Source organism: Temnothorax nylanderi, unplaced genomic scaffold (assembly GCF_030848795.1).
Source record: "Temnothorax nylanderi isolate EJ_2023f unplaced genomic scaffold, tnyl_v1.0 TNYL_tig0153_pilon, whole genome shotgun sequence".
NCBI lineage: Eukaryota > Metazoa > Arthropoda > Insecta > Hymenoptera > Formicidae > Temnothorax > Temnothorax nylanderi.
The window spans coordinates 330,261-402,349 of NW_027249215.1; the positions used below are offsets into that span (position 1 = coordinate 330,261).

Below are 72,089 nucleotides of genomic sequence, written 5' to 3' on the forward strand. Positions count from 1 at the left end.
GCGTATTTATCCCGAAGACTTTTACGTAAAAAGTTGTAATTATGACGTTGTTTTGGCGTTGTAAGTTGTAAAAATTTTTCCGCCAGGGCTCTATTCTCGAATCCCTCGATTAGCCGCATTCCGATGGAGACATCCCTGTATGTTTGTCTTTGCGAGGCGCTAATAATTGTACAGAATAAAAGAAAGGGATCAGTAATAGAAAACGCAAATATCATTAGGCCCCTGGAGATTTCGATCTTGCTCTACTGGACCGTCCTCGGGCGTGAACCCGCGCCTTGTGACGGCGGCGGGGACGCTGCCACATTGCAGCGGAACTGCAACGTCACAGCATATATGCCTCTATTTTTCTGCCCAAGATATGTCATTCAGATACGTCGTCGTCGTCGTCATCGTCGTCTTCTTCTTCTTCGCAAAATTTTAAAAAGTGTTGTCGATTTGGCCTACCGTATCGTGGCGGTAGCCCTTCCCCCGCAAGCAGGGGAGATGGGGGTGAACCTCGGTTCGTGTGGAAAGTTGAAAACACGAACCGTACAATGATAGACCTTGTTTCGCCCTATAATCAAGCTAGGGTGGAATAGACCTTGCAATATCTTACGTTGTTTACGTTTTTCGAACGTAAACACAGACATTTTATTGCTCTCAGTAGGTACTTGTGTTTAGTTTTCAAAAGTAGTTCGATTTTTGTTTACGGACTGGAATTTTTCCTAATACTGAAATACTGAAGTACTGAATATTTACCCAAATATTGGTTATAGAATTTTTTTACTATTTTTCCCGTGGTTCTCGCCAAAAATGCCTCCAAAAACCACACATTTGAAGAAACCAAAGTTATCGCAATCGTCCCTTTACTTTTATCTTTAACACTGTATATCTCGAAAACTAGAGCAGTTAGCCCTATAAGACCTATATAATTTTTTGTTCAGCGTAAAAAATACTATCAAAAACCATAGTCAGATCAAGGGACCACAGTTATCGTAATTGCCCTTACCCCTTTTTTTAAAGAAAGAGTTAAAAATTTCAAATTTTAATTAAGACTTAATTCATACTTAGTTTATCATAATTCGGATTTTTACACAGGTCCGGGGTTGATCAGCAACCCCCTGTGGCCTGGTATAGGGATGAAAAGGGGTAAAAACAGTTTTCCAAGGAAAAAAGGAAAAGGAGCGATGGACGGTGGTTGGTGTCTGAGGACGGATTGTAGGCTTCGCAATGGTAGTTCCATAGGGGTTGGTGCCAAACCCTCACCCCTTACTCCCTTTTTTTTAAGTTTAAAAATTTTGAATTTTAAATAAGGCTTAATTTATACTTAGTTTGTCATAAATCGGATTTTAGTTTACGTCTAGGGTTGTTACTTTACTCCAGTGTGCAATATTCAACGCTTGAGCTTGTTACAAGCTAGGGAGCGGTCGGGGAGAATTGGCACCTGAGAACGAATGGTAGCCCTCATAAAGCCAGACCCAATGCTGTTGGGCTCATCCCTATAGCCCTCTTTGTTTGGAAGTTATTTATTTTTAAAGTTAGGGGTTAAAGGGGGTTGAAAATAAAAAATGGTACGATTGAAATGAGACAAAATTCTATGGATAGGGCTCTATGTGACCGACAAAAAAGGTCCTATAGACTCATCTTCTAAAATTAATAGTTAAAAAGTTATAGAATTTTAAAGAAAAGTAAAAAATTTACAAAAATTTTTTTTTTATTTTGATAGTAACTCTTTACGATTTGGATTTTTATTTAAATTCCGAATGGCTAACATACTCGAAAACAAAATTCTAAAATGTTTGCGCTTGTTACGAGCGAGAGAGTGATCAAAGAAAGTTGATGACACCTGAGGCCGCATGGTCCATAAGCAAAAACATAATAAGAAGTTAGTGAAAGAGAATAAAAAAATATTTATTAGAAACATCGTATTATATTTGTTTAATAATGCAACTAATGATGAACTATGACATTAAGTTCGGTATTGAGTAAGGGAGTGATAAATAGAAAAATAAATAATTAATTACAAAGTATATATTATCACTGTGTATTACTGTGATAAAAATACTTAACAAAAATTTGTGAAATCCACCTAAAAAAAACATTAAAAATGGAAAAAAAACACCAAGTATATTTTAGACAAAATAATTTTATAAATAATATTAGATAAATAAAGAAAATATTTATTTAAAAAACACAAAAAAATAAATATGATGGCATGAAAAAGAAGTGAAATTAAAGTATTATTCCAAGTATATTTATTAGAGTAAGTAATATTTCGCAAGATATTGTATTTTGTGCGTAAAATTGAATTTAAAGGAATATAAGTACAATATTTTATAAACTATCTCTTAAAATTGCAGTAGACTTAATACAGGATGCAGAAGACATTTAAAATGTATGAAATACAACGACATAATAAAATGAGAAGATATAAAATAGAATAGATAGCGTACTGAAAGATGCAGAAATTGAAAAGGGTTTAGTTGCATCGATAATAAGCACCAAATTATGTGAGAAACAACAATCAAAGATGGACATAATCTCCAGCAGCATCCTTGGCGTGCCCGGCGTATTGCCATTTGCCATAGGTATCATTGAATAGTGATTAAAGTTAATTTAAATTAATTAAAATGTTTGCAGTTATACATTATTATTCTGATAAATTTCATGTTGATAACATTAATGTTATAAAAATGTAAACAAACAAGAATATTAAAAGAAATGCGTTATGCAAGATGATAGTCAAATTCAATCTATAAACTATTTTATCATGGTTCTAGTAATAATAATGTTACTGCGAAGATAAGAAACATACACAAACTTCGCTCAAATTTATTAATGTATCATTATTAAGTTTATTTGTTTAATTTATGAATATAAGTCAATATATGTATACAATATAATCCCAAGATATATTACAAGAAAGACTTATAGAAGTATTATTCTCACACAATTAACATACTTTGAAATCTATCCTGTAAAAGAGGAATTTTTCTGATATGCCAACCATACATTGTATGTTTCTTTAAATTTTTATTTAACTAGACATCACAGACGTGCACTTTGCTCGCGCTATTTAGCTTTAACATTATACTATTACTATTTTATTATTAACCTCTTAATATACATAAAACTGTCAAAATATGCGATGACAGATGCTCACGAAGTCAGCGCAATGAGAGAACCAATCAGCATCGCGGAAAAATGTCAACAATAAAATCTCTTACACGGCTTTTTTATGAATGGAATGGATGGATAAAGCTTATAATGTTTAAACCTTGTATTTCTCATGTGTGAATCAAGTATAATCCAGTTAAAAAATAATAATATTATGTTAAGTAATAATTTACGTTATTATATTGTAGGTATATGTAATACATTCAAATTATCTGTGTATAGTAATAAAATTATTGAAAGATACATTGTAGAAAACTATTTGTTTGTATGCTTGTTACACATAAAATACTTTATACTTATGGCATACTGACAAACTTAAATTATAGGCAATACGCCGGACACACCAAGGATGCTGCTGGAGATTATGTCCATCTCCGATTGTTGTTTCTCACATAATTTGGTGGTTATTATCGACGCAACTAAACCCTTTTCAATTTCTGCATCTTTCAGTACGCTATCTATTCTATTTTATATCTTCTCATTTTATTATGTCGTTGTATTTTATACATTTTAAATGTCTTCTGCATCCTGTATTAAGTCTACTGCAATTTTGAGAGATAGTTTATAAAATATTGTACTTATATTCCTTTAAATTCAATTTTACGCACAAAATATAATATCTTGCGAAATATTACTTACTCTAATAAATATATTTGGAATAATAGGGGAGACGGGGGGGGGGGGGGGGCAAAGTCACTATTTTTTCGGTGCCAATTTTTAACAACAAAACAAATAATTTTAGTAAAATGTGGTTTACCGTTGTAAAGAGTGAAACCTTGGCTACAAAATTTATAAGGACATTTTTGGTCTACGTCGTTTTGTTCAACTATAAAGTGAAAACGACAAAGGTGCAATAATTGAAATGTCAAAATTGCCGGGACGGAGTCATCGCTCCATTCTCGGATTGAATTTTAAATAAAAATTTATAATTCCGATCATGAAAAATGATAGGATACATTTGATTAATTATTTTTTAATACACAGTAAAAAAGATTTTAACACATTGTGTATTTATGTTCCAATCAATCCACTCAAAATAGTTGTTAAAAATTTGTGTTGAATTTTTAACATATCCAAGTGTTAATTTAACATTACGTGGTTATGTTATTTGAATATTTTGTGTTAAATTGATATTAAACATTTCTTAGTGTTAATATTTGTGTTTCTTTTTGACATATTCATCTTGTGTAAAAATTTGTGTTGAATTTTTAACATATCCAAGTGTTAATTTAACATTATGTGGTTATGTTATTTGAATATTTTGTGTTAAATTGATATTAAAACATTTCTTAGTGTTAATATTTTGTGTTACTTTTTGACATATTCATCTTGTGTTAAAATAACACAAAAATTTGGGTGGACCGTTTGGGACATGTGAAATGTATTAAATTCACACAAAATGTTTTACTGTGTAGAAAAATGGAAACATTAATTAAAAACACGATGGCGGAAAATAATTACAAGAAAAGCGCACACACTTATGTGCCCTACGCTCGCACGAAATGCACTGTTTCTCATCAGCTCTATTCTGTCATCTCTGAGCACACGCAGCACATTATCCAAGTACTCGCCGGAATCCGACCACTGCTGCTTCTTTGACTTTGATTTTCGCCCGAAGCCTCCATGATATGGCTTGGTGACGACTTCGCCCCGGACACAGATTTTAAGTTTGATCGCTCATGAAATATTAGAAATCAACGAAAATAAAAAAATTTTACTGGATTCGTGTTCAGCATGCATTACTCTTCAGAATCACTTATCTCGAGATTCGGAGAAAAAATAATATTTAAAATATTTAAAATTTTCGACGTGCAAAAAATTTTACTTTTGACCTCCAAAAACACGTTTGCCTTAATAAAAATCACAATATGGCGTATAATCTCATTAAACTCCGTTGGTCACATGGGCACCATAAGTAGTGTTTACAATATTAATGGCGAGTTCACACAACATACAGATTTCGAGATATTTGTAGTAACGACTCCGCCCCGGTGACGACTCCGCCCCGGTCTCTCCTACTTTGATTTCACTCCTTTTTCATGCTATTATATTTATTTTTTTGTGTTTTTTAAATAATATTACTTGCTCTAATAAACATACTTGGAATGATACTTTGATTTCACTTCTTTTTCATGCCATCATATTTATTTTTTTGTGTTTTTTAAATAAATATTTTCTTTATTTGTCTAATATTATTTATAAAATTATTTTGTCTAAAATATACTTGGCGTTTTTTTAACATTTTTAATGTTTTCTTTTAGGTGGTTAACTTTTACATTTGCAATTTTGTAAAATTGAATGCTTCTACAAGATGCCATTAAATTTTTTAAAATAATTTTTTCTGTTTTTTTTTCTTAAAACAATCGGTTTCTTTCATTAAACTACGTATAAAAGTATTAAGGTAAGGTCATTGAAATGAGAATAATTAATTAAAAAATTAAAAATTAATACAAAATTAAAAAAAAGATTAAAATACTTGGCGCTGCTAAACTGACCAATAGCCTTGATTTCATTTTATCACATTTAAATAAAAATGTTCAGAACCACTTTTCCGTTACGTCATTATTTTAAAATTATACTTTAAAGTAAAGCTGGATTTAGCCCTAAAATGGCTCAAAGTGGCCAACCTTCAAAGGAGAGAGTGCAAAAAAGACCGATTTCTGCCCTTAAAGGTATAAGCGAAAAGGATAGTTTTTTTTTTATAGATTTTGACTTTCTGAATACGAAAATATTATCAAGAAGTTCGTGGTGTATCGGAAATACACCTTGAAAATCGAGCAAGAACATGATGCATAGAAGTTCGGTTGATGTACGAATGTATCACAAAACGTATCTCTGTGAGTTTTGGGAGGCGAGGAAAGAAGGAGTTTTAAGTGTGTGTAAAGGAAGATGTAATCATAGCTACCAATACAATTGAGGAGAATTTGGAAATTCTCAGACAAGTGCTTCTTCTGCTTAAGCAATATCATTTTGAGATCAATTTTAGTAAATGTCAATTTTTAAGAACAAGAATTGAATTTTTAGAATATATAATATCTGCAGATGGCATAACTGTTAGCACCAGGCATAATTCGAAATTTTCCTATTTCTAAAAAGGTGTTGGAAGTCAGCGATTTTTGGGTTTGACTAATTACTTCAGAAAATTTATTTCTAATTACGCAGCAAAAGCGAAACCTTTAACCGATCTCTTACGCAAATCCGTCAAATTTGATTTCAATGAAAATTGTATACAAGCTTTCGAAATTTTGAAACGCGATTTAATTTCTTCTGTGTTACGACTTTTCAGTCCTAAAGCTGAAACAGAGGTGCATATCGATGCAAGCTCAATAGCTATAGCTGCAATTCTATTACAAAAACAGGATAATGGTATTTTCTCACGCGCAAGCACCAGAAACTAAAGAACGTACGATAGCTGAAATTAAACTTTTAAAAGAGAAAATAAAGAATCTAATACCAACAAACATTAAAGTACCTGACAGTCAATGTATAATAACTGTAAGCCACGAGTTTGCATTAACTATGGTGGACGGAAAGGTCTGCCAAGCTCTTTCTGAAACTCCTTCTGCTGCAACTTGCTACATCTGTGGTGCGAAACCATCACAGATGAACAAGTTACAAGAACTAGTAAATAGATCCGAAAAGGAAGAAAACTTTCAATATGGCATGTCCACATTGCATGCATGGATACGTCTTATGGAATGCATACTCCATATAAGCTACCGCTTGGAATTCCGTAAATGGCTGGCAAAGGATGATAACGATAAAGAAAAGATGAAAGTGGCAAAAACTAGAATTCAGGAATACTTCTTTGACAAAATAGGACTTATTGTAGATGTTCCGAAACAAGGATCAGGAACATCAAACACAGGAAATACAGCCAGAAAATTTTTTCGGGATCCAGATTTGACTTCAGAGAAGCCACCAATACCGATATAGGGCGAAAGTTATTGATTTCAACAGATCCACTGATCGCACATTATAGACGTAAGTGGCAAAAGAAAAAAAATATCCTTAACTTGGAAGCACAGGACCTAATAAAAGTATGTAAAGAAAGAGAAAGGGATCGAGAATTGCAACATTGAAGAAGTAAGAACGTGAGCTTTTTAGCGTCAACATGACCACTGAAAGAGTACTGAGTTAAATCTTCGTTTGATTGAAAAAAAAGTTTACGTGTTCTGCATGAAAGTAGCAGACTCGTAAATTCAAGTTTTAGAAACACATACACACACGCACACGCACACGCGCGCGCGCGCGCGCGTACACACACAGACACACGCACGCACATGCGCGCGCTCGCGGATTTTTGCAACTTTAACTGCAAATTTCTTAAAATTTTGACGTAATGGAGCAATTTAACAAACGGTTTCGTGTTCAGCGTCTAAAAAACTACAGGAAATGATTATTCTCGTTTTGGTGTTTTTTGTTTGTTAAACAGTGTAATAAATACAATTATACTATATACAATTATATGTAAATAATTTTTGCCTTGAAAATTACACGAAAACCATGTATGATCCATCTGGGCAGTTGTTCCAAGCGTCTGACGCACAATAATTGAACAAATTTGGTATTTTTATCAATATAAACAAATTAGTATATAGTGTTCGCTTAGAATAACAATAATCAAACAAAGGGCTTGCGAACCAGCAGGATGTTTATGCTATCGTGTATATATATTTCGAAAACTGACACAAACGTTTCGGCCATAACTGTGGCCTTCTTCAGTGTAATAAATAAATAGTCGTTAAAATTTAAAACATACCCCCCTACAGTAATAAAAACGCCATTCGCTTACAAAATTAGATTATAAACAAAGGCAGATATTTAAATTTCAATTCGAACCATCCCCTTTGTCACAAAAGAGGCGTAATATACGGTCTCACAGATAAGATCATCTCTCTGTCCCACCCGCAGTTTCATAAGAAAAATTTAGAAGATACGATTAACATATTACTTAATAACGGATATCCGCTTGGCTTTATTTTTTCTACGATCAGAAGAAGGATTAAATTCCTTACTCACAATACACAACCTAACAGTCAATCTGTTAAGACTTCGAATTTTACTATTCCGTATATAAAATCTATTTCGGATGGCTTTACAACGTTAGCCAAAAAAATTAATTTCCGCCCGGCTTTCACGATTCCGTTCAAGTTGAACAAGTTTATCACGACGGGTAAGGATATATTAGAAAAATCGGCACACTGTGGAATAGTGTATAAGATAAGTTGTGTTGATTGTGAGGCCACTTATGTAGGGCAATCGAAAAGACAGCTTAAAACCAGGATTAAAGAGCATAAATCCGACATTATGAAGAGAAGCGGATCTCCTTCAGTCATTACCGAACATCGCCTCAAAACGGATCACAGATTAGATTGGGAAGGAGTAAAAATCTTAGATAATGAACCCATATATAATAAACGTCTTATCTCTGAAATGCTGCATATTAAAAGACAGAGTGAGGGTCTTAATAAACATAGTGACACGGAATTATTGCCAGAAGCGTATCTCCCGATTCTTAACGCTCTCCCGCCTTGCTGATTCCCACCAAGGTTTCGTTCCCCTACCATACGCAGTCCCCTCCACATGTTCCTCTCGATAATGCTCTGACTCTCGCATTTGACATCTGACCGAACACAGCCAAACATGGGTCTCTCGAGGAGCGTTTCTACGGTTGAAGGTACTTAAGAATTGAGTGTATACGTTGAATTCAACTTCAAATTAGATATTTCATTTCACTTCTAAGGATAAGGATTTTCAACCTCAGTCCCTCCTTACCAACGCAATGTGTGGACAAATTAGAGACGTATTCTTTCTCGATCGACTCAGGGAAGGCTCGTATTAATAACCAGACACGATGTTACGTCGACGAGCCGTTATCGGACGTGAGACGACAATTGTAAGGACGATGTAAGCGAATGGCGTTTGAATTGTTGTAAGGGGATTTATAATCTGATTTTGTAAGCGAATGGCGTTTTTATTACTGTAGGGAGGTATGTTTTAAATTTTAACGACTATTTATTTATTACACTGAAGAAGGCCACAGTTATGGCCGAAACGTTTGTGTCAGTTTTCGAAATATATATACACGATAGCATAAACATCCTGCTGGTTCGCAAGCCCTTTGTTTGATTATTGTTTATCAATATAACAAAATACCGAAAATGTTTTTCAAAAATCGGGCCTGACAGAATTTAGCGCAATTTTTAGACCTTTCATTAAAAAAAAAAAAAAAAAAAAAAAAAACACCAGGATCGGTCAAGATTTGGAGGCTGCATCGTATTTTGAACCAAAAGAATGTATTTTTACCCACTGTGTGCCGCCCGGCCGAATATCCGCCGGGCGAGACAAGGCACGGTGTGCCCTTTATTAATTGTAATCTCTCGCGTATAAGTCCGCGAAAGGACTTACCGCGGCAACCGACTCGGAGCGCCGAGCGGTGCCGAAGCCGACCAAAGACCGCCGAACGCAATCGCGGCGTCGCGGCGTCGGGACGCCAAGGATTTTGGCCACCCGGTATCGCGTCCCACCTGACGCATCGATGCACCAGGGTATAAAGAGTTCCTCTTTATATCCGCTAAGGATCTTAGCCGCACGATACCGTTTCCACACGCGATCCTCACCGCGTACGATCACCGCCGCGTCCAGATCTGCGCTCCCGCGCCGGTCGTCCCCGAATCCGCACGCCGTATTCTGCGAGCCCGCGCGCCCGCCAATCCGCGTTCTCGAGTACACGTACTTCATTCCGCGTAGCCCATCGTTGGCATAACCCGCTTCGCTGTACATACCGCTTCTACGATATTCGCGGTTTCGCTCTCCACGATCTCACTGTACGGTATCCGCGTATTCCATTATGCATATATCTCCGCTTCAATATTAGCGCTTACGATCCCCGCGATCTCTCTGTACGACATTCGCGTATTCTCTTGTACATATATCTCCGCTTCGATATTCGCGCTTTCGATCTCCGCGATCTCGCTGTACGACACCCGCGCATTACATTGTACATATATCTCCGCTACGATATTCGCGCCTTCGATCTCCGCGATCTCACTGTACATATTCCGCTGCGATATTCGCCCCTGCGATCTCCGCGATCAAACTCATGTATTCTCAATCATTAGAATAAACCTTGTTAACTTTTGTTTTAACCGAGTCTCGTGTTTTCCTCCGCGCCTACTCCGAACCCTGACCAGCCGCGAGCTAGATCCGCGCTTCGGAAGCTAGGTTGTATTAAAGAAATATTCATCATCCACATCATAACGTCTTGACAGACGTTTTGTGACCTATGAGTCTAGTCAGTCTCCCTCCTATCCAGAGCACGTTTCACCGCATTGCGCTATCGATCGCGATTTGTTGCAAGATGCACAGTCTCTCCCAGGCCTGCACCCAAAAGCTCCTTGGTCACATCTATCCATCGTTTGGGGGAGCGTTCTCTTCGTCGTTGTCCGTCGGGTTTCCCCTGCACGATGAGTCTCTCCACATTCTCCTTTCGGCGGTTGACATGTCCGAAGAATGAAAAGATACGACCATAGACGACGCTAGAGAGTCGTCTCGGCCGGTGCATCTCCTCGAGGACTGAGGCATTAGTACGGTGAGCCGTCCAAGGAATTCGCAGCATGCGCCTCCATACCCACATCTCAAAGGCGTCAATCCGCCGCCTATCCGCCTCCCGCATGGTCCACGTTTCTGATGCGTAAAGAAAAACGGGGAAAACCAACGCGTTGACAAGCCTAGTTTTCGTTCTCTTTGTGATATTCTTGTCACACCAGATCTTATCCAGCTGCGCCATTGCCGCTCTAGCTAGTAGGATTCTTCTTCGTATTTCTGGTTCACAGCTGCCGTTGTTGTTAATTAGTGCTCCAAGATACACCATATCCTCGACAACTGCGCACTCGCCTATCCGACTGATGTTCCGCCGATTCTCGTTAGCTCGATCCACTATCATGATTTTAGTTTTATTAAAGTTTATGGCCAATTCGCACTCCAGGCTAATTCGCTGGAGTCGTTCAAGTAAACACAGTAGCTCCTGCTCATTGGCGGCAATCAAGGTAGTGTCGTCCGCAAATCGTAAGTTGGATATTTTTCTGCCGCCCATGGTCACTCCGCCCTGCCAGTTCTCCAAGACCTATCTCATTATATATTCACTGTAAATGTTGAACAGTAAAGGTAAAAGGACACAGCCCTGTCTGACTCCCTTTCTTACTGTACATGAGAAAAGACCAAAGAAATAGTAATCAGGATGTATGACACAAATTTTAGATTAGAGGTTTACCGGCTGAAGTAAATGAGGGTTGCCGTCGCATGTTTACATTTTCGTGATTCACCAGCAAGACATTTGCACTTCGCATTTATTAATCTGTCACCTGCTTCCTTGCTGGTATCGATTTCAATTTGTACTTCATACGGCACAGCATGAATACCTAAAGTGCGAACAGCCAGAGCTCGGCAATCTGCTACATTCTCGGATTTCTCTTTTAAACGAACGCAGAGCAATAACTCCGACCTCACCTTCCCTCAAAGGCCTCACATAGCCCTCACAAGCTTTATTTATATCCAAAATTGAAAGCATAATAGCAAAGTCTGACTTACGGTAGTTCCGGCACTCGCCACTCAGGGGCGGCAGCGAATCTTCTCGTCCCCAATAAGAAATGTAAATTCCAAAATTTATTCATTAATTTTATTATCAATTTACCTACTAACTCTTATTTAAAAATTAATTGTATATATAATTACTTTTTATTATTACAAAACAAATAACAAGTTATAAAATTAAATACCATTTATAAAATTTTTCTTAATTACTTTTATTCCCTGAAAGTACAAGTCAGTCTCGGACTTCCGTTTCCGGAACGTCCGACGATCGAGGTGACAGGTGTGAGAGTGTGTGAGAATAAAGTGAATAGAAGGGAGAGTTGGAGGAGGCTGAGGAAGGCGAGAGTGTGCGAGAAGGGAGGAGTAAAGGTGAGTGAGCGTGGAGGAGAGAGGGGAGAGTGGTGGAGGAGTGGAAAAAGGGAGTATAGGAGGAAAGGTGACAGGGCTCAGACAAAGCGTACGGCACGAACGATAGTCGGTGTAGAGGGGCGAGCGATAGGTGAGCCGAGACGCGTGCGGAGCGCTGGGTAGGGCGAAAACAAGAGGCGATATAGAGGGGAGACTCGGCAGACGAACGGTGGTACGTGCGGTTGTGCGTGGCAGAACATAAAGTATAGCACGGGTAGAGGGAGAAGTGAGACATTGAGGAGGTAGAGATGAGCGAAGAGAGAGAAAGCGGAACGGAGATAAAGAAAGCGATAGATAAAGTAAAAGAAAAGGATAGAGTCAGAAGGGGGAGTACGGGGAGCACGGGGAGCACGGGAACCTTAGAAGAGTTTTGGAAAAGGAAGAGAGAGGATTTAGATAAGAGTGAGGGGGAAGATAAGGATACGGCTTTCAAGAGAAGCAATATGACGGCAAGGTCGCCTAAAGCGGAAACGGAGGTAGGTGAGAAAGAGTTGAGGGGGATAATTAATGAATTGAGAGAGGGTTTTAGGAGCATGAGAGAAGAGTTAAGGGAGGGTTTTAAGGAGCAAGGAAGGGAAGTAGAGAAGATAAGGAACGAGTTAAGAGTGCGAGAGGAGAAGTGGAGCGCGGAGAGGGAGGAACTTAAGAAGAGAATTGATGATGTGGAAAGAAAACTGGAAGGGATGAGAATGGAGTATAAGGAGGGTGGGCAAGATGGAGGAAAAGGTGCAGAAGGAAGCGCAGGACTGAGAAGGGCGGAGGGGAGGGAGGAGTCCGATTGGAAGGAAAGGGTAGAAAGGCTGGAAAGGAGGTGTGAAATGAAGGAGAGGGGAGAAAGGAAGAGAAACATTGTGATTAAAGGAGTAAAAGAGGAGGAGGGAGGAATAAAGGGGGGGATAGAGGAGGTGATGAAAAAGATAGGAGTGGAGGCTAAGATAGAGGAAATTAGAAAAATAGATGCTGGAAGGAGAGAGAAGGGAGGTATGGCAGTGGTAAGAGTAGGAAGTGAGGAGGAGAAGGCAAGAATAATAAGAAATAAGTGGAAATTGAGAGATGGAGGTATTTGGATAGAGGAAGATTTAACATGGGAAGAAAGGAGGATAAAATGGAGGGTAAATCAAATTGCTTGGAAGGCGAGAGGAGAGGGAAAAAGAGTGCGGATAGGGCAGGGAAAGGTATGGATAGAGGGGGAATGGTGGATGTGGGATGAGGTAAGAGACGTACTCAGAGATAGCAGAGGGAGGTGTTGGGAGGCAGGACAAGGGAAAGAGGAAGAAGGCAAGAGAGAGGAAGGACAAAAGCAGGGGGAATAGAAGAGGGAGAGGGAGCGGATAGGGCAGAGGGGAGAGAAGTGGAAAAAGGGAAGGAGAAGAAAGAGGATGTGGAGAAAGGAGTGGGAGAGGAGGAGAGGGAGGAGGAAGAGAGGGGAGAGAAGAGGATGGAAGGAGAGTATACAATGTGGCGGAAGATAAAGAGACAGAGGTCAGATGGGACGAGGAAGGGGGGAGAAGGACGGACTGGAGGGTAGTGTTCTGGAATATAGCGGGTTTGGAAAATAAAGATAAGGAATTCTGGGAGGGGCTGAAGAAGGAAGATGTGATAGTTTTGATGGAGACGTGGATAGGAGAAAAGGGTTGGGAAAGAGTAAGGGGTAGGCTGCCAAAAGGGTACGATTGGGGAGTGCAATGGGCGAAGAGGAAGAATAAAAAAGGGAGAGCGATGGGAGGGATGTTAATGGGGATGAGAAAAGGTTTAAAGGAGAAGGGAACTGAAATCGAAATAAGTAGGGAGGGACTGATAGTTGGAAAGGTAAGGATAGGTGGGGAGAGTTGGAAAATTGTAGGGGTGTATGCGAAAAAAGAGGAAATGGAAGGGATTATGCAGGAGTTAGGACAAATAATGGATAGGAAAGAGGAAGGAAGGTATACGATAATTGGGGGAGATTTTAATGCGAGGACTGGAGGAGAAGGAGGAGGTGTGGAAGAAGAAGAGCGGGGAAGGGGAGGGGAGATGGTGGGGGGAAGAAAATCGAAGGATAAGAAGACGGACAGAGAGGGGAGACTTTTGGTGAGGACCATAGAGGAGAAAGGATGGGAAATATTCAATGGGAGCATGAGAGGAGACGAGGAGGGAGAATTCACATTCACAGGAGGAAGAGGAGCAACGGTAATTGACTACGTAATAGGAGAAGGAGAAGTGAGAGAGAGGGTCGTGAGCATGACGGTGGGGGATAGAGTAGACTCGGATCACCATCCCTTGGAAGTGGTGTTAAGAAGAGAGAGTGTTGAGAGAGACAGAGGAAAAGGGTGGAAGAAAAGAAGCAGGGGGGTCTGGAACGAGGAAGGAGCAAAGGTTTTCATGGAAAAAATAGGGAAAGTGGAGGAAAGGGGGGAAGAATTAAATAGAGAATGGGAGGTAATGGAATCAAGAATAGTAGAGGCGTTAAAAGGGGTAGAGGAGGAGTTGAAGGGGAGCAAGAAGGAGAAGGTGGGATGGTGGGATAAGGAGTGTAGAGAAGCGAAGAAAGAGGCGAGAAAGAAATTGAGGGAATGGAGAAAGGAAAGAGGAGAAGACAGGGCATTCAAGGAAAAAAGGAAGGAGTTTAAGGAGTTATGTAAGAGGAAGAAGGAAGAAGAGAATTTGAGATGGGAGAGGAAAGCGGAGGAGGCAAGGAGGGAGTCGGAGGTTTGGGAGATAGTAAATAAAGAGAGAAGAAAAAGGAGGGGAATTGAGGAAGGGATAGAGGAGGGAGAATGGAAAGAGCACTTTGTGAAATTGCTAGGAGGAGTGGAGGGGAGGGTGAGGATGGGGAAGGAAGGTGTGAGGGAGGAAAAGGAGGGAGAGGAGGAGGGGGAGATAAGTTTAGGAGAAATGAAGAGGGTAATGAGGAAGTTAAAGGATGGAAAGGCAATGGGACGGGATGGGATACCAAGTGAGGTATGGAAGCGCGGGGGGAAGGAGTTGGAGATTTGGGCGTGGAGATTCATTAACAGGATCTGGAAGGGAGGAGGATGGCCGGAAAACTGGAAGGAGGGAATAATCGCACCAATTGTAAAGAAAGGGGAAGGAAAAAGGGTGGAGGAGTATAGAGGGGTGACAATAATGTCGTCGCTGTATAAGGTGTATACAGCAATCTTGGCAGAGAGGTTAAGAGAGGAGCTAGAGGGGAAGGGAATAGTACCGCAAAACCAAACTGGTTTCAGAAGGGGAATGGGAACAATAGATAACATTTATGTGTTGAATTACCTGGTGAACAGAAAGTTGGAGAAGAAAGGGGGAAAACTGATAGCATGTTTTGTGGATCTTAGGGCGGCGTTTGACTCGGTAGATAGAGGGGTATTAATAAAAGCAATGAGAGAAAGAGGAATAAGGGAGGGGCTGGTGAGGAGGACGGAGGAGATCCTGAGGGAGACGAAAAGTAGGGTAAGGGTGGGAAACGAAATAGGGGAAGAGTTCTGGACGGGGAGGGGGGTAAGACAGGGGTGTCCGCTGAGTCCGTTACTTTTCAACATAATGTTAGCAGATATGGAAGAGGAAATGGGCAGAGTTAAATGGGGAGGGATAAGGCTAGGAGGTAAGAGGATATATACGTTGGCGTATGCCGATGACGTAGTGTTAATTGCAGAGGATGAGGATCAATTGAGGAGTATGCTTGAAAGGTTAGAGGGATATCTAGGTAGGAAGAGGTTGGAGTTAAATGTGGAAAAAACTAAAATAATGAGATTTAAGAAAGGAGGAGGAAGGGACTGTAAGAGAAGATGGAGATGGGAAGGAAAAGAAATAGGAGAAGTAAAGGAATTTCGGTATTTAGGGTTGTGTTCCAAAGGAACGGAGGGCAGGAGGCACAGGTAAGAGAAAGGATCAAGAAGGCGGCAGCGGTGATGGGGAAGGTTTGGGGGATAGGGAAGAGAAGATTTGGGAAAGACTGGGGAAAAAGAATGTGGCTGTTTGATAGACTGGTGTGGACGGTTATGGGGTATGGAGCAGAAATATGGGGATGGAGAGAGAGGGAAGGAATGGAAAGGTTGGAGGAAAGGTATATTAGATGGGTCTTGGGAGTAGATGGAAAAACGCCGTGGTACTTAGTGAGAGAGGAGCTACAAAGGGAGAAATTAAGAGGGAGGGCGGGAATAAGCGCATGGAGATTCGAGAAGAAGTTAGAGGAGGGAAAAGGAAGTGAGCTGGCGAGGTTATGTTGGGAGGAGCTGAAGGGAAGGGAGAAGGAAGGGAGAGCAGGATCGAGCTGGGAACGGGAGAGAGAAGGGTTCTTTGAGGAAAGAGGAGTGGGGTTAAAGGAGCTTGAAAGGTTGAGAGAAGAGGGAGACGGTTGGCACCGCAAGCTAGTTGGAGGAGACAAGGAGACGCAAAGGAAAGAGAGATGGGAGAAGATCGAGAAATCGGATTACAATAGGTGGTACAAGGTAATAAAGGGAGAGGGTATCCCAGGATATCTAAAGAAGAGATGGGGAGAGAGCAGATGGAGAAGGGTGGCGAGGTTTAGGTTAGGGAGTGAAATGAGAGAGAGCAGGTACTGGGAGGGGGAAGAGAGGAAGAAATGTAGGATGTGTGAATATAGGAAAGAAACGTGGGAGCATGTGTGGGAGGAATGTAGAAGATGGAATTCAGGAGGAGGAAAGTTGGCAGGAAGCGGTGGGTTGGGTTTTGGGTGAGGAAAGGGGAGGAGAGGAATGGATGATGGAAATAGAGAGGGAAAGAAGGGAAGGGAAAGGGGAGTCGGAGGAGTAAGGAGAAGGATTACGGGAGGAGAGAAAGGGAGAAGGAAGAGACAGACAAGGGAAGGAGGAGGGAGAGGAAAGTAGAATAAAGGAGAGGAGAGCAATATGCGGAAGGGCTGAAGGTGAAGGCGGAGGAGCTTCTGAGGGATCCGGACGAGAACAAGGAGGAGCCGAGGCAGGAAGGACGGAAGCAGACGGACGTAGAACCGGAGGAAGCAGAGGAAGACAAACAGAGGGGGAAAGGAAGAGGGGGAGGGAGAGGGAAATTAGGCAAATTGTAAGGTCGCATAAGGCCAGGGCGCGAAGGGGAGTTTGTGTAAGAGGTTTGGGTACGTTCCTTACAAAAACGCCTTGTAAGCCCTACGGGGATATACAATAAACTTATCTATCTATCTATCTATCTATCTACAAGTCAGTCTCTTTTGATTCCATCATATTCTTATATTCAGATTTTTCTTTCTTTAGTCCAAAAATTTTTAACTGGTATATATTATCTGTGCAATACGTATGATTGTGTGATACCTTAATAACGTCTTAATGACATCAATAAGACGTCATTGAAATGTTTTTTGACATTACTTTGCTACTTAGGGTATTATATTTCAACAATATATTGCAGCAATATTACTGTAATATTTCAATAATATTTCTGTAATATTTTATTGTAATACGTAATATTTCGACTATATTGCAATATTACTGCAATATTTATGTAATATTACGTGCTATGTGAACCGTATGTGCAGCCTGTTTCATTTGCTGTTCGTAAACTGAATGTAACTTAAGCCACATTCCTGTCGCCGACTCACACGTCATCAGGAGCGCCATTATCTTAATTAGATTCCAGGGCTTTCACAATTATTTGACTCGCGGCGCGATTCGCCTTGTCCCATGATCTCAAGTTTATCTGGTATGCAGCTTGTGTACCAGCGGCCGCAACCGCTACCAACAGCACCGGTTTCTGTATTTCGCCGTTGTACACCTCGTATGCTCCCTCGGTTCCACGCAGCAAATTTTTCACCGCGAATTTCCAGATATTCCAGTTCTCGGCACCTCGAAGTTTTTCGATTCCATGAAATTCCATGTTTGAGTCTCGTTGCAAGATTTCCAGTAAACGTACCAGACAGCCACGCCCTACCGCGCTTTTCGTCAATTCACTGCAGTAGCACCACACTTCCACTTACGAGCAATCACGCTCTGCTACCATGTTGATGATTCGAGGTACATCAATATGAACTTTTATTGTGATATCAAGAGTACACCGAGTAACGTTGCTTGTCGAGCATAGAGGCACAACTAACTAAAATTGAATATCGTGCCGAGTATAGCCAACCTTTAAGAACATAATAACTGGTAGTATAGCATACCAATCATTATAGGAACCATGTCGTAAAATATTAAGAAATACTAACATACTAATAAACGCGGGAAAAAACGTTTTACTCTAACAGTATTCGCGTGCATGTGTGCGTGGGTGTGTATATGTGTGTATGCGTGTGTATGCGTTATGTTCATGTCGTTCTGGGTTATCTGGGTTGTCCTAGATTATACCAGGAGTAGGAATATAATATTCCCAGAGTCCGAATTTTTCGTCTTTGACTGGTTGTAGCTCAAAAACTGTCCATTATTTTCCTGTCTTGTCCTGTCCTGTCCATTAGCTCTGAGCCAATTACATTTTTTGTTCAATAGGTCATAAGCTACAACATATTAAGAAATTAGCCGATTTTACCGAGATCTCATTTCCTATATACCCTAAGAGCACAGTTGACAAAAAGTCGACGGCAAATCGACTTCTAAAAATGACGGAAAGTCGACTTCTAAAAATGACGGAAAGTCGACTAAAAGTCGACTTCTAAATAGTTGACTTATAGTAGTAGTAGTCTTTATTGCTTGTCCCCACAGGGTTTGCAAGGCGTTTTTACGGAACGTACCCAAACCTTTACAATCCTCCTTAACTCACAACAGACATATACATAGCTTTTACATAGCCGGCGTTTTCCAGGGACGTACCCAACCCTTTACAATCCTGTCCCTTCCTAACCCGACCTGACCATAGCGGCCTTTCACATACTCTTTCCCTCCCTCCCTCCCTCCCTCCCTACTTCTCCTACCATTTCCCCTCATCCTCGTTCCACACAATTTCCCTTCCATCCACCCAGATTCTCCTATTTTCCACCCGCGTTCTTCTTCCTTTGACCCTCTCCTCTCTCGCCTTCTCTAACAGTCTCCACCTCGTCTTCCTCTCCTCCAAGGATAGGTCCTCATCCACCCCAATCCCCCACCTCTGCCTGAATACCCCATACCTTCCTAGCAGCTCCTCTCTCTCCTTCTCATCTTCCAGCTCCGCTATCACTACCTCTCTCCCTCCCTCCCCACTTCTTTCCCAGACCCTTCTAATTCTCGGGACCCTACCTAGCACCTTCTCCGCCACCCTTTCCATCACCCCCCTCCTTTCTTCAGCGTCCCGCCCGTCTAGCCCCCTCCAGACCACATTCTTCTTTCTTCTTTCCTTTTGCTCTCTTTCTTCCTCCAGCCTCCTTACTCTCTCCTTCAGGCCTCTTGACTTCTCGCTCTCTTCCTTCTCTCCTCTTTCCTCCCCCTTCTGTGGCCCTTCCCTCTTCTCCATATACCCCACCCTCTCCGTCCCTTCCGTCCCTCTCATCTCCGACGACCCAACTCTTCTCCTCGCCTCCTCATCCACCCACCTTCTAATACTCTCACCTCTGTCCCAGACAAGCTTCCTCTCTTCCTCTCCCCCTTCCTTGGATTCTCTTTGCGCCTCTCTTACATCTGCCATCACTTTCTCCCCCCTTTCCCTACTCTCTCCTACGACCTCTCCTCACACTCCTCCCTCTCCCTCTCCTCTCCCTCTTCCTTCCCTCTCCCTCCTCTCTCCCTCTCCCTCCACTCTCACCTTCCCTCCCCTATCCCTTCCCTCCCCTCTCCCTCTCCCTCTCCCTCCCTCTCCTCTCCCTCCCCTCTCCCTCTCCCGCTCCTCCCCTCTCCCCTCTCTCTCTCTCTCCGTCCCCTCTCCTCCACTCCCCTCTCTCTCTCTCCTCGCTCTCTCTCTCCTTCTCTCTCTCTCCTTCTCTCCTTCTCCTCTTCTTCCTCCTCTAACGCTCAAGTGTCGTGTGTGTGTTGTTCCCGCGGCCCTCCTATTCCCTCTTCTTCTCCCCTACTTACTTTATTCTCTCCTTGACTCCACTCACTCCTACTCTCCCTCTCCTCTGCTCTCTTCCTCGCCCTCCTTGACTTCTCTTTTCCGCTTTTCTACCTTTCCGCTTTTCCGCTTCTCCTTTACCGATCAGCTCTTCATTGCCTTGCGACCACTAGCTTCCACATGCTATTGCCTAGCGCGCACTTCCTCGATCGAACCATCGTCTCGATCCATCGATTTCTCGATTTCTTCCGCTCCTCTCCCATTGGCTGCCGTGCAGTTCTCTTGCGCGCTCGCCTTAATCCAAACGCCTCTCACGCCAACTCCTCCGTCGCCGGTATCTACTCTCTCCTCCTTACCGACCTGCTCTGCCCGCAGCACACTCTTGCGCGCCACGTCCTACCGCCCCGCAGTGGTGCCAACATGCTCTTTCGGAGCAGTCGCCTCCCCGCGCCGGCTCGGACCGATACCTCCATAGCGCCTTCTTCTCGTCGACAGCCAACCAGCGGACTCCACGTCTCCACTTCTGCCCGCCAGGCCCTGCTCCAGCTCCAGCTAACACTCCCCTTCCACCGCCTCTCACCTCTTCCATCCCCGGCGACCTCCTTCCAGTTCCTCACCGTCATCCTAACCTCACTTTCAACTCTTCTCTTCTACCTCGGTTTCTGGCCACATCACCTCGAATCTTTCCTCACCTCCAATGCCTCTTCTTCCTCTCAACCTCCTTCGTAACCTTCTTCATTCCTGCGCCTCCACCCTTTCACACAATTCTGTCTTCGACCCAATTTCTACCTCCTCGAGCTTTCCACCTGTTCCCCCGCCGAGGGCTAACGGGGGACCTAATTGACTTATAGAAGTCGACGGAAAGTCGACTTCTAAATAGTCGACTTATAGAAGTCGACGGAAAGTCGACTTCTAAATAGTCGACTTATAGAAGTCAACGGAAAGTCGACTTCTAAATAGTCGACTTATAAAAAGACGGAAAACAGTCTAGCAGTCATTTTTATTTTATATTAAGCGGCGCGTCATGCATCATCAATATGGCGGCGAATCTCGAAGAGGAGCAGAGCTTACGCGAGTGCGAGGAATACGTGCCGCGAGACAGGACACGATGAGACGTCGTAAAGCGCCGCGCTATCGACCACCGCCACGAAATATCGTCGTCGTCGTCGTCATTTACAGTCTCGTCATCATTGTCTTCCCGTTGACTTCCTCCGATACTTCCAATAGTTTCTCCAGCAGAGGGTTGATTGTGTATCTTGAAATGTGAGGTAAAAATTACAAAAGTGAGGAAATTCACTTAGCGTATCTACGATTTTATTTATCAAAATCTAGTAAAAATCTGTTCACTTTTGTAATTTTCACCTCGTTTCAAGATACACAATCTACCTCCAGACGTACGCGGCGGTTTATTTTTTGAGTGTGTTCGGAAATAGGTTTGGTTACTGCCAGTAAATCCAGTGCAGTTGGCAGCAGTGTACTGGTGCCGCGTTTCGTTTATTCCATCAGTAAAACCAGTAAAACCAAGTAAAACCAAGTGATCTTAAGTGATCCTAAAGATAATTTTAAAAAATTATATATGTTTAATTAATGGGTTCTTTTGGTTATATTTAAGCTAATAGAATAAAAAGTGATCAGCAGTAATTATGGATAAATATATTTTACTCGACAATGTTATTTTCGAATTTTCTACCAGTGCCTCTTCGAGTAATAGCGATGACAATGAAGAGTTATTACATATTATAATAAATAATAACATAGATAATAACAGAAATCAAAGAAGAGTGCTAAAAATTAGAAATTATATGGAGCATGTTGTTGCACTATACATAAATATCGAATTTAAATCACACTTTAGGTTAGTATATATACGCTACACTTATACATAAAAATATATTGCATACATTTATTATTATATATTTGTGTTAATTAATAATAGTACATATGTCTTTTATTACAGAATGGAACGTAATACGTTTAATTTTTTACTACATTTAATTGGACCAAAGTTGGATAATATTCCATTTCAAGGAAGAGAACAAATTGATATCACAAAACAAATATTAATTTCTATTTATGTCCTGGCAACACCAGATTCGTATCGCTCCATAAGTGAATGATTTAATGTGTCCAAATCAACTGCGTGGTTTACTGTAAAGAGGGTAGTTCGAGCAATATACAGTCTTCGCAATCAGTTTATTAGATGGCCTACTTATGAAGAAGCTGAAAATACTTGGACAAACAATTCAGAGATTATATGGATTTCCTAAAGTTGTGGGCATTATAGATGGAACGCATATAAACATTCCTCGGCCGAAAGAAGATAGCAAAAGTTACATAAACAGAAAAGGCCGATTTTCTGTACAGTTACAAGTAAGAATAAAAATGTTACTTATCATATTTTTGTATCAAGAGACAATAAATGTATATTAGTAAATATATATTATAAAATTTGATGTATTTTAATTAAACAATTATTAGTAAACCGTTGTATACAATAAATTGCGGTTTTTAAGGTAATATGCAAAAGTGATTTATCCTTTACTCACGTATTTGCTGGAATGCCAGGATGTGTGCATGATATGCGCGTGTTTCTTTATTCCAGAGTGCAACAATATTGCACTCCACAGTATTTTCCTGACAATAGTCATTTATTAGGCGATGCGGCATATAATATCCAAAAAAATGTTATGGTGCCATTCCATGATAATGGTCATTTAACCAGAGAACAAAAAAATGTAATCATTGCTTGTCATCTGCCCGAATAAGTGTGGAAAGATCAATAGGACTATTAAAAGGACGATGGCGATATTTATTAGACAAATTGCCTATGACAAGAACAAATTTAATTCCTTATTATATTATTACTTGTTGCGTATTGCATAACATATGTTTGTTACGGAATTATCGTATTGAAATTCCTATTATTGTTCCTGAACAATTGCATGAAATGGAACCACTAGGTATTACTAATGCCTTGAAGGAAGAAGGGAATTTTAAAAGAAACAGATTGATGGAAATAATTGCTAATGATGATTTTGAAAAAAGGAATAATTGAGATTTGTAGGTACAAAATGATATATGTGATGGTAAATAATAACAGTAAATCCAGTTGTTCAAGCATAAGAAATACTGCAGTTTTTAATAACACTATTGAAAATATACTTTACGATAATACTATTTTACGATATTACTGACTCTGAAAACATTTCAGATACGCCAGATACAGATTAAATATTGTATAATACACGAATTTGTCTTTTTGTAATAGTAAATAAAATATATGTGTTGCATATAATATCTAATAATTTCGTTTTCACATCCTTTATTTTAAATAATTGACACAAAATCATACTTTATTTATATGTTTTTATTCACATATAATTATAATATACTTTATAAATCATATATTATAACTATAAACATAAAATAGAATTATAAAAATAATAAACACATTAGTACTTTTAATAATTTTGTAAATATACATTTTTATATATTTTTTGTTTAACATAATACTATAAAGATATACGAGGGATCTTATCATAAAACTTATACTTATAATGATCACAAGGAAAACTTTGGCTTAAAAATAAATGAACACAATACTTTTATTAAACCATATATATATGTATATAAACTCATATGAGTTTTTATATATAGAACATAATAATCTCTACTATAGTATTTGGTACAACATCACAGTGTGTAAGTACACTTCAACTTGAACTTACTAAATTAAAAAATAACGATAGAAACAAAAAAAAACGTATTTTTTCTGAGAAAATAAATAGTAAAGAATTACCATATCAGTCTTTGAAATCATAGTGTAAGTAAGCTTCTTAAAACGTTTAAATATTTAAGAGTGTGTGTGTGTAACATTTTAATACTTTTAACAATACTCGTAAGCTTTTAATGGATTTTGCAGGTACGTTTACATTTCCTCTTCATGTACACACATTACTGTTTCTGTTTTTCAAACGCATCTTTTATTTCTCTTAATATTTGTAACTTTGTGTCTCTGTAATTGGCAGTTTCTAGTCTTTTTAATCTTTTCTCTTCTAAAGAATCCTTCAAGTATTTCGCTCTTGCTTCAGTCAAGGATATCTTTCTTTGCTCTATATACGAAAGTAGTTAAATAATAGAAAAATATACACATGATGAATAAAGAAATATTATAGTTACTTACTAAATGGTGATTCATTTTCATTATTGCTGTCAGTTAGTGGTGAGTGTTCAGAGTCTTTAATATTCGATCCTGCTACAGATAATGGTTTTATCCAATGTTGCTTTTGAAAAATGTCATCTAACACCTAAAACATAAATATTGTGTGTATATTATGTATTACATATAAAATTATTTATGTATTAATGAACTGTTTAAGTCTTTAACTATTTTTATTTTGTACTACATAATATTTTAATAATAACACAGGACCACAAAAATTTTTTTTTGAAAAGCAACTGGGATCAGAGTAGGTGTTTCTTATAGATTTTGGGTCACTGAATCCGAATTCGTAAACCGTTTTGCTCCATCACGTCTAGATTTTTAGATAATCGAGAAAAATAGCGGAAAATCTGTGAAAATTGAAATAAACATTTAAAGAAAGAGCAAAAGTATAACATCAAAGAAAGAGAAAAAGTATAACATCAAAATGCGGTCGCAGAACTGATTTAAATATATTTTGGTAAGTTAAATAAAGTGCAAAAAAGGAGGATGTTAAAAAAGGGACGAATTTCGCCCAAAAAGGTGTAAGTAAAAGAAATAGTGTTTTTTGTAGATCTTGATTTCCTGAATACGATAAAGCTAATAAAAAGTTCGTGGTGCTTGGGGAACACCTTGAAAATTGAGCGTGGTGTATTTACAGAAATTCGGATGAGATATATGCTATATCATAAAATGTACTGGTGAAAGATTTGTTGGGGAGAGGGAAAAGGGGGAAGAAAGAGTGTTTTGTGTGCGTGTGTGTGTGCATGTGTGCGTGCGCGAGTGCGGGTGCGTGTGCGGGTACGGGTGTGTGCGGGTGTGCGCGTGTGTGTGCGCGTGTGTGCGGGTGTGTGCACACACCCGCACACACGCGCACGCGCGCACACACCCGTACCCGCACGCGCGCACACACCCGTACCCGCACCCGCACCCGCACCCGCACCCGCACCCGCACCCGGACCCGCACCCGCGCACGCACACACGCACACACGCACGCACGCACGCACACACACACACACACACACACACACACACACACACACCACACACACACACACGCACCCGCGCACACACACGCGCACCATACACCCGCACCCGCGCACACACGCGCACACCCGCACCCGCACCCGCGCACATACACACACACACGCACACGCGCGCGCGCTCACGCACGCGCACGCACGCGCACACACACACACCCGCGCACACGCGCACACCGCACTCGCACCCGCGCACATAACACACACAACACACGTACACGCCCGCACCCGCGCACATACACACACACACACGCAACCGCGCACACACCGCGCACACCCGCACCCGCGCGCGCGCTCACGCACGCGCACGCACGCGCGCACACACACACACACAACACTCTTTCTTCCCCCTTTTCTCTCCCAACAAATCTTTCACCAGTACATTTTATGATATAGCATATATCATCCGAATTTCTGTAAATACACCCACGTTTATGCTCAATTTTCAAGGTGTTCCCCAGGCACCACGGACTTTTTATTAGCTTTATCGTATCAGGAGATCAAGATCTACAAAAAACACTATTTCTTTTACTTACACCTTTTTGGGCGAAATTCGTCCCTTTTTTAACATCCTCCTTTTTTGCACTTTATTTAACTTACCAAAATATATTTAAATCAGTTCTGCGACCGCATTTTGATGTTATACTTTTTCTTTTTCTTTGATGTTATACTTTTGCTCTTTCTTTAAATGTTTATTTCAATTTTCACAGATTTTCCGCTATTTTTCTCGATTATCTAAAAATCTAGACGTGATGGAGCAAAACGGTTTACGAATTCGGATTCAGTGACCCAAAATCTATAAGAAACCCCTACTCTGATCCCAGTTGCTTTTCAAAAAAAATTTTTTGTGGTCCTGTGTAATATATACAAAAGCGATGTGACAGTTTTAAAATTGTAACTACTATTATGTTAATATATTACATCTAAATATATTCAGTCTTTCTTATCATTTCCACTTTGAGCATTATGGTCAACAATTTGACGATATCGTCTCTTTAAATGCATCTATTTTATTATGGCACTAACTGCCTGTAAAGTTATATTTCTTTTCTTTCATGCATTGAGCAATTTCTATCCACATTTTTTTATGAGAACCTTTTTCCATCATATATAATTTTTCTTTATAAAAAGATATTAGGAGAAGTGTAGCTTCATGTCCCCATTTTTCTTTAATTACTTCTAAAATGGAAAAAGTAATTGTTATATTTCTGTCACTTGTTTCGACATTATTATTACTTATACTTACTGGAGTGTCTGAAATATTTTCAGAGTCAGAAGTAGAAAGTATATTTTCGTCATTAACAGTGTCATTAAGAACTGCAGCATTTGTTACGTTTGAGCAACTGGGTGTACTGTTATCATTTGCCATTACATTTACAGGTGAAGCAGAACCAGCAGAACTATGTGTACTTTTAGAATTAAGTGCCTTTTTTGCTTTTTGTAACAATGTAGTAGCAAATAACATGTCTGTATAAAAAATGGTAATATACATATAAGAAGATAATCATCGCAATAACCTTTATTATTTGTAACAACTAAAATGTTATATTAATGATTGCTATTATGTAAAATATAAATTATTATAATAAAATTATACCTTTATGAGCACGATTATACATTTCTCTTCCTACTTTTACAACATATTGTATATTTGTTTCTTCATCGAGTAATTTTAAATCAAGCAATTCTTGGTTGTTGTTGCATTCATGTAGAGGCATATTTTCAGATTGCACAGATCTCTTCATTTCTTTTTGTAGCGCCAAAAAAACCGATTAAACATACAATTTTTTACGTGCAGATTATCTTTAGGATTTAGGATCACTTGGGATTATTTCAGCTATGTTTTGCTGGTTTTACTGATGGGAGAAATGAAACGCGGCACAAGTAAATTTCACTGCTGCCAACTGCACTGAATTTACTGGCAGTAACCAAACCTATTTTCGAACGCACTCTTATCGACGTTAAAAGTTGGCGGGAAGTCGACTTTTCGTCATAACGGGAAGTCGACTTTAAGTCGGCGTTTTTTGGGACATTCGCCGACTTCAAGTCGACTTGAAGTCGACTTTCGTCCTTAAAAAAGTCGACTTCTCTGCTAAGTCAGTTTCGGTGAAAGTCGACTTCAAGTCGACTTCAAGTCGACTTTTTGCTCTTAGGGTAATTAGTGCGGGATTCTTTAAGCCTTCTTGTTTTATTGCAAAAAGTTTAGTTATACATTTTGAGTTAATTTTATTGTGTGAACGCCTACTATCTCCCTCTTTCCGCTCGTGTCTTAGCCGCTAGATACATATAGAGCAAGGCGCAGAACACTTTATCTCAGAAGCGTTCATACTATAAATATAATGGAATAGTAATCCCTCTAAACAATATCAAGTAGCTAGTTAGTAATTAATAACAAAAAATTTTTAATTATTAATCAAAAATTATTCAAGGAAAGTTCTAATTAACTACTTGATATTGCTTAGGGAGTTTACAATTCCATCTTACATATAGTAAGAACTCTTGAGACGAAACGTTACGTACTTTGTTTACAGGCGTTCAGCGGTTTGTTGTTAGAACATGTACGGCAAAAGGGGAACACTAGATGTCGACAATGAAATCGGCTCAGAATGTGTAACTAAATCTCAGTTCTACTCTACTTAATCTTATTTACATATTTCCAAAAACAAAAAAATCCTGGTTTAAACGTAATATATACATTTATAATGTTTACATTTATAAACTTCATGTTTTTATAGCGTATTTTAGTCCACGAGAGAGTCCTATTAGTCCTATATACGTATACTTTTTTCCCTATTAATGTTTGATTATACAGGGTGTTTAAAAATTCGATGTCCAAAATTTTAGGGGTAATAGAATAGATTAACCAAAACAAATGTTTTTTGTTAAAGAGGGTTGCTCAAATCAGAATTATAAGAATTAGTTCAAAATGGAGGATATTTGTCTATGGAAATCTGTCGTCCATGCCGAAGTTGAAGACAATTGTCTGCATGGTTGTCGAATAATTAATTATTATCGAACTTATACTCTTATACACAAGCGATATAGCAAAAATGTTACGACACTTGTAATATTACTCGGTAATTATTCACTTTAGGGGAAACACCTCCGATGACCTTGACCTTGACCCTGAGTAACTTTTCCTTATAACCTACTTGTCGCTCATTGCTTATTTAAAAGTTATGAACCAAAAAAGTTCGAGAAATATAACAAGATCGATACTAAAGGAAGTAATTTGCTAATATATGTATATAGACAGTACACATGTAGGCGGAAGAGAGGCTGCTGCCCCTCTCTCGCAGGTAGGGGTGGGTAGGCGTGGATCTCGCTTCGCGTGGATGTTTGGACAGCATTGTACTTTCCACGCAAAGCGAGGTCCACCCCACCCCACCCCACCTTAACCCTGCTCATAAGGTGAAACAAGATTTATCATTGTACGGTTTGGGTTCTCAACTTTCCACGCGAACTAAGGTCCACCCCCACCCACCCTTGCCTGCGGAGGAGGGGCGGTAGCCCCTGAAAACGCATGGAAAGTGTATGCGTGGGGGCAGTAGGTTCCACCTCTCTTACGATTTCCACATACATATTAGTCGTTTGCCTTTCAATATACTCAAATGACTGTTATATTTCTCAAACTTTTTTTGTTCATAACTTTTAAATAAGCAATGAGCAACGATTAAGTTATAAAAAAAAGTTACTCAGGGTCATGTCCTTGACAACATATGTCAAGGTCAAAGTCATTGGAAGTGCTTCCCCTAAAGTGAATAATTACCTATAACTCTCGAGAACATATTAAAATGTTAAAAATTAATAAAAATAGATGCAAATAATTCTTTACATATTTAGGAAGGACGTTTACGAAGACTGAAATGATTTGTCTACATAGTTATCAAGAAATTGTAAAAATAAAACAGCATATTGCCACATTTTAACGTGGATAATTATGTATTTGGGTTTTAATTGTACAAACAACGATTTAAAACTTTAAGAAACAGCTAATTAAATGCATTCCACATATTCATTTGCTAAAACTCGTTTATGTCACGCGATGAAAAATTTGAACGCAACACATCTATAGGCTTTTCCCTCGTGTCGCCTGCCCCGCGCAATGTGTGATACCAACCACCCTCCTTAAATAACTATGGGTCTGAAACTAACATTGAGCACTTGTGAACCTGCGCAGGTAAAATAAGAGATTGGAGAAGGTTATTAGGTGTGATTGAGAATTACTTTAGGTATTTATGCATAAAAGAGGCCTCCTCTCCGATTTCAATGACCTTTTTTTTTGGTAACGGGGGGAAAATCCACACGGATACCCTTTCCCCCGGGGTGGGGAGGGCGGTTATGTGGGACTTTAACCCACTAAAAACCCCCTCGAGTGTCCTTTTTTATTTTTTTGGGGAGGCCCCGGGAATCACAAGTATACCTTCCGTGAGCCTCCCCCGATTTCAATGTTGTCAAGGTCACCCTCCTGAGTGACCTTCAGAAGTTTTTAGCCGTCGGTCGTTATTCGTTAAAAAGTTATTAACAAAAAAAAAGTTTGAAAAATATAGCAATTATTTTAAGTGTTGAGAGGCATAAACGACTAATATTACGTTTTTTTTTAAAGCAGAGAATACTTCATTTCGCGAGAAAGTCGCTGCTTTACCAAAACACAACATTTAAAGCAGTAAATTGTTGATAAATTGTATATTAAATATATGTGAGTATTGGAAGGCATAAATGACTAATATATATGTCGAAATAGTTCACGCATATGGGTGTTTCTACGTAAATAGCGTTTTTTCAGATTGCAAATCTCTCAATTTCAAACATACCTAAAAAAAATTTTTTTTCCTCTTTTTGAGTGAATATAGAAGCAGAAACATACCCTGAAAGCCAGCGTACTACAACATCAAAAACCTGAAAGTAATGGCTTATTCATCAGTGATCTGGTAAAGTGCGGTAATGAGTCGACTTTGCATGTCTAGTAAAATATTGAATTACCTCAACAATGAGTGATTTTGAGAGGAAATGTCAAAAAAATTCCTAAAATTACTTATTCCCGAGATAAATTCACAATTAGCAAAAAAATTCAATTTGATAAATGCCGGTTTACCATTTTCGTATGGAATTAGCAGATTTTGATATTCTTACATAAATATTGACGTCAAGGAATTGGGAATCTGTCAGTTGACTTCGTGATTTAATAAAAATACAAACATGAATCAATATTTATTGGTAAAAACCCATGAATGGCCAGGTGAATGACATGCCAGTAGACTGACATTTCATGGTTGAATTAATCTCACTTTCTCCTGAATTGACGTAAACCAATTTCCATTAAAAATCAAGTTTAGCCTACCGAATATCATCAGAATTTTACCACTAGAAGGAAAAATTTACTGCGATATAATAAAAAAAGATGTGCCAGGCAAATGACGCGTAATTTTATGACATACCTTTTCTCAAGTGAAATACACGATTACGATTGTATCACGCTCAAAACAACAAACCACCAACAATGTAAACAACACACCTGATGTCCAATTCTTGAAATCTCCACACCAGACTCCCATTGAATCGATGCAACATGGCGGAACCGCGGTAAAATTCAAAATGTGCAATTTTACTCCATATGTCCGGACCAAGTTTGAAGCCGGTTTTTTCGGTTCCAAAGGGAGATTTATGTTTAATAATGATGTTAAAATCTTAGTTCTATATTATGATTGAATGAACATGGGGAATTTTCAATTAAGTTTGCAATTGGAGGGAGTAAGTGTAACTGGAATAGAGAATTTTCGACAATGGACAGGCCAGGTAACTGACATTTTTAGGAGTTTCTGCATGTTTCCATTGGATAAGCCACTCCCCAATTAACAGATTATTGTGCGATACTTCAAATACGATGCAGTAGTGAACTTTCACAACGCTTGCTTACCCTCCTCTCAATCATGAACATATAACAAGCTTGGACAGTAAAAAACGCTATTTACGTAGAAACACCCATATATACTTTCCACGCGAGACGAGGTGCCACATGGGTTCGTGACGCGCTTTAAAAGTATTTAAGTGTTTAAAGCGCGTCATCTAACCTATGTAAGTTAGTGACGCGCTTTAAAAGTATTTAACTGTTTAAAGCGCGTCACTAACCTACGTAGGTTAGATGACGCGCTTTAAACACTTAAATGCATAAATACCTTACTTATGCATAAATACCTTACTTTATTATAGCAATGATTAAGCTAATAGGGACAATGCAGAGACTAAAAAAATATGATACCAAAATATGATATCTTCTCCAATCTTTCATTTTACCTGCACAGGGGTAATTATGCAGAAATACAGACCACCCTCCGATGACCTTGGCCTTGACATATGTTGTCAAGGTTGTCACCTTTCTGAGTGACCTTCAGAAGGTTTTAGCCGTCGGTCATTGTTTGTTAAAAAGTTATTAACAAAAAATTTAATAAATAAAATGTAATTTTCTGACACCATATATAGACTATATGCTTTCATATTACATTCTTTACTAACATAAGCATAAGTTCTCCTTGATTATCTTTTCTATTGTTGATATTTCTTGCAAATTTGAAACTGTACTCTTCGAAAATAAGCCAGTATAAGACAAGTTTTCATACAGATGACATTCTGTTGAACTATCGGAAAATATCAGTATTAAAAAGAGAATAATAAAAGTATAAAAGTAATTTGTGTTTGTAAAAAAACAAATAATGTATTTATATGCTGCTATTTCAATTAAATCGTTAAAGCAGATAACAGTTTATGTTTTTGATTAAAGCAGAGAATATTTTGTATTCATACTTTTATGTAATTTTTAAATTTGGTAATTATTTTGTTTAACGGGAAAAGTTGTGTAGGCTGCTTTACACTTTCTTGTTAATAAATTTTTAATAAACAATGACCGACAACTAAAACTTTCTGAAGGTCACTTAAAAGGGTGACCATGACAACATATGTCAAGGTCAAGGTTATTGGAGGGTGGTCCGTATCTCTGCATAATTACCCTTTTCTATTACTCCTAGAAGTTTGGACATCGAATCTTTGAACAGTAGAAGACAATATGAAAATGATAAGAATTGTAAGATTCTTGATAACATCTTATAGATAGCATTGTGTATTCTAAATATATTGTAAATATATTGTAGTACTAATTGTGAAATATTTTTAGATTGTTTGATGTATTCACAAAATTCATCAACCTATACTATAATAACCGGATTAAATAGCACTTATGGAAACGTATCCTTCTGGATTAAACTTTGGAATCCTCTTGACGAACAAAATGTATATCAATATTGTCAAATATAAATAAATCTGATAAATTCAGGCAACATAAATCATAATACAATTATTGAAATTAATCTAATATATTTAGGCAGAAGCCAGAATATTATTAAGCTTGCTTCCAATTCCATCTTCTGCTAAAAAGATCGCTCAAGATTGGAAGGCAGGAGTTGAACTTTTGATTTCGAATAATATCAGCGGTCAAACGTATCCAACTATTGATGTTAGTGCAAACAATTCATACGAAGAAAAAAAAATACAAATGTTTAAACGGTGAAAGCATCAATGTAATGTAATATCAGATTAATTACTAATATATATTTTTAGATGCATCTTTTCGAAAATACACCTGAAATATTACTCAGTTCTAAATGGATTGGCTTGTGGATTGCATGGGGCGGTGGTTTCATATCACTTGGAATGCATGGTGTATCTAAACCATTAATTATGGACAAATATAAAATGGAAAATAGTATTTCAAGTTTATTTCCTGACAGCTTTTTGCATTATGGCATTATGGGCACTGGAATTTTATGGAGAACGGAGTTTTGTCAAAAATGTATAGTGGCTTACATATAAATTGCAATATTGCGTACCTACACGTTGCATATAAATTATATAGTATAAGTTACATGAGATTACAACAAGATTGCAACGTTTGGATAAAATATGCTTGTAACAAAATATTTATAAGCCAATACAAGCAGTTAAATATATATATGTATGTATGTGTGATAGTGCTGAATATATTCTCTTATTGTGCTCTCTACAAATATACTGCTTTTTACAAATATTGATACTAATTGTTAAATCGCTTTGCAAAAGTTATCAGAATCGTGCTATGTTAAGTAATTTTGAAAGGAATTCTGCTAATATACAGGGTATCCCAAAATTCGCGCATGTGGAGTACAAGACATGATTCTTTATGCTAAAGTAGTTCTGTCGTTTTTCACTCTTCTTACGAAATTTTTGAAATTTTAATATGTTGTAGACGGAGTTAATATCTATCGATTACGAAATTTTAAAGTCGATTTACCGTTTAGTTTATTAATTAAAAATAGCACTTTCTGTGCCTGCGCCCTATATACAACACGTTGAAGGATGGCATTTTCATCATATTTCAATATAAAACGATAGAACGGATCTTACAATTTTAATAAAAAAAACAGTAGGGTATAAAACGAGTGTGGGATTATTCTAAAAAAAATTAAATTTTTTCACGGTTTAGTTTCAAAGATATCACTTTGCAAAGAATACATTTTTTTCCCAAACGGAACACGGAGAGGACTCGCAATGATGATGTGGCAACGCTGTACGTGACAGCTAACTGGTAGGCGCGCGGCAAAGTCAAGTCATTTGAATTTGCTATTCCATCAATTTTAGGGTTATAAAAAAGAGTTTGTGTGTGTGTGTGTGTGAGATTATTTTCTTTTTTTATCATCACAGAACTAATTTATTCCATAAACAAACATAATATAATATTCCATAAAAATAACATACACAGCATTATCCATCTTTCGGAAAGAGACGTTAAGCCGTTGGTCCAAAGGGTTAAAGGGTTAAGTGAGAGGAGGAGGGTGGTGATGGATGAGAATTGTAACCCTAAGGGGATCGATTAAAAACTTCCATTTTACTCCATAACATACACAGCATTAAATATAGAAACATCAGGTTATAAAAGTATAAAAATAGTAAAAACAAAAGTACGTCAAAGAATAACTATATAGATGCATAAAACAGTCTCAAATAGTGGTAATATAATTTCTTTTTTAATCCTTAGAATAATAAATAAATTTATTAATCAAATTATTCTTTACTCTTCAAATAATGGATTACTTTTTAGATTACCTTTTGGTTTTTGTAATTAGTGGCTTATGGGGGGATTTGGTTCACGCACTCGGTCGAGCGGCCGGTGGTGCGAAGCTACCATCCGTGGGATTATGCCTGAACGCCTCTAAGGCCGTATCCTCTCTAGTCAAAGGTGGCAATGATATCTCTAGGAGTCTCGTGAGTCGAAAGGCTCAAAACAATGTGACACACTACTAGGCGGCCGGTCCTCGCGGGCCGGTCGTCGCACGAGCCCGGTTTGCCGTACGGCGTCTCTGCCCGTCGTCGGGATCTCACCGCTTACGACGGCACGGCGTCTAACGGTCGAACATGAGTTTCGCGAGTTTGATGTCGAGACTCGGAATCGTCTGTAGACGACTTAGGTACCATAGTTTCTTTCGATAAAAGATGCTCAACACTTTTTTCTCCCTTTTCCGAATATACCTGCTGTAGTATTTCATAGGAGATTCCTGCTTCTGCTATTTTTTAAATAATACTATTAAAAATCACATCTTTTAAATTTTTCAAAGATGGTAATATAACTTTAGCCATCACAGATTTTTTATAAGTCTTACAGATTGTACATAAACTTTCCTTTTGATGAAAGTATGACCCAATTTTTCTAAAACTTTAACATCAAATAATGCTTCATGAAATTGTCCAAGTGTTTCCAATTTTAGCAAATCTTGCGCCAATGTTTGCAGCTTCAACGAATCTTTTTGTCCTTTCCTTTCAGGGAAAAGTTTTCTCAATACAGTTAAGCTGTCGGAAAATCCAGCAATTTTCGAGAAATTTTCAATCATACCATAACTTATAATCAATCGAAGTAAATGAGCAGAATCGAATGAGGCATCATGAGCTACCAGAATGCAAGGTTTTGCTGAAAAGTTGAGAAACTCTTGGAATGATTGCAATGCCTCTCGAGGTTAAAAGTTACGACTAGTTTTCCATGGAAGTACAGATTCCCTTTGATATATGTCAGTCCTGTTACTCGAGAAGCATCAGCATTAATAGGTCTGGTAGGACGGAGATACACAGTGAAAGTACATTCTTCAAACTTGGCTGCTATCTGTAGGATTTCGGCATTTTTTGAAAAACCAGAAGTCTCCAAATCAAAATAAACGATATTACAATCTTCAGGGGACACGGAATCATTAGGCAGGTTATCAGCAAAACGTTGTGAATCAATAAGTGTGGCATTTTCCATACTGATATTCATACCACAATTTGACTGATACTGTACACCCTCAGAGCTCTCTTTTGACTTTCTTGAAGCTTCTTTCATTTGACTTAGTAAATTTCTACGACATTTAGTCGATGGTAATTTTGCCTTCATCGCTCTCTTTTCTCTCTTTTCATCCAATTGCATGGCAAAAATTACAGTGTGTTTCCCAGGAGATATATTGAGCTTTGCATTAACATCCAAAAGGTGCTTTTCTCCATCATTTTTTGTGCAAACAACACTTGCTAGTCAATAATTGGCTGATTTACTAAGGCTGTAGCAACATTTTTTTGGAGCTTCGTGTGCCATCATATTATTTCTGCTTTTATTTGCTTGACTGGAAGCTATGAGAGCATTTGTCAAATATTGCCCACAATTCATAATAAAGATTACCATCTTTTAGCTCAATTTTATGAGAATCTTTACACCAAATTCCGCAGTTCTCATGTCTGCCAAATGCATGGTCAGGAATGATGCGAATAGTCCTAGCTAGCTGAGCACTTTGTCCTTGATTCTGTGACACTGCATACGTAAAACATTTCTTTAGATGAGGAATGACCTCCTTTTTTCTCATCTCTTTGAAATATTTTTGCAGTGCATACAAATCTTTCATGACATGTTTCTTTAAATGGTTACTGTCAGACAATTTGTGGACCTTCAGTGGATTTCCCAAATTTACTGCTGCAATTGTTGAACTGTCTTCGTCACCTATCAAGACTTTAATGTTTAAGCCAGCTTCTTGAAGAATTGCGCTATCATTGACTAGAGCAGCCCCTACATCAGGCTCCATTGCCTTTGCACTGCCAGACAAATTCTTTCTACAATCATGATCCTTTTGATCGTGACCTGCGTCACAAAGCTTGCATTTTCGGTTTCGAGTGGCAAAATCGAGAATTTTTCCAGTGAGAAAACCAATTATTGTACCATAGACATTGAAGCTATTGTAACTCCTCCCATTTCCACGTTTGCTCCATTCCATGTCGTATGAAACAATGATATTTACAATGTTCCCTAATGCTGCATCAAATTGTTTGGTTTTCGTGACAATATCCTCCTGTGTAGCATCAGCATCAAGATTAGCATTCGTAGCAGAGTGAAAGGTGCTCATAAAAGGATAGATTTCATGCACAATCTCCTTTGGCCTAAGAAAGAAACAAATAGGAACACGAGATGTCAAGGATGTCAACAATTTTCAATTGCTTATAAAGTTTAAAAAAAAAACCAATTTATTATTCTTCATTCATTATGATTACAAAAAATAAAAAAAAATTTTTAAATTTATACTCATTAGAATAGATTAGAATTCAAAAATTAAATGAAAATCATGTGTACATATTAGGTCATCGAGTCAATGATATAATATAATTAATGACAACTTTGGTAAAAAAAAATCAACCATTGTCGATTTTTGTCTTGATTACAAAATGTCGTAGAAATAATTGATTCGATTCCAATATATACAATTTACATTCTCCTTGCTTATTGATAACACAACAAAAAACTTACAACTCCCTACATAATTTATTAAGATTTTCTATAACTAATTGTTTCTCTTCTCCAGCAGCTCTTTTGCATGAACCTTTTGCAACAGCCTCTAAGACTGGACCAATCTCTCGCTCATATCGTTTATATTTAAATGAGGGCTGATCGAAGGGACATTCAAACATGAGAGTAATTTGTTTAAAGCAGTCTCCCTCATTCCAGAATGGACAGCACCTGAAAAATACATTTTTAGATTATAATTTGATGAGATATGAAATTCAATGAATCCTCCTCCAATATTCTCTAAATTAATTCATTTATCCACATAATTTGTATTTTGAATATAAAATTTACTTACCCAATACAGCTTTAGTGTTGACATCAGCATGCTTTGAATTATCTTGAGTAATATGTGTTTTACTTGTTTGAACTTGTGTAATGACACAGCATTCATCGCACATAATATGTAAAATGGAATTTAAACCCATTTGTGTCTCTTTTATTGTTTTTCTCAGTGGGATGTCTTTTTTACATTTCACGCATATTAAATGTTCGGCAACATAACCCATATCAATAATACGTCTGCCTTCAAATTGAAACGTTTGTGATTTATTCTCAGTGAGGTTATGTGGCACCTGTTCACGTTTAGCAGCATTTGCTATGTACATTGCGGCAACGGCTTTTTTTCGTTTATCAAGACTTTTTTTCTTGATGAACCGACCTTTCAAACGCAATTGATCTGACACATGCATTATTCGAAAGGGACAGAACTGCGATGTTGCTACGATTAACGCGCCGCTTCGTAAGTGTGGTAGTGGTGTATTCATGTATAAGCTGTTTCTATATGAGCAGGTTTAGACTGTACAGATTCAGTCAAAAGTGTCGCTCCGGTAGCATTGAATAAGTATAAGTGTTGAATTTCCCTATCTACTGGAGACGAAACTTTTAGTTGATAGTGTACCGACAGAACTACCTTAATTAGGAATGTTCAGTGTAAAACTCGGGGCAGATGGCGCCATGGCGTTCTGTCCTGTCATGGCGGCGTCACTAACACTAACTCAATATACATGTGTGTGTTGGTGTATCTGTGAGCACATCAGAGACTACGTTTACACGGCACCGTTAATCGGGTTTTATAACATCGGTAGTTCTTAGGCCGGTCAATCACAGCTATTCCCTTCTTCTGAAGAATGAGTGTGATTGGCTAGTCTAAGAACTACCGATGTTATTAAACCCGATTAACGGCGCCGTGTAACAGCGGTCCGTAAGATATAAGGTCTGTTTTCTGTTGCTGCACTGCTGAACTAGTGCACTCTAGTACAGAACTAGTGTACTAGAGTGCACTAGTTCAGCAGTGCAGCAACAGAAAACAGACCTTATATCTCACGGATGTGCTCACAGATACACCAACACACACATGTATATTGAGTTAGTGTTAGTGACGCCGCCATGACAGGACAGAACGCCATGGCGCCAGCTGCCCCGAGTTTTACACTGAACATTCCTAATTAACAAAATTGCGTCCGACAAATAGTTTTTGTAGGAGAGCAGGTTAAAGTTAAGAATAAGCGCCACATAGACAAGAGCATTATTCCATATACGCAAATTTTAGGACACTCTGTATAAGTGGACAGAGATGTTTCAATACTTCTTATAGACACAATATTTATAAGATGTAATCAAACTTTTTTATTTAAAAGTACATAAAAGCATATTTTATCTATTTATATTAATTTATATTAATTTATATTAATTTTATAATAATTGTTCTTATAATTAATGTCTCGAGCTATAACTTTATTCACACACATTAAACGCAGTATTTGCTTTTACTTACTACTTGTTTATTTTCGTCATCTTCTGATCTTCGGCTTCTCATTGCAATTATAAAGTCTGTATACTATATGCGTAATACGCATATTAACAATCTGTCGGTCGTAGTATCTGTAAGATACAGTTTTTAACTTCGAGATAGTGCTCGAGATAGTCAAACGATAAGCACCCTGGAAAAGATTTAGAAAATTATATGACGAAATCTAGATAAAGTTGCTGCAATTATGTCTTAATTTGCAACAATACTAGTAGAAATTTAGACGTTATTGATAAATATTTGCACAATTTATTTATAAATAGCATTTCAGCAAGATAGCTGCATTATGACAAATCATCTTATTGTTAGTGGAATATTTGCAGAATTAAATGTGGAAAAAGATTGCGTAATAATTGTGAAATATATTTGAGTTTTATCCTCCTGTATTACATTATTACATAGCATACTCTGTGTTTGCTGAATCGCTGCTAGCTGGCACCTTTTTTTGTACGTAAAAATGATGAACACTGGTATATGTGTAATTGTTATATGTATATTGGTGTTTGCTGGATTAATTTTGCTTCTAAATATTGAAATAATTGTGCATAAACACCCAAAATTGAATTGATTAATTTTTGTGCAAATATCATTCAGAAATTTTATGCCGGCAAGAACGCTGGCGAATCATTTTATAATTAGTGCAATAACTGTGAAATTCCTCTCAATTGAATGATGTAATTACCATATTTGTGCAATTTTCCTGTTGGGGCAGTTGTATCGCCATGTGATATTCCGTATCCTTCTCTCTTAAATTATGGTATTGCTTAGTTGCTTTCCGTAATCAGAAGAATTCATTTATGGATTTTTAAAAATAAAAAATAAAAAATTTTAATCAATTAGAACATGATAGTATCTGAAAGATACATCCAATCAATGGATTTACTTTTCCGATTACGACCGACGATGTGTTAATTATCGACCCATGCATACGTTATATTGTTTATTTAGCGCTAAGCATTACTTAAGCTTCATGACCATTAATCCTAGAACGGTACACTTTTTAATGTAACGTAGATAGTACACATGGGTTAGGCTAACCTGCCGTTTTCTTTTTATTATAACTTTTGATCAACTGCACATTTTAGGGCAAACTTTTTTTTAATCGATAGTTTAGAATCTCAGGAACTTGAATATCCATGTTAGAAGCAAAAAAAGTTTTTGCACAGGAGCTATTTACAAAATATCAAAACAAAATTTTTTTAACTGACAAGGGAACCTCGCGAACTGGAAAATTCTGATTTTAATGAAACTTTCCACACATGTAGGGGGAGTAAAAAGATGAATTTAGATATTTTTTGTAGCTGCCCAAAAACAGTTTTAAGGGGTGAAACCACTGCTCATATGTAGAGCGGTTTTTTGCTTTTCTCGATATATCTCGAAAAATATTTTAGATATCAAAAAATGTTTCAAATAAAAGTTTTATAGTAAAAACATCTTTATTCAACCACATTAATAAAATTTCAAAAAAAAATTGTTTTTTAATTTTTAATCAAAATTTTGTTTAAAAAATTATTTTCAAAAAATATTATTAATGTTGTCAAATAGTGGAGATTTTACTGTAAAACTTTTATAAGAAACATTTTTTGATATCTCAAATATTTTTCGAGATATATCGAGAAAAGCAAAAAACCGCTCTACATATGAGCAGTGGTTTCACCCCTTAAAACCGTTTTTGGGCAGCTACAAAAAATTTCTAAATTCATCTTTTTACTCTCCCTACATGTGTGGAAAGTTTCATTTAAATCAGAATTTTCCAGTTCGCGAGGTTCCCTTGTGAGTAAAATTGAGGTTTTTGGTTATTTAATCATATTTCTTTTTCTAAAACGAGTTGTGATCTAATTCTACAAGGATTGTAAAGGTCTATAGTTATACTTTAAGAAGATTAATGCATATTTTCAATTATTTCCAAAAAGTATAATTATTTTGAATGGTGAATGTAGATAATTTAATTTTTGGCTCTTAATAACTTTTTATGGTAATGAATAAAATGAATTATTTGCGTGATTTGTCATTTTATATTAAATATTTTAAGTAAAAAATTAATAAATAATCAATTTCTAATAACATTAGCATTCTAATGAGTAATGACAAATAGCAAAAATTGAAATTTGCGTTATTGTACATTATTAAATAACCCAATTAAGAATTTCAATTGACTATATACTGGCAATGATTATAATCATGGCAACGATTATAATCGTCGTGACAAATCGTCACCGCATTTCGACCAAGAATTCTGGTCATTCTAAGGCTGCGTTTCGCTATTCACTCGCAGTACTGGCAGCACTGTAAATCCGTTCTAATATACGCGGCAGTAAGCTGTCAAAGCGTTTTCGTGTTCATGTGACGTCATAGATTTTGTCGTCACTTCCTACTTTCATTACTGCGGCTCGCGAGGTGAGGCATTCGCAGTAAGAACATGGCGGCTATGGCGGCACCTTTGGAAGAATTGGTCCTTGTGGACCTGGAAGGCAACAACGAGAAATATACAGTAATCGTTAGTCACGAAGATGCGGAAAAAACCCGAAAAGGTTACTAAATTAATATAATTAATATAATAATAAATAATTTCAATATTTTCATAAATCTGGTTCTTTTTTATATACCGGAAAACTGATTTTTTTTTATATATTTAGAATAGGTGCTCCTATTGTCGTGTCACGCCGTGTCTAAGATAGGTTAAGATAGGTTATATTTCTTTCTTATACATAACAACAGTCGCAGTACTGCGGATATCGTTCCGTTATTGCAGCGTTATATGCGGTAAAAGCAACAAAAGTAATTACGGAACGATCTTGCAGCTGTGCTCAATGACGTCACATCGTCAGTACTTACAGTGAATACAGAAACGCAGCCTAAATTGATGTAATTTTAGATGCTTATAATATAAGCGTCTTAATTAAATAATTAAATTTATTGCGAAAAATATTACCTCAGCCAGGATTCGAACCTGGAACCTCCCTCATTCCGTGATGGGTGTCGTACCAATTCGACCACTGAGGCATGTGGTAATAATTATCGCAATAACATGTATTAAGATGACAAACAATAATAAGATGGAACACCGATTTTCAGTCAATGGTGTGTATTCAAACAGAATAAGCAATTTTTACTTCGCCAGAGAATAATTAACCCAATTATAAGCATCTAAAATTACATTAATTTAGAATGACCAGAATTCTTGGTCGAAATGCGGTGACGATTTGTCACGACGATTATAATCGTTGCCACGATTATAATCATTGCCAGTATATAGTCAATTGAAATTCTTAATTGGGTTAATTATTCTCTGGCGAAGTAAAAATTACTTATTATTAGGTAACTTTAGGGTTATAAGATTAATGAAAAAAATGTTTACTTAATTTTTTAATTCTATTTTATTACAAAATTCTATTTAATTATTTTTTCAAAATTGGTATATATTACAGGTTTACTAACGTTAACAATACACTGGGTTAGTGTAACCCGGAGACTAACTTTCGATGTTTCTTATTCGGCAGTTTACAATGCTGTCGGCCCTTTTACTCTTTCGATAATGTCATCATGTAACAGTTTCTTTATCTCTTGTTTGACTAAATCACGCATTTTATAAGGCAATCTTCTTCTCGGCTGCGCGACCGGTTTCACCGAACTATTTATGGAATTTTAAGCTGAAAATCTTTCAATTTCCCTATACCCTCGAAGAGTTTAGAATCTAACTTAACATCGCATTTAGTATTCTCAATCTGATTAATTTGCAAATGTACTCCGACATCTAAAATACTTAACTCTTTTGCCGTTTGAATACCTAAGAGCGGTTGTCCTTCAGTTCGAAATACTTTAAAAACTGCCTGTGCAATTTTATTATCGATCTTTATCTCGCAATCAAATTCACCGAAAATCTCTAATCCATCTTTTTTCCCGTATGGAAATGCGGTCTTATTAACCTTACGCGATATACACTTTATTCCTTTTGACTTTAACGATTTCCATGTATTTTCGTCCATAATATTACATCGAGACCCGAATCAACTAAAAGATCGATTTCTATTCCCCCTACACTCGCTGATACTACCTCTCCGTGTTCTAATACACATATTTTATCTCTTAAGGCGAACACATATTCGTCGTCGTCTCTGTCAGCGGCGTCGCCATCTAGCTGCTTCACCGTAGTTGACTTTCTTCCCTCCTTGTTGGCGCTGCTGCTCATCTTGGCTTCCCTCTTGTCCCTAGTCGGACCGTCGCCATGTTTTTCTGCTCGATCTCGATACGTTCTGCACATCGCTGCGAAGTGACCCTTTTTACAGCACTTCGTACACTCCTTGTTCCTAGCCGGACACCTCTCGTCGGATTGTGCATGCCCTCGATAACCACATCTATAGCACTTGATACCACTGGAACCGGAACTGTCTGATTTTCCTCGTGCGTTCTCCCTCTTTGTTGTAATCCGTGCCACTACATTATTTCCTATAGCCTTTGTCTGAACCGATGCCGCCTCAAATGCCTGCGCAATCTCCATCGCCTCTTTTAGCTCGATGTCACCTTTTTCTAATACAGGGTGTCAATTTGAAAACTTTCAGTCGAAATATCTCGGGAATTAGTAATGATATCAAAACACGATTTGGAGAGAATGTAGGGGAGCAAGAGGGACATACATTGATTTAAAAAAATTTGACCTTGGGTGGAGGCGGCATGGTCAAATAAAGGTTAACTTAATTTTTTTAAATAGATACATGATTTTTTAAATATCTACGTTTGTAGCCTTTCTCATTACGAGCTCAACGCGCTATGATCCAAAGTCGCCGAAGGTTAAATGACCAAATGCAGGCTCATAGTATTAGTCTTTGTACATGTTATGAGACACCTTTTGCAGCTGCAGCTTGCGAATCGACAATGTTGAATTCATTGCAAAATGACCTAACACTTCAAGTTGAGTTGCTTTATTCACTAGTCTTTGTACGGTTCTGTTTTTTTTGCTATTGATCCTGTTTCTTCAAATTTTAATATTAATTGTTGGACGTAGGTGTGACTGACATTTTTTTCTAGTTTACTTAAACTGGTAAGTACAGTGAGTGCTAATTTGTACTACAAGCGTTAACATGGTGATTCCGCGTGTCAAACTAAGTCATCATGACATTGGCCATGTTCACGAACATAAACACGAACAGAAATAGCAGTCTAACAACAAGATCCGTTCGATTTCGATTTAGTTTCGATTTAATAGAGAAGCTGCAGCTGCAAAAAGTGTCTCATAACATGTACAAAGACAATACTGTGAGCCTGCATTTGACCATCGAAGATTTTGGATCATAGCGCGTTGAGCTCGTAATGAAAAGGGTTACAAACGTAGATGTTCAAAAAATTGTGTCCATTTAAAAAAATTGAGTTGACCTTTATTTGACCATGACGCCTCCACCCAAGGTCAAATTTTTTTAAATCAAAGTATGTCCCCCTTGCTACCCTATATTCTCTCGAAACCGTGTTTTGGTATCTTTACTAGTTCCCGAGATATTCCGACTGAAAGTTTTCAAATTGACACCCTGTATACGCTTCCTCACTTCCATTGAACGACCTTTCTCGATAATTTGATCGCAAATTTATGTGTCCACCGAAGCGAATCTGCAATATTTTGCCTGCTGACGCAAACGTGTTACGAATTGACCGACCGTTTCGTCTTCTTTCTGCGCCATATTTCTAAAAAGATGCCGCTCGTACGTCGTGTTCAGTTTCGGCCTGAAGTAATCCGTTAGTATCTTCTTTGTCTTCTCATACGGATCTTCATTTCCTGTCACCACATCGCAGTCTGGAATAGCGTAGAATATGTATTGTAGATTCATCCCGCCATAATGTAAGAGCATGGCTTTTTTCTTTTGCGTCTTGGTTATACTTTTACTCAGCAGAAAAAGCTCGAAGCCTCTGAGCCATCTCTCCCATCTCGGATATATGCCATATTGGTCCTCGTTCGGATTAAACGCTGCGATACTCGACTCGCCTGCCATGACGCCGTCTTTATTAGTTTTTCCTCGTCGCCAATGTTATACTTGGGATGGCCGGGGTAACTCATTAACAACACCACACGTAATTGAATACTCGTTGTTTTATAGCACCTTTACTGCTTGCTTTCTCGTGCGTTAATGCTCCCTTCCGTTACTCTAGCAACGCCATCTCACGCTCATTGGCTTACATACATTTAAGGCTTATACATACGTAACACCTCTTATGCCAGTCATGATATCAACAACTTATTACATATTAATTTCTTTCTTTTTATATCTGTACTGTACTTTTTTTTATTTTATAATATGTATTTTTAGAATTCGCGCGTTTAATTTATATATTTATTATTATTGTTATTATTTATTCTTAATTTGTGCTTAAGAGTAAGGTCGAAACGTCCACATGTGTTAATAATTTTTTAATAATAAATTATCGAATATTTAAATAAATTGAGGTCATTGATGGAAAAAGGGCACATACGCCAAAACGCTATTTCGAGAAAAATAGATTTCAAAGTTTTCATTAAAGTATTACTTAATGAAAAGTAATGCAATTAAAACCAATTTTTTTAAAGGTGTAGTAACATGTCCTTGTTTTAAAAACAAAGGTCATGATTTGAAGATATTGTTTTTTTTTGTTTTAAAAAGTTTATTTATGTGCTTTTTTCCATAAATGGAATAAAATCGTAAAAAAGTGGTTTTGTTTGTTTATTTAATTAAATATAATTACTTATTTAATTTACAACTTTTTTATATATTTTTAAATAAAAAATACAAAATACAAAATACAAAATTAAATAGAAAAACAAACAAAAAATTTAATTTTTTAAGTAAGATTTATTCTATAAGTTGGAATGTCCTATAATTTTGCAGCTCCAATGAATTATAATATTTATTACCTTTTTTGAAAACTACACACCGCTGCGCGAATCTTCAGGGTCGCGCGGTAGTACAACAGCATCTACGTAATGTAAACATTAGAGAAGTAACATGTCTTTTGTATATTATATAACACATACCTGAGTCGATTTAGACAATTTACGGACGGGCACATAATAAGCCTATGTGCCTTTTTCCATCAATGGCCTCAATTATAACGTCCTTTAATTTGGACTCTGAACTTTATCAATTTTGTGTTTACATTTTACGAGCGTCTGCTTCCTTAACTTTTGATTATTCTTCTTTTTAGTTTTTCTATATATACGGACAGAGATTAGACAAGGGAAAGAAAAATAAGAAAATACACATATGACATATGTAGGTATATTATACGTGGTCTGTCTAAAAAGTAAATAATGAGACTGAATTTTTTTTCTCAACAACTGCAGTGTTACCATGGTAACACTGTAAAAACGAAATTGCAGTAGACCGAGAGTTACGTTCATACTCTACCTTTAGGTCCTTTAGTTAAAATTCTAATTTGATAACATTAACACATGTAATTCTACAATTATTTGTATAACTATATGTTTGGGTGACGCGTCACGAAATTCTATGTCAAACTCCAGGACAATACGATAGAAACATTTAGAAGAAGTTGAAACAGACTTACAAAGATCAAGTTCTATCCCGGGTATAAGGCATTTTTAGAAAGGCGGTGATATTGTGAAGATGAATCTGGACCACCAATGACATAAACAATTTGGTGACTCAAATTCAATTTATTTGTTCATTATTTATTCTCACTGTCAACTTTTTAAGTGTTTCTGTCGTGTTATCCTGAAATTTGACACAGAATTTGCTGTTTGATCGCTACAATTAGAAACGTGGTATCGGAAGCCGTTTTCGTACCTGTGATACATGTAAAAAGTACTAACTTTGATTTCACTTATCTCAACTTCGGTATGGTCAATTTTTTTTTATTTGCACAGGTATGTAAATCGTGTTTACATTAATATACTGTTCAAATTTTATGAGGTTTCCAAGAAAATGAGTTTACGGATTAACTACCTTAAATTATTTTATTGAATTCTTTATTCCTTGTGTTTAGATTGTGAAAGTCATATAACTTTTGGAGACGAGTTTTTGAGAATTTGGCCTATGCAAAAGAGTAACGACACGCAGGATATTCGTTTTTACGTTCGAGCTAGTCATAACATAGAAATACGATTGTATCAAAGTCCTGGAGCACTATTTCCTTGTTTCACAGTAAGATCGAAACTTCTTATGTTTATATATTCAGACTTTATTGAAAGATATAAAATATGAAAGCGTGAACGGCGGTGGATATTTATTCTAGATAGAAATTGGACGTAATGATGTTACATCTCTGTCGTATCAAGAAAGTGAGAAGTCAGTAAAACAATATTTGAAAGAAGTTGTGATTAAAAGATTGATAGATTATTGGAATTGGAAGGAGTTTATTATTAGGTCGATATATATTTCAATTTACTTATTGACAAATGTTTATATTTCTCTGACATAATAATAAATTTTTATGTGCAATATTTGTAGCATTTTTGGGTCACATCTGCGTTTATTTTCGCAACGTACGTATGGGAGTGAAGAAATTATAAATGTAAATCATGATTTATTAATTACCCTACGTTGGTTCAGCGTTGGAAGCGATCAAACGATAGCGCACTGGACATTCTTCTGCCTACCTGATGGTATATATATTTTAATTCATGAATTTTTAGGTGATTTGATACACTGAGGTGACATAAATCAAGCGATAGCTGTTAATTGAGAAGTACATAGGTTTTCGACAGCAATGATCGCTACCAACAATTCTCTCAATAGACGCGGTTGCGAGTGGCCAACATCTCAACAAGCCTCACGACGGTGTATTTAATACATAATGGCCGCGCGTCATAAGTTAAGTAATTTTAAGCATGAAGTGATTGTCGGTACAAAGAGGTAGAGGTGTCAGATTAAGGACGCGGGTGACGGCGTTTTTCTCCCTTTCTTCGATTGATTGTAAGAGTTAAAACGAGCATTTATTTGTTATAAAAATGTAGGATTTCAATAAATGCTGTTGGAGTCGGAGTAGAATGATTATCGTTATAATATTTATTCTGAGCAAGTTATAAAATGGTTATGAGACAAAACGATGCAATAGATATATAAGTTACGATGCAATATAATATCTCGGACGAATGTAACTCTCAATACTGCCTTAACTGTCCTACAATCTTAACTCGTTGGATACGAATGATGCAAACTTTCAACTCTGTCTCGTATTTCGATCACTCGTATAAGTCTCAGTCTCATATCTCGGACGAACGTAATTAACTCTTAACTGATCACTCGCGCGACTCGTTAGCAAAACGCGCGACGTTACTTGTACCGTTCTGTATTGCTCGACTTGCTCTCTCCGACTGCCTGTTCGATCGGAACGGTCGACGCGCGCCGCACCACTTCGCAAAACGTTCGATAGATTACCGACCGGGTACGGAAATAATCCCACAAAAATATAAGGTACAGTGAGGAGCATAAATGAGTTCCATTACCCGGTGAGCTACGGTGCAGAGCGGTGCAGATGAGCGCGCTACCTCTAGGTCGGTTACCGACCTACTTACAGCCACGGTCGATAAAAGGTTCAAATACAGAACCGCAAACGCGTAAAAATAGTCAGTCACGCTGTATTGCTCGCGCGTGCATTTGATTAAAAGAACATTTTTAATACAATTTGATACACACAATTAATATTTATTACATACAATATAACAATCATAGGTGATTATGTAATTATAATTGTATTATGCATCTGCAACTATTATTCCATCGACTAAGTATGTGTTTACTGGAATAATATAATTATAGATAATATGATAAATATAATTACAACATAATTACCTATAATTATTCTATTGTATATGAAAAATTGTTTCGCGATATTTTATAATTTTTACGATGTCGTATTATTTTTAGTATCTTATTTATAAGTAAATAAAATATTAAAACTAAAAGCCAAGTAATGTTACGGCCGATATTCCGAGCAATATTAGGGTATTAATAAAAAGCTATATATACATTTTGAATTATAATTATCGAGTCAACGTTTCGACCTACTTGGTCTTTCTCAGGGCATTACACTCAAACTTACAAGTAATATAAATAAAAATAATTATAACTGTTAGAGTTCACATTATCAACACTGAAAATTATAGTCATCGCCGATGGAACGATTACGACACGCAAAAGAAATAAAGTCAAAGCCAACTTCGAATTAAACGCCGTCACAGGCCACATAATTACAATAATTGTTACCGATTACAATAAATTCTGATCTGAGTTGCAGCTGACGAAGATGCTAATTTCGTGCATTTTCTGTATATTTTAAAAGGGGCAGTCCTCTGTATGATCCTGGTATCAGCCATGCTCAACGTCGGAAATTGTCATGTCCAATATTAAATGGAAGTAGAGATCGGTTTTGCGTCAAGAACCTTTTAAAATATACAGAAAATGCACGAAATTAGCATCTCCGTCAACTGCAACTCAGATCAGGATTTATTGCAATAGGTAACAATTATTGTAATTATGTGGCCTGTGACGGCGTTTAATTCGAAGTTGGCTTTGACTTTATTTCTTTTGCGTGTCGTAATCGTTCCATCGGCGATGACTATAATTTTCAGTGTTGATAATGTGAACTCTAACAGTTATAATTATTTTTATTTATATTACTTGTAAGTTTGAGTGTAATGCCCTGAGAAAGACCAAGTAGGTCGAAACGTTGACTCGATAATTATAATTCAAAATGTATATATAGCTTTTTATTAATACCCTAATATTGCTCGGAATATCGGCCGTAACATTACTTGGCTTTTAGTTTTAATATTTTATTTACTTATAAATAAGATACTAAAAATAATACGACATCGTAAAAATTATAAAATATCGCGAAACAATTTTTCATATACAATAGAATAATTATAGGTAATTATGTTGTAATTATATTTATCATATTATCTATAATTATATTATTCCAGTAAACACATACTTAGTCGGTGGAATAATAGTTGCAGATGCATAATACAATTATAATTACATAATCACCTATGATTGTTATATTGTATGTAATAAATATTAATTGTGTGTATCAAATTGTATTAAAAATGTTCTTTTAATCAAATGCACGCGCGAGCAATACAGCGTGACTGACTATTTGTACGCGTTCGCGGTTCTGTATTTGAACCTTTTATCGACCGTGGCTGTAAGTAGGTCGGTAACCGACCTAGAGGTAGCGCGCTCATCTGCACCGCTCTGCACCGTAGCTCACCGGGTAACGGAACTCATTTATGCTCCTCACTGTACATAAATACTATTCTCGACAAATCACGATGTTAATAAATATTTATGTAAGGAAAAATTAGTTACTAAATTATGTAAGAAAAAATTAGTTACTAATTAATAAAATGTTTCTTCTCCTCCCTCCTCATCAAACGCTTAACGTTATGTTACATAAAAAATTAATAAAGGACACCGCACACTTTTTATGAAGAAACCGGCTTCTGTCAAGTTGGCTAAATTGTTGATATGTGATTTCTTTTATGATGTTAATCAAAAGTATTAATGGGCGTGACCTCAGAAAAGCACAACTTTTGCGGATACTAACTAATAACCTGGATATAATAATAGGGACCATTAAAAAACTATTAGTCTATCTCTTTTAAACTCTCTTTTAGGCTCTTTTAGGTTTTGTATTGTTAAAAAAATCCGAAAGAAAGTTGCAAGAAGGCTCCAAAAAGTATTTAAAAATTAGATATATAAACATGTAAGATATATAAACATGCCGCCGGCATCAGCATTACCCAGGGCGTAGTACCACGCGGAAGTTGCACAGACGGACTTACACCCCTTCCTTGTCGGTCAGTCAGTCAATCAAGTCAATCGGTTTGTCAGTCAGTTAGTTAGTCAGTCAGGTCAATTGATTTGTCAGTCAGAAAATCATTCAATGTTCTTTCGTAAAGTCCAGTTTTACATTTATTCAACATCAACAATTAGGTTTTCATTATTGAAGTCGTATCTTTCAGATGCGTCTTTCATATAATCATACAAAGCTCGACTGGGGTACTTAATTCTTTGCTGATGTCTGACCCAGCTCAAATACCATAAGATACTGGCTACATGAGCACAATTCTAATGTTCTAGCACCTGACCTTACATGTGCAGTAATACCCCAAAATTGGCTCATTTTGAACATCCATTACATTATCATCCTTATCATTATTGTTTGTAAACGCGATCCAAAGTTGATACCTTGTAGCGTTACGAAATCTGGAATATATTCTGATACGAATATGTCCTGGTTTATTTCTTTCCTCAAGCTTAAATATTTCGGTACCATCATGATCCAGTTTATCTTGAACATAAGATGGTGCCAATTTTATTTGATAAACTCTTATCGTTAATTGTTTTAAATAATTATAATCAAACCTAAGAAATCCTGGAATATGATTTTCATTTAGATGGAACCACATAGCAATTCTACGTCCTAGATCTTTCGTTTCTACTCTTGCCTGTAACACATTTTCTGAATTCGATTTTTCTTTCATTTCTCGAGCTAACTGTACTATTTTTCTTTTCATTAAAATTACATTATGATAATGGTTTATTAAAGCGCCAGCTATCAAATAAAATTCCCGAAGATAGAGGACGTGAGTTTTTGGAATAATACCATCAAGGAACTTGAATACAGTCTTTATGTGACCATTACGATCTACAATAATCCATCTCTAAATGGTAACAAGTCTCGCTTTGTTTGCGATTTTAATTGAGAGCTGATGTTTTCTTTGCTTAAGATATGCAGGCATTTTATTGCTTACGTACACTAGATAATTAAAAAAAGGAACAACATCTTGATACTCACGATCAACGAGAAATATATTTCCATCTTGGAACCAATCTTTAATACTATTTATGTTTTGATCCAATTTGTTTTTGAGGAATATCTCCATTTTAGGACCAATCTTTAATACTATTTATGTTTTGGTCCAATTTGTTTTTGAGGATTGCAGCATCATTATTCTTACAATTAGCGAAGTATGGGGTCCGTGTATGTCCAAAATATAACCATCTGTTACCACAACAAGAACATGTTTGACTAGATAACGTCCTTTATATACAGAATATGATTGTCGTAGAGTCCTGTAATTACCCGATTTCTTTATTTACTCTGTGTATTAAAATTATATATTTATTTTTATAACTGGTAAACAATTTTTTTTTGATTGACTCAGTGCTTTTTGGCACGAGACAAAAGTTCGTTACATTTTTCTTTCTTGATAAGAAAGGTTTGGTTAATGTTACGAGAATTGGCCCCTCCTCTTGTGGCTCTCTTCCTCGGTGGTTACCCAGGAAATTTGGGTCGCAGTCTTCTGTTTCTATCGTTGAAGGTCTGCGTTGGGCTCTCCCGATAACTCCTAGGCGGTAAGGGTGGCAGCAGAGAAATCGGTGACTCTGGACGACACTAGATAAAGCGAGGGCTGATAAACCTCCGGACCCTGATGTCTCACGGAGTGAGGTATAGCCTTGGAGGCCGTGTCCTTCTCGGCGGGGAGAAATCCAGATGAGTCAAACGTCGTTCGTAGAACTGCAGAGAAATCCGCTCGCGGTGCTCCGTTGTTACAGCTCAAAGTTAATCCAATTTTTGGGCGAAGCGTAGATTAGTACCGAAGGCTCCGTTCAAGCCTCAAAATTTAGCGGCCAGATTGTTTTTAATTAAGAGTTTCTTTATAAACCAAACGACGCCTGTTGGTGAAGATTAGAAAGCTTGTATCGGCTTGCAAGCAAATTCAGTGTGGTGGTCGAGCTGTCAAATGGTCAAACTATAAAGCGGCCACCACACTCAATTTCAATTCAGTCTTTATTTCACTCCCCTTTCGGGGTTGGAAAGGCGTTTTTCCAGTAAAACGTTCCCAAAACCTTTACACTCTGCCATACAAATGGTTCTCTTCCATACAATCATTGGCGTTTTTCAGGGACGTACCCAAACCTTTACAAAATATGCATTTCCTCGCCCGACCTGGCCGTATACGACCTTTCACATTCTAAGACCCCCTCCCATTCACGATTCTCTTCCCCTTTCCTGTACCGGTTTCTCCCTCCTCTCGCCCTTGTTTCCCTTCTCCCTGCTCCCTCCATCATTCGGGCGGAACCCCGATTCCTTGCTGTCTTTGTGTATCCCTTCCAGTCTTCTCCTTTAACTTTCTCTCATCCGTCCTTCCTGCCTCCGCCTCATCTGTCTGGCTCTTCCTTTTTTGACTTTCCTTCCACTCTTCCCTACCTGCAACCTACATACAGAAAACAAACGGAAATTTAAATTGTTTCCTTTTCAGGTTCATCCGTCTTTCCATCTTTCCTCAAATCTGCACTCCTTCCTCAGCTCTTCCTTTTCCTATCCTCTCTTCTTTTCTCTCTCTATCCAGCCAATCCACTATTTCTTCACCTCCCTCTCCTCCTTATCTGCATCTCTCCTAACCTTCAAATCTTCTTCCATCTGTCTCCCTCCTCATCCCATTTCACTTCCTTCCCATCTATCCATAGTCTCTTATTAGTCATTACCGCTGACCTTCCTTTCAGTCTTTCTTCTCTTGCTTTTCTTACCAGCCTGTGCCTATATGCTCTCTCCTCCATCGTAAGTTCCTTGTCGACTCCTACACTTCCCATCTTCTCCATATCTCCTCACTCTTTCCAATTATAATTATTTCCTCTTTATCGTCTTTCTCTTCAAGCTCCATAAACAGTACCTCCTTCCTGTCCGCACCCGTCACCTCTACAACCCTTCTTATCGGAATTATCCTCCCCGTCACTCTTTCCATGATTGATTCCACCAACTCCTTTCTTTCCTTCGGTCCTTCTCCTGTTACTCTCATCCATATGAGGTTCTTTTTCTTCTTCTCGGCTTTCTCCCTCTTCTCTCTTTCGTCTTTTCGTTCCGCCTCACTTTCTTTCCTTTCTCTTCTTCTTCTTACTTCCTCCTCTCTGTCTTTCGCCATTCGCCATAATCTGTTCCTCTCTGCAGCGTGTTCCTTCTCCTTATCTCTTTCCTCCCTCCCTCTTTTGTCTTTCCCAGCCTCTCTTTTTCCTCTGCTACCTCTGTCCTCCTCCTCACTCATCGCTCTGCTCTCCGCCTCACTCTCTTTCCATCCCTTCCTTTTCCTCACCCTTTCGTCTCCCCGTCTGATCTCCGTTCTTTTCGCCTCCTCGCTGGAGTTCCTCCTCCCTTCACTTCTCCCCTCCTCCTCTCTTGCCACCTCGTCCCACCAATCTCTTCCCCATCCTTTTTCACTCCATCCTCCTTCACTGCTCTCTCCTCCCTCCTCTTCTGACATCTCTTTCATTGCCGTTCCTCTTCTGCTCTTCTTCACCTTCTCTATCTCTCCCTCCTTCTGTCTCCGTCCGCTGCTCTCATCCGCTCCTTTCCCTTCCACCTCTCTTCGCCCTTCGCTCTCCTTGATCTGGATCACTTCAGTTTACTTCTTCTCCATCCTTTCTAACTGTGCTCTTAACTCCTTCATTTCCTTCCCGACTTCCTTTCCTTCTCGTCTTATTTCTTCCATAATTCTTTGCCCTATCTCTCTTAGTTCCTTCGCGATTTCCTTAGCCCACTCAGCCTCCTCCATCCTCTGTCCTTCCCTCGGCATCCTTTCCTTTTCGTCGCTATATTAAACAGAGCCTTATGTTAGTATGTTGCATTTATCCACCTCCTCCCCTTTCTTTACCAAACAGCCCCCTTCTCTATCGTTTATAACCTATCCATCCATTTATGCTTGCCTCTGCCTTCCTCACTATCACTCTCAGTCCTCTCCTCGTCAACGTTTCTAACCTACTGTGCCACTTACGCTCCTCTGAATATTCTCAGCGTCTTTCCTCCTTCGCACTCTCAAATTCCCATGCAGCCCTCGTATTGTCCTTACTCGCTGCTCACCTGCCTCTCAACTTACAACCGCGCGTTCTCAAACCTCATCTCGACGTCCCGCAGGGGTGCCAGCCCGCCGCTCTCCCGTTTCTCGCTCTCATCTGCCCGTGCGTTCTCAAAGTGCTGTGCCTCGACGTCTCGCAGTGGTGCCAACTCCTATTTTGGAGGGGCCGACACCCCGCGCCGTCTCAGCCTCAGCTTCTCACACGGGTGCCAACTCGCCGACACCCCGCGTCGTCTCGACTTTCGCCTCAGCGCCCTCTCACCTCTCCAATCACCACACGCGTCTCCGTGCCTCCGTGCTTTACAGTTCCGTGCCTGCGTCTCACGCACTCTCGTTCGTCTCTCTCTCTCTCCCGTTTTCGCCTATACCTCTCTGTTCACTTTCTCTTTGTAGTTCCCTCTCTTCTTCTTACTGTTTCCGGTCCCTTTCCTTGACGATCCTCCCTCCTCTCTCGCCTTCTCTCCTGGCCTTGCCTTGCTCCGACTTAACCTCACTTTTCCCCGTATTCTCCATCCTGCCTTACTCCGATTCTTTTACGCCTCCGGTTCCTCCTCCATATGCTCGTCTTCCTCCGTCCTTCCTTTATGTGTCTCTTCTCTTTCACCATATTCCTCGCTTCTTACTCCTTTATTCCATCCATAATTCCTCCTTCTCTTCTCCGAGCAGCCACCCGCCTTTCTTACTCAACCGGAAGTCGCGGCCACCACACTCTATATAACTATATGTTGCATCAACAATGACAAAAGCTTTACGATACTTACCATCATCATTATATTATTATATAACTCATTAGCAAAATCCGTTATGTGCCTTTTAATGAATGAATCTTTCACGTGTTATATTGAGAACAATGTTTGCAGAAACAAAACGTTTAATCAAAGATCTTCTGACGACGCTCACAGCTATACTAACCGCTTGTCGACTGGAATACTTAAAAATAATTTTCAAGAATTTATCTGATAGACCTTGGCATAGTTTGCATAAAAATGTTATTAAGTCCTTTTTTTTAACTAGCTTGTTCTTATTCCTTTCCTGAACAGGATCACAATAGTTCAAGAGTTCATCAAATTGCACCTTAGTCAGGGAAGTCATTGTTTTGAAATCATTTTCTGATAAATTATCTTGATCAATAAAATTAATTTCTCTAACAGAGGCTTTATCACGTAATGTTTGAAAGAAGTTAGTAACTTCAGTACCTTTTAACTTTATAGGCCTACTAGCATGATACCCGTGCTTCGCTACGGTAACACCCAATTTACCCCTTTTCACCCCATTAGGAGTCGAATTTCTAAAAATTCCTTCTTAGTGGGTGCTTATGTCATGGAAGGAATATACTCCCCGAATTTCATGTTTCTAGGTTTAAGGGTTTGGGCTGGGCGTTGATGAGTCAATCGTAACATTGAATTATATATAGGTATATATGGATAGATATATAGATAGGTGATTAGGGCAAAATCTTGAATTATGTTTTTAAGCACTTGTTTGGGTAAATTTTGTAAGCAAAAACCAAGTCGATATATCATCGGGCCCAAGAGATATTGAGAAAGTCGTGAAAACACATTTTACCCCTTCTCACCCCCTTAGGGGTCGAATTTCTAAAAATCGCTTCTTAGTGAGTGCTTACGCTATGGAAGGAATATACTCCTCAAATTTCATGTTTCTATTCAAACTGATTCGGGAAAGTAAATATTAGTATCAATGAATATTTGAATTCTCGCCTTGATACTATAAGACGATATAAGTTATCTGGTTTGTTATTATAAATACAGCAAACATCAGAGGTTTTATGCTTTAAAACCCTTAGTCGAAGACTCTCAGGATCTTCTAAAGCTCCCAGATCTTTCCTCAAAAGTTCATCACAATTAATGCGTACGCGAGACTTGCAATTGGCGGATTATTTAATTCTTTCCTATATTGCGTAGTAATCTGAACTTTTTCTTCGTTATAATTCGCCATAAGTCTCATAAATCGGGAAATAAAACGTTCGTTGCAAACAAAACAATTGGCACGTTGCGCCATTATATTTTGGAAACACCGAATTGACAAAACAAAACTTATATTTTCTGATAAATATGTCGTAATTATTATTCTTACAAACGGATTATATATATATTTTAATGGCTCTGAAAAGGCCTGATTGAAAATAGTTTGTTTATTGAGGCGTGAAAAAGAACTGATTAAATCGGAGGTCCCGATATGAATGTATCGCTAAGCTCTGTTGTACTTATCGCCTTGGTATGAAAACCTTACTTAAAGAAGTTGATTTTGAAGGACACAACAAGAATGCCATTGAGAAATTACTTTTTTTTAAACAACGGTCATCTAAAGTTTAGATGAGAATTCGAATTCAGAGACCCTATTCTTGAATTCATGCGATAATTATCGCACGCGAAAAGTATCGCACGGTCCGTATCGCATGCGACTTCAGAGTCGTATTCTCAGCTGTCATGCGATATGAGGTCTGCGATAAACGTATGCGATAAAGGCTGTGTTCTTAAATGCACTGAGTACTAGAAATCTATATTTTATGTCATTAGCACCACAGACGCGCGCTTCGCGCGCGCTATTTAGCTTTAACATTATGCTATTACTATTACACTATTAATTTCTTGATACACACAACTGTCAAAATATACGATGACAGCTGCAAATGAAGTAAGCGCAGCGAGAAAACCAATCAGCATCGCGGAAAAGCGGCAACAATAAATTCGACTATCGACTTAACATGCCTTTTTTTTAGAAAGGATAGATTTTCAATACTGGCAGTGAATTTTGGAACGCAGCAAACAACGCCGCTCAACTGTTTACAAAAATTCTGTGATATATTTTACTTAAAATTGGTGAAGTGCAAATTGTTACAGTTAAAAAAAAATTAATAGTGAAAATCTAATTAAAATTAACGTAATGCACCTAGAAAACAGTTTTATTACAATTAATTTATATTCTGCATGTGTTGTACAGACAGACTTGTACAGTTGCGTCCAAAGCTGTAGATCGTGACGGTTGTACTGAATTGTCTTCTACAATATTTTAATAAGTCTGTTTGCTGTTTCTTTTTTTAATCGAAAAAGATTTATGAACTGTCGTTCTGGTAACTGAAATGGATCATCTTTTATAAAAACGCGGTCTTTCATAAAAATCGAAAATATTTTCCAATTGTTCAGCGATATGAAGCTGAACAGCATTTCAATATGCCATATCCAATTCGTATGATGTTAGCCGACGACTGACACTTAAAAAAAAAAATTAGGTGTGAAATTGACTGTATTTCGTTTGTAGATTATTGTAGTGCACTTATTTTCGTTTGTTAGTTCATAATTAACTCTTAATTAGTTATTTAATTGTAGACCATGAAACTAGCCGACATGTATTATAAAATTAAAAAAATAGGTGTGGAATTGATGAATCACACCTAATTTTTTTTTAAAGTGTCAGTCGTCGGCTGACATCATACGAATCCATATCCATTATCACCATAAATTGAATTCACTTACATCGGATAACCTTACTTTTGTCGAGAACAGCGCTTTTACTATGTTTATCGTATGCGATTTGCATATCGCATAGGTTGTACCCACTCGATATCAACCGTTCGATATTTTCTCGCATACTATGTATCTCACTCAATCAAGAATACCATTTTTACTATCGTATGCAATATCCCATGCGATAGATATCTAGAGTCCTCGTTTCAAGAATAGGGTCTCAGGCCAGTTACGCCAGATTTAAGGGGGGGACGCGCACGTGCACGCGCATGCGTAACGCACACGTATATGCACACGCACATGCACACGCAAACACACAATATGTATGAATGATCTTATGTAGAAAAAAAACACGATTTCTGTAAAATACACAATTTTGAGCAATTTAGGGTTCCGTAACTGTAAAAGTCGAGTTTTTCTGAAGTCATGAATGCATTGAGACTTTTAATTAGCATCATAAAAGCAAATACGTATAAAAAATTTAGTCAATTTGATAGAAGCCGGTTTTTTCATAAGAAGTGTGCGAAGTTTTTTCGATTATATTATTTAAAAATTAAATTATTTTTTAATGCCCCTTTGTTTTCAAAATAATTAAATAATAATTATTTTATAATGACAAATAAAAAAACTTAAGAAAAAAACGGAAGTAACAGGAATCCGCGCTACTATACGTTATTTTGGAATTGAGTCCTATTGCACGGATTTATAAACGACGCTTTTTTGTTAATAACTTTTGAATGGTTGGCCAGTGTCAGCTAATTATTTTATTTATATTAAGGGGCTGTCTTCCCTAAACTATTAAAGTGTCGGGCATATCTGCGCTTTTCAACGCGTACACCCTCCGTCAGCTCCACGCCGAGAAAGCATTAGAAGGCTAGCAACGGGCAGTCTTGGTCGCATTGGCTGAGTCAGAGCGAGAAGAAGGGAAGTACATTCTCTCTCTCGCTCACTTTTGCTCGACACGTCGAACTCAGTCGAGCGCGCGTCTTTAGATGACGTCACAAAGCGTCTTTGTGTGCGTAAGTGGAGGGAGAAAAACGCTGTCAATCCAAATCAGCCGGTGGGCGGGAATGGAGCATACATACTCCGAAGTGAACTTAGATTCACGCATGACTTCGGAGATTGCATGCCCAATCCGCCTAGTACCGGCAATCATTCCACGCTCAAAATTACTTAACTCATGACGTGCGGCCATTGTGTATTAAATACACTGTCATGGAGGTTTGTTAGAATATCAACTACTCGCAGTCGCGTCTATTGGGAGAGTTGATAGCGATTATTGTCAAAAACCTATGTATTTCTCAATTAGCAGCTACCACATGATTTATGTCACCTCAGTGTATGTGTATTATAGTATGGCGATGTGTGTGTATGCGTACGTAGTGTCCAAAATCTGCTAACCCGAGAAAAAATGATTAGATATAATCATATATGATTATATCTGGTATATATATTGTTGCGCCCGTGCCGAGACACCTGTTACTTGTGGGCTGAATTTGGCTCCGCTCCGCAGAAGCTTCAAGCCGAAGCTACGAAGCAAATCAATAATTCCATATGTGTCCCTTGACAACGGGACACATATGGAATTATTGATTTATTATCGCCTGTCAGATTTATCTGGAGATTCGAACCGTTCGGTCCTCCAAACCCTTTTCTGTACTATCGTTCTGAGCCTGAATAAACCTGAGTTCCTTCTTTTTCTATAACGAGTGTGATTATTTCCGCGATCCCGGGAGTACGCGGACGCGCTCGCGAGTGCGCGCGACTCTTAGAGCGGACGGAGCGTAACACTTTTTGGGGGCTTGTCCAGGGTCGCGCGCGCGCGCGCGCGCGCGTGTGTGTGTGTGTGTGTGTGTGTGTGTGTGTGTGTGTGTGTGTGTGTGTGCGCGCGCGCGCGCGCGCGCGCCATGGCGACGTTAGTTGCGACGAGGAAGAGACGCCTGGCGGAGTCTTCGGAACCTGCGACGGAGTCGGCAGCTTCAGAGACGGCAGCTCTCCAAGCCGTGTTACAGGAGATGCGGCAGATGCGCCAGGAGCAGGCGCAACGGGATGAGGAACTCGCCGCAATGCTTCGCCGACACGATGAGGAGCTTCAACTCCTACGGGGAGACCGGTTGCAACTTCCTCAGGAAACACAGCTAAGTCCTTCCAATATAGGAGCGAATCGCGGTCCGGAAGTAGAAGCCGTTAGTGCGGGGGACGGCGCGCGCAGTGAAATCGGATATAAGCTAAAACCTGATACGTTTGACGGTGCGGTTCCGTTACGGGAGTTTTTCTCCCAATTTAATTTAATTGCGCGCGCGAATCAATGGGACGATGCGACCGAAACCGTAGCTTTGGCGTCGAGCTTAAGGGAGAAAGCGCGTTCCGTCTTAGAATCGGTAGAAGATTTAGAAAATTTGAGATACGAGGAACTAAAGTCGAAATTAGAATTACGTTTCGGTGAGGAGCAGCTTTTGCAAAATTATTACACGCAGTTTACGAATAGAAGGCAAAGATTCGAGGAAGATTTCGCTACTTTCGGTTCCGAATTAGAAAGGCTCTCTCGATTAGCCTACTCCGAGTGTCCCTACGCGGTTCGAGACAAGATCGCGTGCGCTCAATTTGTTTCTTCCCTTGCGGACGGATTCATTAGAAGAACTCTTCAGCTGGAAGGGATTATCTCGCTGAAGTTGGCCATAGAGAGGGCGAAGGCCGTAAAAATTATACAAGGAGGAAATTTGGAGAGAAGGAGGGATTTCGAAAAGCGATTTGAGAAGGGGAAGGATAGGGGCGCGAAGAGTAATGAAAAAAGAGAGGGAGACGAGAAAGTCGAAGAAAAGGGAAAGAAAGGGAATGGTTATGGGCGGCGAGGCTGAAATAAAACAAAGGAGTGTTGGTATTGTGGAAAGGTGGGACATTTCCGGTTCGATTGTCCCGAGAATAAAGGAAACACGGTTTAGTTGCTCTCGGCGGGAGGAGAACAACGGAAGTGGACATTACCCCGAATGTTAATTGTTCTCAAACGTTTTTTGTTAATCGGATAAAGTCAAGTTCAAATTATTTGAGTTATAAGGGAAAGTTGGATGGTAACGAGTGTTGTTTCAAGAGAGATACGGGCTCAGACGTCTCGATTCTTAGTAGAAGAATGGTTAGAGAGGGCAAGCACATTATTCAAATTAAAGATAATTCTCTTAGATATCCCTCTGGAGGGGTAGTACCCATCGAATTTAAGGTCATGGCGAAGGTTTTCTTGGGGAGGTATTTCGTGGAAATTCCTATGTATGTAATAGAAATGGATGACGATTGCTTACTGGGTGTAGATTTCTTAACCCTTAAAGGACACCCTAGGTCAAAATGACCCAGTAAAAAAATTGTGTTGCATTATCTACCATTGAAACGCTGAAATCGGGATCTGTCGCGCCACCTCTTGGTAGTTTTAACCTCTCTCTAGATGGCGGTACAGTCGCTGTAAGTCAGCAGGCGTCCGGCTGTGTCTGGCTGCCGTCCGCGTCAAACGTTCCGAAGATCACGGGTCTTTTTTTGAAATGTTAGCTTTCGCGCGTATTTTTACCTTAAAGTATATAATCCAGAGAGTATGCAGTTAAATTTTCACGTAAAAATATTGAAAATTTAGAAAGTTATTGAATATGTCGTAAAAAATATTTTTTTGGTTTATAAACCATATTTTGAATTTTTGAACCATAAAGCTTTATTAATAACCCTCCACAAACAATCTCACATTCATTTTGAGTGTTGCAAGAATGCACCCTTTTAATTTCAGCCAAAAAGAATCGATCCCCCGTTTGTGGTAATTACGCAAAGTAGCGCTGGGTCAAAATGACCCAGTGTGTACTTTATGTCTCAAACAGGTAGTGTGTCCTTTAAGGGTTAAGAAAGATAAAGGACCCCGCCATAATCATACGTATTTTGGGTTTCGGCGAAATTAGCTGAAACTTTGGAAATAAATAGTTTATGTGATGCTGATCAAAAGTCACTATGGGCAATATTCATAAAAATCAACCGTTTAGACGCTATCTTCGTCTAAAAGTCAAAATAAGGTGTTATTTCAGTACTATTATTGGACAACAACAACAGCATCACCAGTCCTATTGTGCAACTAAAAGTACTTGAGTGACTGCGTGTGTGCGTGTGTGCGTGTGTGCGTGTGTGTGCGTGTGTGTGTGTGTGTGTGTGTGTGTGTGTGTGTGTGTGTGTGTGTGTGTGTGTGTGTGTGTGCGCGCGCGCGCGCGCGCGTACGTGTGTCTGTGTACGTATGTCTGACCATAATACAATGTAAATAAAAATATATATGTATATTTTGTGTTATGTCTGTGTGCGTGTGAGTGTATCGCGTGACTGTACGTGCACGTATGAGTGTGCGTACCCAGATAGCACCATGTTCAAAATCTTTTAGACGTTTTATATCCCGCTTTTGGACAAGTGTATGGATATTTTGCCGTCGGCATTGGCGTTATCCAATGTGCACCGCGGGGAGGTTGCGCGATCGGACTTTGCACATCATTTGGCCCTTAAAAGAGCCGATTTTTACATGTTAGTTTGCACTCGCACATGCGTTGTGACGTTGCAGTTTCGCTGCATCGTTGCAGCGCCCCGCCGCCGTCACAAGGCGCGGGTTTCGCGACCTTTTTCACGCCCGAGGACGGTTCAACGAATCGATGCGAGATCTCCAGGGGCATATTATAATTGCGTTACGATATTCTGATCCTTTATTTTATTTTGTATCATTTGCGTGGCGCCTCACCGAGCCGAAGACCGGAGTTTCCTGAGAGGATGCAGAGGGCGCGAAAGCGGAGTCGACGAGAAGGACAAGGCGAGAAATCGGACGACGGAAAGCGGATCGAAGCGACAACTCGCGGGCCGCCGAGAGCGACGGAGCGCAGGAAAACACGCGCGCGGCGCGTGACACAGCGGCGGGCGAGCCCATAATGGCAGGGCCCCGGGACGCCGGGGCGAAATCAGCTCACCTGCCCTCCTCACATTACTGACCGGATCCCGGGATGGTTGGCCACCATTCCCGAACCGACAGGAAGGAACGCGGAGGCAAAAACGTCCCGTCCGCTGCCGGGAAAAATCCCGGAAAAATTGCCGCGCGAGCGAAGGGCCGTTTAGCGCCCTGCGGAAAGCCGTAATTCACGGCCCTACGCACGAATCCGCCGCGAGCCTGCGAGCTCACCCCTCATTGGTCCGCGCCCCAACGTCGCGGGGCCGCGTACGCCCGGGGTGGGGTGCGCTATCGATTCCGCCATCGAGCGAAATTTCGGGAGCATTCGTGGATCGTCCTCGAGAACCTACGCACGTAGAAGCTTAGTCGCGGTACTTTATCTTCGCATTAAGTCGCATTTTGAAGCTGCGTACGACGTCCGGCTGCTCTCTTTACGACCCTTGGGACGACGGCGAGGACCCTCGGGAGAGAATCTGCCTACGGTGAGGTTGCCTCGGTAACGTTTTATGTAAAGCCACGACACCGCTCCCCGGGTCGCGCTCTCGCTCGGGAATATTCGCGATAATTAGCGTATTCGCCGACAAGGCGTATTTAGCGATCGATAGCGAGAGCGAGGGGCACCGGAATGGTCTCGTGGCCGTGGGATCGCGATCGAAACCTACGAACCTCTGGAGATCGCGGTAGGCGCGTCGATGACGACGTTCGATATAGCGAATACGCCATTTCTCGCGCCCTTCGCGTTCACGACCGCGTGTCTCGTTATGCGTAGTATTTCGCCCGGTCGAATCTTAGATTCTGCACGCGTAATTAATGGCGTCAAAGGGATATTCGCGTTGGTTTAATTGCGTTACTTACGATTCGCGTTCGGACATTTAGCCTATTCTCGCGATATCGGCTGCGTTGAGATATTATTCGCGGTAGGATGTGGTTCGCCTTAAGCTACCATTCGCGTCGACCTAACGTTGCGTCTCGTTATTACTCGCGGTAATCCCGTAATCCTTCTCGCGTTAATTCGAGTATTTCGCGTTATGCCGAGTGTCTCGGCGCATCATTTTTCGCGTTGGACGATCGCTGACGATCGCGGGTGTTGCGTTCGATCAGAATCGCTTGCGTAATCTCAGTTCCTTGCGTTAGGATAAATCGGTCATTTCGCGTTAGTTATAGTATTGTTCGCGGTAATTCCGCATATTTTCTCGCGTTAGTTTAGTATTTCGCGTTATGTCGAGCGCCCCGGCGCCTTCTTCTTCGCGTTCGGATGTCCTTGGCGATATCACATGTTGCGTTCGTTTCCTCTTGCGTTGGGACGTTACTCGCGTCACGTTATTCTTTGCGTTAGACTAAGACTATTACCGGCGTTAGATTAAGATTACTACTTGCGTTAGAATAAGATTATTTGGCGACAGAATCTCTGCACGGGTTTGGACCGTGCGCTCACGCGCTCCGAGCGTGACGCACTATCATTTCGCGGCATTTCACGCTATTATTTCGCGTTTATTCCAGTTACGTCGTATTCGGTCGTAATTTTTACCGATACTCTATATTATTTATCCGCGTCATATTCTACTGTTATTATCTGTGAAATTCTATGATCTCGATGATTTTGTAAGTTTAGTTCTCTTCTCGCGTTATCTTGCTTACTAACGGCGCCTTCCGCGCGTTTACTGAGTTAACGTAATTTTTCGTTTATTTCTGGCGTCCGCGTTATCATAATTGGTTATTACAAAATCTGACGCCCGCGTTATCAATCACCTATTTGTTTTGGTTCGATTAAGAGACGCCGAATTGGCATTTATTGTTCATCCGAAGATTATCACAGAATAAATGTTATTCTTTACTTGTTAATGGCTTGAGTTACGATATTCCTTATTAGGCGTCACCCCGCCGAATACCGCGCTGCCCTCCATCAACCCCGCCCTGCTATTAGGTCGAGCTAGCCATTCCCTCGCACACCGACTTATTTTGTTTTGCGTCTCGTTTTTGGTTTCTCGCGATTTCGCGGACGCAAATTTACGCGTCTGGCGCCCAACATTAGAAATCGTTTCGTGGAGTGTCGGAGGTGCGAGAGAATCACCGGAGAGGCCTACCATCCTGCTCTCCTTTCCCCTTTTGATCCGGCACACGTCCCGGACCGCTCCGGGAGTGAAAAAGTCGTGACAGCGTATATGCGAGCGCGCGCGCGCGCGCGCGTGTGTGTGTGTGTGTGTGTGTGTGTGTGTGTGTGTGCGTGTGTGCGCGTGCGTGCGTGCGTGCGTGCGTGCGTGCGTGCGTGCGTGCGTGCGTGTGTGTGCGTGTGTGTGTCAGCAGGGATAAGGACCCTACGGTTCGTCACTCCCGTAGTATTTATTGACTCCAAACCCTCTCTGCTGTGTGTGTGTGTGTGTGTGTGTGTGTGTGTGTGTGTGTGTGCGCGTGCTCGTGTATCTGTATTGCAACGTTAAACTAAGGGGCCTATTCTGTAATTGTTAACGATATCATTACGTGTTTTGCGTACATATATTATATTATAGAAAAGCAGTGCGAAGCACGTAACGATATCGTTAACGTTCACAAAATAGGCTCCTTTGACTCTTTATCTTTTAGATATTATTGTCTATTACTGGCATCATGAATATTTTGTAGTAAAACTGTTGATGGATATTTAATATTAACTTGATGTCGTGCATATCCTAGGAACCATAAAACGCTTGCTACATGCGCGCAAGTTCCTAAAGTTCTGGCACCTGCCTTACATGTGCAATAATAACTGAGTATTGGAGATTCATTAACGTCTTCAGCTGCGTTATCAACATCCATATCCATTAATATAACGTATGCGATCCACAATTGATGTTTTACTGCATTTCTAAAGCGTGAATAGATTCTGACTCGTATTAATCCTGGCTCATTTATCGACTGATCGAATTCAAAGACTTCGTGTTGATCTCTTCGTATCTTGTCCTGGATGTAGGCTGGTGCAAGGTGTACTTGATAAATACCGACTGTCAAGTTCTTGAGATAGTCTAACGTGAGATGTGGAAAACCAGCCTCATTATAATGGTCTAACTGAATCCATCTACCATTCCTGGTTTTGAGATTTTCAACTTCTACGCGTGCTTGCATAACATTTGGTTCTCGAGCTCGTCGTAATAATTTATTTGCTAGTATTGCGTCAGCATCCACCATATGGATTGTTTCTCTATATCTGTTGATAATTGCTCCCGCAATTTTATATAAATCTCCTAGATTTATAGCATGAGTTGCAGATATGGTCTTACCGAGGAACTTAAAAATTGACTTTATATGCCCTTTTCTCGCCTCGACAATCCATCTAGTCTTTGTAATTAGTCTTGAGTTGTTTGCTTCATCTGTTGTAAATTGCTTTTGATTGCGCTCAAGAAGCGGTGGCATTTTCATCGAGATTCCCAAATGCTCCAACAGAGGAGCAGCATCTCGGTATCCACGATCTACGATGATTATATCATTTTCCTGAAACCATGTTCGAACGTTATTTGCATTTCTCTGGAATTCACTTTGAAGCATCGCTGCATCATTATTATGTGTATCTGAAAAATAAAGTCCTTGGATATCGAGAATATACCCGTCAGGAGCAACGATCAAGGCAGGTTTTAGTAAATAATGACGCTTATATCTACTGTAAGATTGCCTCGAAGCTTGAAAATTAGTATTTTTTTCCACTTCAACATAGGTTCCGTCAACATAAGTAATAACTTTCGGAACATCTGGTTCTGGGTTATATAGTTGATTTGCAAAATCTGTTACATGCCTTTCAATAAAGTCATTTCTAGTAATAGCATTTAAACCAAGGTTTTCAGGGACGAAGCGGAGCATCAAAGATTGTCTAACTGTTACAATAACAGTACTGGTCCTTTGTCTGCTGCCGTATCCAAACATGAAAGTAAAGAAATCATCTGATAATTCTTGGCGCATTTTGCACAAAAATGTTAGGCGGCACAAAAAGATGCCTGGATACGTATGCTCGAGATCTCGGTCTCGTTATTACTCAAGATGATCGCGATCTTACTCTGACGAAGTCAAGGTTCGTTCTGAGCTGTCGATGCGACGCGTTGCATATACATTGATATAATCGTGTACGTACGAACCGGTGCGGTTCGGCTCGCACCGTTTGAAAAATATTAAATACACGAGCACGCACACACACACACACACACACACACACACACACACACACACACACAGCAGAGAGGGTTTGGAGTCAATAAATACTACGGGAGTGACGAACCGTAGGGTCCTTATCCCTGCTGACACACACACGCACACACACGCACGCACGCACGCACGCACGCACGCACGCACGCACGCACGCACGCATGCACGCGCGCGCACACACACACACACACACACACACACACACACACACACACACACACGCGCGCGCGCGCGCGCTCGCATATACGCATATGCGAGTGCAAACTAACATGTAAAAATCGGCTCTTTTAAGGGCCAAATGATGTGCAAAGTCCGATTGCGCAACCACCCCGCGGTGCACATTGGATAACGCCAATGCCGACGGCAAAATATCCATACACTTGTCCAAAAGCGGGATATAAAACGTCTAAAAGATTTTGAACATGGTGCTGTCTGGGTACGCACACTCATACGTGCACGTACAGTTACGCGATACACTCACACGCACACAGACATAACACAAAATATACATATATATTTTTATTTACATTGTATTATAGGTCAGACATACTTACACAGCACACGTACGCGCACGCACACACACACACACACACACACGCACACACGCAGTCACTCAAGTACTTTTAGTTGCACCATAGGCCTGGTGATGCTGTTGTTGTTGTCCAATAATAGTACTGAAATAACACCTTATTTTGACTTTTAGACGATGATAGCGTCTAAACGGTTGATTTTTATGAATATTGCCCATAGTGACTTTTGATCAGCATCACATAAATTATTTATTTCCAAAGTTTCAGCTAATTTCGCCGAAGCCCAAAATACGTATGATTATGGCGGGATCCTTTAGAACATGTTTTCGAATTTGCTTTCGGTTCTCCGGAGTCTGATAAAGAGAAGGTTTTGAGTTGTTCTCGAATCCAAGTTTCTTCCAAAGAGCCCCATTCTTGAAAGAGCTCTATACTAATAATTCCTCAAATTTAAATGAGGCTCAGAAGGAAATTTTTACAGATTTCTTAGAGGAGTACCAGGATGTATTTTCCGAGGAGATTGTTGCTGGAAATTGTGGAATCGTAGAACATGTTATCAATATAGAAGATTCTTCTCCCATTAAGCAGGTTCCTCGTCGAATTTCTTTACAAATGCGAGAGGAAGTAGATAAAATTATTGAGGAAATGAGGAAGCAAGGGGTCATTGAGGAGTCACAAAGCCCGTGGGTTTCACCTGCTGTTTTAGTAAGAAAAAAAGATGGAACGTTAAGATTTTGCGTCGATTATAGGATGGTTAATGCAATAACTAAAAAAGATTCGTTTCCCTTGCCCAGAATAGATGATATTTTCGATCAGCTTTCAGGTAACTTTTGGTTTTGCACTTTAGATCTTAAAAGTGGTTATTGGCAGATAAAGATTCGTCCCGAGGATAAAAAAAAGACTGCCTTTTCTATTGGACGTGAGTAGTTATACTAGGCCGATTCTAACCCGCGAGATCCGAGGGCTGGTGAGGGAGGGGGTATCGGATTGCGCGAAGGGGTAAGCTGGGTGAGGGGAGGGGGTATCGAATAACGCGGGGGGTAAGGGGAAAGTGGGGGGTTTCAGATTACAAGAGTATCAGATCACAAGGGTATCGGATTACGCAAGGGTATCGGATTACAGGGCGTATCGGATTACAGGGGGTATCGGATTACGCGGGGGAAGGGGGCGGGGTGACCTTGACATACCACATGTATGACTCACCGGGATGACTCTCGTGTATGACTCACATGTATGACTCACCGGGATGACTTACCGGGATGACTTACCGGGATGACTCACGTGTATGACTCACGTGTACAAGTAGGGCGCCGCGGGGTCCGCGTGGGAGTGCGCGGTCGCACCGCGGGATCCGCGTGGGAGGTCCGCGTTCGCGTGGGGGTGCGCGGTCGCGCCGCGGGGTCCGCGTGGGGGTCCGCGGGAGGGAGAGTCCACGGTCGCGCCGCGGGGTCCGTTCGCAACGACGCTAGGCGGCGCACAATGGGTAAGACTAACTCGATAGCGAAAGTGTAGGAACGTGTTTTGTCGATGACGCATCGAACCTGTCGGAACATGTTTCGCGGGCGTCGTAAACAAATTTTTTCTAGGAAAAGGGAGTGTTGTCGCGTAGACTAAAGAATATATCTACGCAGTGCGCTAAACGAAGGAAGAAATGACGTCATCGACGATGATCGATGCATCGAAGCGATGATAAAATTTAGGTAGGAATGGACTGTTGTGCCCGTAGCCGTGAAGGAGGGACTTTGTCGGGATGTAGGCGCTCAAAGGATTAGGATCCACGCACTAATAAACGACACTCCGTACTTTACAGTAAAAGAGGTTTTGCTCTCACTTTATTACAAAAAATTTTAGTAGTACTTAAGACAATACGCGTTAAGGATGCGCGGTTAACCTCAGAAGCGATCTGTCTGATCCTGTCGCTATTGACTTATATATTATTTTCGTTAAGGCGGAAGGAGTGCGGTGACCCCGATCGGAGCACGTACGCTGCTCCGTATCTGTTCCGCGAAACTCCGCCGCTGTCTCAGCATTCTGGGAACAATTTAATGATAGCTTCATAATGCGCATTCAAAGTCTCGACGATTAGGTTTTTTCTCGCATAATTCTCAAGCAGATCCACCAGCCATTCTCGTTTCTGACATCCCTTGACGTACACGAGAGTCGGCATCTCGTCATCTTCTTCTTCTTCATCTTCTTCTATACCAAGCACGGCCGATGTGATTAGGCGTTTCACCATGCTGTACGGCACGTTTCCGTCTTCCCATTGTAATTCATGGTGATTCGCAATTAACCAAGTAGCATACGATTTGTCGGATTTTGTGAGGATATTCCACGGCATGGGGTAGGTAAAGATGTGATGCGTCAGAACGCAGCCTTTCTCAGCACCGCCACCTCCTTCACGACAAATTTCATCCCGACGAGGAATCCTTGCAGGTCCACGAACGTTGGTACGGACATAACGAGATTTCTCTCTTTCGTCGATGCGTCAATCGAGAGGAATGACGCGCAACTCTGCAAACCGTCTCGCGACACTCTGATTTATACTTCCCCCTCCCTCCCCCTCTAAATAACTGTATCGGGGAGTGAAAGAGAGAGAAAAATTCATGTCGACGTTGCCGCGAACACTCAGACTATTTTGCGCACCACGTTCGTCAACGGGTTGTACTCAATCACGTGGTCGTGATGAGACAGTACGCGGAGGTATTCGGCGGTACGTTCTCCATGCAATCGAATTCTATTCTAACATCCACGGTGGCGTTTTTGACGGATTTGTTTTGTCGAGAGCAATCGATGATCACAAACAGGCCATTACGTAGAAAAGTCGAAACGGTGAGACACGGTTCGAGATATTCGTATCCGTAATAGCCCTTGCAGAAACGCGCGTACATATCGTACAGAATCGCCTATCTGTGTTTATCAAAGTCCAAATTCAAATCGTCGTACGGATAAACTTCCGAGTTTAGATAGAGTTTTACGTTGGTCAAGTTGCAATAGTCGAATCGGCTTGTGTCGGCTGACATGACGTTCTTCCGACCCGTCTGCAGAGCGAAGACGACGTATCGCGGTTTCTCGAGCTGAGTCGTGGTCTTAATGGCCTACGAGTGCTTGGTCGTGTTCTGCAACAGGGGATACTCGTACAGATCCCACGAACGGAAACCCATACTTAGCTTGTTGATCTCGCTCAATACCACGTGAGGCATTCGCCATTGTATCTTGAGTATTTTGATAGTAGGCTCCAACGCAAGACTTCCCACCAGAGAATTGTTGTCGTTGCGCGATCGTATCAAGATCAATTCGTGACGAGCGTTGATCACCACGCGTTTGTAATCCTCGCAAAATTCCAGTAACAAATTGAGCGGTACGCAGAAATTGAAATATCCATTCGCGTTATTCTGTGGATCCCAGCCAGCGTTTCTCAGGATCACGCTTCTATCGGACGATACCGTTACGTAGTTCTTGAGCGTGCTGGTTATTCCTACGTTTCTGCAGCGATCAATCTCCATACCGTCGAGTTCGTATCGAATCTCATCGAACATGAACGCGACGCAATTAGTACCCAATACCACGTTATCGACTTGGCCGGCTGCTCTGGTCACCGTCAATGTTCCTTCGACGTAGAGAAAACTTTCGCACGGCAACGTATACAGATCCTGCTATTGTATGGGTATTCGTATCTCGTCGCTATACTCAAACGTTGTGTTGGCGTACGGGTTGTACGTGTGAGTCTCGATCTTGACGATGCGATCGTCAAAGACCGGCTCGCCTCTGATGTTGAGAATTTCAGTCATCGTTCACGCGTTCAGATGTTTTGTACCGCGAATACCAGAGATTGAAAAAATTTAACGTTTGTCGCGTTGAGCTTCTTTCTCGTCTCTTTTTTAACGCCGAATGTCGACTTCATGATATCGTCGATTGGCGCAGCCGTAAAGATATTACTGTTATCTGTCGCGTGCTCCGAGTCGTTCAACACTAGCATCTCATATGTCGCGCGTACACTCACGCATACACTGGCGCGTTATCGCTCTCGCCGTCGTACGTGCAATCTGACGGTGATCTCTTCTCCTCGAAAATCGAGCAATCGTTCGTCTTGATCAGCGATGCGTATCGTTAGATTCGTAACGCTCCGCGCGATGATCGGCAGGT

General features: G+C 39.4%; 2 protein-coding genes and 1 pseudogene across 2 annotated transcripts; 1 reads left to right on the forward strand and 2 right to left on the reverse strand.

Moving 5' to 3' along the window:
• Positions 1–23,882: 23,882 nt before the first annotated feature.
• Positions 23,883–30,867, reverse strand: LOC139777538 (uncharacterized; annotated as a pseudogene).
• A 144-nt stretch (positions 30,868–31,011) lies between these two features.
• On the forward strand, positions 31,012–47,757 carry LOC139777539 (uncharacterized). Its single transcript, XM_071715040.1, has 6 exons — positions 31,012–31,047; positions 32,908–33,139; positions 46,947–47,104; positions 47,196–47,326; positions 47,411–47,565; positions 47,699–47,757. Exons 1-6 carry the CDS (start codon positions 31,012–31,014, stop codon positions 47,755–47,757), a joined length of 771 nt encoding a protein of 256 aa, XP_071571141.1.
• On the reverse strand, positions 34,824–37,888 carry LOC139777552 (uncharacterized). Its single transcript, XM_071715045.1, has 3 exons — positions 37,470–37,888; positions 37,136–37,345; positions 34,824–36,771 (listed from the first exon to the last, which is right to left on the reverse strand). Exons 2-3 carry the CDS (start codon positions 37,294–37,296, stop codon positions 35,955–35,957), a joined length of 978 nt encoding a protein of 325 aa, XP_071571146.1. The 5' UTR covers positions 37,297–37,345; positions 37,470–37,888; the 3' UTR covers positions 34,824–35,954.
• Positions 47,758–72,089: the final 24,332 nt, after the last annotated feature.

What these genes read in the sequence shown, in the direction of transcription:
- LOC139777552 (XM_071715045.1), bottom strand. Translation starts at nt 37,296, where the DNA reads ATGTTTGAATGTCCCTTCGATCAGCCCTCATTTAAATATAAACGATAT. An exon ending in AATAAATTATGTAGGGAGTT is followed by an intron (nt 36,772 to 37,135) that starts GTAAGTTTTTTG and finishes TTTCTTTCTTAG; the next exon opens with GCCAAAGGAGATTGTGCATG.
- LOC139777539 (XM_071715040.1), top strand. Translation starts at nt 31,012, where the DNA reads ATGGGGAATTTTCAATTAAGTTTGCAATTGGAGGGA. An exon ending in TGGAAGGAGTTTATTATTAG is followed by an intron (nt 47,327 to 47,410) that starts GTCGATATATAT and finishes CAATATTTGTAG; the next exon opens with CATTTTTGGGTCACATCTGC. An exon ending in ATTCTTCTGCCTACCTGATG is followed by an intron (nt 47,566 to 47,698) that starts GTATATATATTT and finishes TTCTCTCAATAG; the next exon opens with ACGCGGTTGCGAGTGGCCAA.